Source organism: Medicago truncatula, chromosome 4 (assembly GCF_003473485.1).
Source record: "Medicago truncatula cultivar Jemalong A17 chromosome 4, MtrunA17r5.0-ANR, whole genome shotgun sequence".
Classification (NCBI taxonomy): domain Eukaryota; kingdom Viridiplantae; phylum Streptophyta; class Magnoliopsida; order Fabales; family Fabaceae; genus Medicago; species Medicago truncatula.
The window spans coordinates 16824093-16896181 of record NC_053045.1 but is presented as its reverse complement, the minus strand read 5'-3'; the positions used below and the strand labels follow the sequence as shown (position 1 = coordinate 16896181).

The following is a 72089-nucleotide window of genomic DNA, read 5'->3' as shown; positions in this document are numbered from 1 at the left end:
GAAAAGAACAGAGCAGAGAAAAGAAAGACAAAGACACAAGCAGTTATCCTGGTTCCTTCCACAACACGGAAGTAGTCCAGTCCCCCTTGCACTTCCAAGGAGATTTCACTATAATCACAAAGATTACAACTGCTTAATACTTTCTAAGTATGAGACTTCACAAAAATGCTCAAGCACACACGCAAGAGTCTTCCAATGCTCAAGCACTAAGCAAGAGACTTCTAATGCTCAAGCACGCAGGCAAGAGACTTCTAATCAAACAAAAATACAGAGAATTGAGTTTGAATTGAACACTTGATATACAATCAGTGGTGTTCACAATACAATACAGAAAAGACTCTAGACTTTGAATTTCTAAGATGTATCAAATCAGTGCAGAAATTCAGTGTGCTTTGTAGAATCAAATTGACAGAGTTTTGGCGCTTTTGAACTTATGTATATCTCTATTTAATCTTCAAGTCTTCACTCTTTTATATAGAGGCGTGAAAGAGACGTTGAGATAATCAGCACGTCTAAAGAGTCGTTTGAAATCCTTTGATTATCCACCAGTGATCCTTTGCCTGATTTGGGTGTAGTCCTTTGAAGAATAAGCTTCAAATTCATTCCCATCTTGAGTGTACAAATTCTGCAGGCATGGCTGTTGTTTTGTCTTGTAGCGTAGACAGAAAACAGAGTAGTGGAGGTAGTGGTTGTACACTTGTACTTTGTCAACTCTATTAACGAGAGACAAGTGCTCAGTGCTATCCATATATCCGTTGATACCTCCCTTTCAATTCTTCGTTCTTCTTGGATAAGACTGAATTGAGAATCAGCTACTTTGAATCTTCAGTTTGATTAAAGGATCAAACGTAGCTTCTGGTGAAGATATTGCTTCTGATGAAAACTTTTGCTTCTGAAGACCTTCTGCTTCTGATGACGTCATTACTTCAGAAGCACTTCAGCTTCAGGAGCAGTTTTCTTCAGATGCTCAGAATTTCTTTTACATTCCATTGTTCTTCCAAGACCTATTGAAATAACTTGAGTAGCCTTTGGTCCTGTACACTTGAACAATTATTAGTAATAACCAATTGACAATTTTTAATACCTTGTTATCATCAAAACTTAATAAGGTTCATTGTGAAACACATTTTGTTCCAACATGACCTTGTCTTCCCACTGGCTTTTAACAGCATCCACCTGATATAAACCAGTGTTTTCACATCTGCATACTCTTGCAATGATGTCTGCAGTAATAGTGATCTCCATTCCCATCACAGCAGACCTTATCTCCGTTCCTTCAAACGATTTCAAACCCATTTCTGTTCTTGATTTCCCTTTCAGCTTAGGGTTCTTCTTTACCATCTCAGATTCTTCTTCTTCAGCAGCTTTTCTGTCGAACACTTCCGCTCTAACCCAAAAGTCTTTCACCAGATTCATGTAAGAAGGACCATTCAGCATACTAACGTATTGCATCATATGCTGAGCGGCAAAATAATCAGCAATGTCCATCCCATTCCTTTTTAACGAACCAAAATCGATGGAAGATTCCACTTGAACGTCCAATCTATCCAAGGGTATAGTCATAGTTCTTTCCTTTAGAACATATGATTGATTGGTGTTGATTCTGATAGACAGAACTGAGCTAGAAGATACCATTAGATTGATTAAAGATGAAAAGGGTTTCTAGGATTTGAGAGTTTCTTAGCAGAGAAGATTTGAGATGAAATGAAAGTGTGAGTTGTGAAGTGAGTAGTGTGTGTTTGTTTAAGTGTATTTATCAAAACGTTTGCAATTCAAAAGAGACAAACAAACATAGCATTAATGACAAATTGGGGGCGTGTGTTAGTACATTTAAAAGCATATAAAACATCATTGCCCTTTTTGTTATACTCCAATACAGATAGACCACGTCAGAAACTTTTCAGAAAACTAACATTTGGATAATGGGACAGTTGTTACAAAAAGTAACTGCCAACGATCCCACTAGCCTTGCTATTCAGAAACAAAGAATACCGCTTCTGAAGTTTTAGTGCTGACGTCATCTTCAGAAGCACATTTTCCTTAGAACCTCAGTTAAGAGCTTCTGATGGACCAGATGCTTCTGAATTGACTTCAGAACCAAACTTCTTATTCAGAGACAAGCAAAAAATTTTAATCAGACACAAAGTGCATGCTCAAATTTTTCTTTATAAAATCAAATCTTTCAACAGATAAAGGCTTTGTCAATATATCAGCCCACTGATGCTCAGTATCAATGAATTGTATATCTAAAATTCCTTTTTGAACATAGTCTCTGATAAAGTGGTGTTTGATTTCAATATGTTTGGCTTTAGAATGTAGAATTGGATTCTTTGACAAACAAATAGCAGCAGTATTATCACAAAAAATGGGAATACTGTTAGCATTAATCTGATAATCTTCCAACTGATGTTTCATCCAAAGTAGTTGTGTACAACAACTTGCAACTGAAATGTATTCTGCTTCTGTTGTAGACATAGCAATAGTTGCTTGTCTTTTGCTTGCCCAGGATATCAGATTCTCTCCCAGGAATTGACAATTTCCACTGGTTGATTTTCTTTCAATCCTGTCACCAGCATAATCAGCATCACAGAATCCAACCAACTTATAATCTAGGTATTTCCTATACAGGAGTCCAAGATTAGTTGTTCCTTTCAGATACCTGAAGATTCTCTTAACTGCATTTAAATGAGATTCTCTAGGATCTGATTGAAATCTTGCACACAAGCATACACTGAATAAAATATCAGGTCTAGATGCAGTGAGGTATAACAGAGAACCAATCATACCTCTGTATAGCTTCTGGTCTACTACAGTTCCAGTATCTTCTTTGCTTAAGGTGCAGGTTGGATGCATTGGAGTGTTCATCACTTTATAATCTTCTAGCTTGAACTTCTTCAGAAGCTCCTTTGTATATTTTGTTTGATGAACATATACTCCTTCTTTACTTTGGTTGATTTGAATTCCAAGAAAGAATTTCAATTCTCCCATCATGCTCATTTCAAATTCATCCTGCATTAACTTAGAAAATTCCTTGCAAAGAGATGCATTAGTAGAACCAAATATTATATCATCAACATATATTTGCACAATTAAAATGTCTTTCTTAAGAGTCCTTCTGAATGTCTTTCTTAAGAGTCCTTCTGAAGAGTGTTGTGTCAACTTGTCCTCTTTCAAAATCATTTTTAATTAAGAAATTACTTAGTCTATCATACCAAGCTCTGGGAGCTTGTTTCAAGCCATATAGTGATTTCTTAAGTTTATAAACTTGGTCAAGATGCTTAAGATCCTCAAACTCAGGAGGTTGTTTGACATACACTTCTTCTTCAATGACACCATTAAGAAAAGCACTTTTGACATCCATTTGATATAATATTATGCCATGATTAATTGCATAGGATAGAAGTAACCTGATTGCTTCCAATCTTGCAACTGGAGCAAATGTTTCAGTGTCATCAATGCCTTCTTGTTGACTGTATCCTTGTGCAACAAGTCTAGCTTTGTTTTTGGTTACCTCTCCTTGTTCATTCAGCTTGTTTCTGAATACCTATTTTGTTCCAATAATGTTCTTCTGAAAAGGTTTGGGTACCAGATCCCACACATCATTCCTTTGAAACTGATTTAGCTCTTCTTGCATAGCTAATATCCATCCATCATCTAAGAGAGCTTCTTCAACAGTTTTAGGCTCAATTATTGAATGCAATCCTATCAAAGATTCTTCTTGTCTGAAGTGTGATCTTGTTCTTCTAGGACTATCTTTGCTTCCAATGATTAGCTCCTCAGGATGTGAAGATTTGTGCTTGATTTTAGGTTGATTAACCTGCTGAGTGTTATCTTGAATGTCCTCAGAAGCATTTTCATTATGTACTACTCGACTAGGTTCTGCTTCTGAAATAGACTCAGCTTCTGGAATAGGTTCAGCTTCTGGACTTGATTCAGCTTCTGAATTCTTTTCAGAATCAGAAGGTTGATCAGATTCTGATGCATCTTCAGAATCAGTTGTATCTGCATTACTTTCACTTTGCTATGGAGTTTTACTTCCAGGCTCTCTATCATCAAATTTAACATGCATAGATTCTTCAACACAATGTGTTTCTGAATTATACACTCTGTACGCCTTTGACCTTTCAGAGTAACCTAAAAAGATTCCTCTTTGAGCCTTGGCATCAAATTTCTTCAGATAGTCTTTAGTGTTTAGAATGTAACAAGTACATCCAAACTGATGAAAGTAAGAGATATTGGGTCTTCTTCCTTTAAAGAGTTCATATGCAGTTTTCTCCAACATAGGTCTGATATAGATCCTATTTTGAATATAACATGATGTATTAACTGCTTCTGCCCAGAAATGTTTAGCTAAATTGTTGTCATGGATCATGGTTCTGACCATTTCTTGTAAGGTTCTGTTCTTTCTCTCTACAACCCCATTTTGTTGTGGAGTTCTAGGAGAAGAAAATTCATGGAGAATCCCATGTTTTTCACAAAAAGATTCAAATGGCTCATTTTCAAATTCTCCACCATGATCACTTCTGACTTTCAAAATTTTCAATTCTTTTTCAGATTGTATTTGAGTGCAGAAGCTGCTAAACACTTCACATGCATAATCTTTACTTTTAATGAATTTTACCCAAGTCCATCTGCTGTAATCATCAACAATGACTAATCCATATTTACTTCCATATAAAGATGCAGTTTTAACTGGTCCAAAAAGATCAATATGGAGTAATTCTAAGGGTCTGGAGGTTGATACAATGTCTTTGGATTTGAAAGTACTTTTCACAATTTTCCCTTTCTGACATGCACCACAAAGTGCATCTGAATGATAATCAATGTTAGGCAATCCTTTGACAAGTTGTAACTTGCTAATTTTAGAAATTAATCTCCAATTAGCATGTCCCAACCTTCTATGTCATACCCACTTTTTATCATTCATTGACAGAAGGCAAACTACCTTCTGATCAGCCAGATCAGAGAAATTAATTTTATAGACATTCTCAACTCTCTTTCCCTTGAATGTAATGGATTTGTCATCTTTGTTGACAAGTGTGCAGTTGGTCTTACTGAACATTACATCATACCCATTGTCACAAAATTGACTAATGCTCAATAGGTTATGCTTCAGACCATCTACAAACCACACATTATTAATTGAAATGGAGGAATTACCAATAGTACATGTACCAATGATTTTTCCAGTTTGGTTGCCACCAAACTTCACTTCTGCTCCATCTTTCATGGTAAGGGTAAGGAACAAATCTTTCTCTCCAGTCATATGCCTTGAACATCCGCTGTCTAGGTACCACGACTTTTGCTTCTCTCTTGCCCTTAGGCACACCTGCAGTTTTGATCAATTCAGATTTAGGTACCCATATCTTCATGGGTCCTTTTGGGTTAGTTCTGGAGGTTTTACTTTTCCTCCCTTGTACCTTGGGGTGAGTGCTAAGTAGCTTCTGATCATTCAATACTTTAGGTTTAACACCTTTGGGTATTGTTTTCTCAGAAGCAGTAACTGCTTTGTTCTTCTGATCCTTTGGCTTTGGGATTTTAGATTCTGGTTTAATCAGACTCTGAGGAACAGGTTCTGATCTTTTCAGAATTTTAATCTTTTGAGTCTTAGGATTAGATTTTGTCATAACCTTAGACTTGAGGTTTTCTGGCTTTGATGTGATCTTAGCCTTAGAACCAGAAGCTTCAGGTTCTGACTGAACAGCAGTTACAGCATCAGTTCCTTCAGGCATAAAGGTGGATTTCAATCAATCCTTGATACAATCACAGTAGCTCTTGAGACTGTACTCTTTGGATTTCTCCTCATAATATCCAATCCCTTTGCCATTGTTTTTGTATGTGCTGTAGATCATAGAAGCAACTTTGCTTCTGTCTATGCCAGCCATAATAAAATCATCCAAGGCAATCTCATGTTTATTGCCTGAACCTTTATCACATTTTTCTTGTAGCTTCTGACAAAGAATCTTGAGTCTATCTTCATATGTTGTTGATATGAAGTTAAACCCTTTGAGTTCTTCTTCAGAAGCTTTCAGTTCCAATAAAGTTGTTTCTTGTTGTTTCATTAAATCAACATATTTTTCTTTTAAATCTGACTACTCATTGGTTCTGGGAATTTTGGAATATACCTCATTTTCATCTTCTGAATCTGATTCAGCTTCTGATACTACTTCTGATGATACTGTTGCCACTAACCCCATGGCTGCTTTTGCATCATCATCTGCTTCTTCTTTATCATAACCAGATTCATTGTCCAAATCTTCCCAGGTTGCCATCAAGCTCTTTTTGATTTGCTTTCTGAATTTACTGGAGCTGAAGCTTGATTTCTTGGGTCTGCTTTTAGACTTCTCCTTCTGAAGATCAGGGCAATCAGCAATGAAATGACCAGGCTTCTTACAGTTGAAGCACCCCTTCTGATCTTCTTTCTTGGAGTTCTTGTAGCCACCCCTCTTGCTCAAAAATTTCTTCTGCTTCCTTGCCAGATACTCAAGCTTGTTGGACAGCATAGCCATCTTCACAGAATGATCTTCATCAGAATCTCCATCAGGTGATTCTTCTTCAGATTCACTGGCCTTGTAAGCTTTATAAGATTTTGAAACCTTTCCTTTAGATGGTAGAGCAATGGATTTACTCTTCTTAGAGGACTCATGCTCATTTAAACTCATTTCATGCACCTTGAGGGAACTGACAAGATCTTCAACACTTAAAGTGTTTAGATCCTTAGCTTCCTCAATAGCAGTTACTTTGGGTCTCCATCTAGAAGGCAAGTTTCTCAGAATCTAACTAACATGATCAGAAGTAACATAGCTCTTCTTCAGTATTTGCAGTCCAGATACTAAAGTTTGAAATCTTGAGTACATCTCCTCTATACTCTCATCATCCTTCATTTTGAACAGCTCATACTGATGAACTAGCATTAGGGCCTTTGCTTCTCTGACATTCTTGCTTCCTTCGTAATTTGCACAGAGTGATGCAAACATTACCTTAGCAGTGGATTTATCACTCATCTTCATGTATTCAGTACGAGGAATAGAAGCAACAATAATCCCTCTGATCTTGTGATGCTTTTTGTAAGTCTTCTTCTGAGCAGGAGTGTGTATTTTTCTGTCTATAGCAGCTCCTTCTTCATCCAAATCCAGATCATCAACTCCATCTTCAAGAATATCCCATAGTTCTTCATCAAATCCCATGATATAGCTGTACATATTGGTTTTCCACCATGAAAACTCTTCTAGATCTCCATTGAACTTTGGAGCTTTTCCAGAATCTGATTTCCTTTCAGCAGTATCATAGTCATGTTTGACACTAGTGTATTTTAAGGATGCAGTTGATTCCTCTCCTCCAGACATGTTTTTCTTTTGGATGTTGATCTGTCACACGGTTAAGTGCTTATGATAACAGAGCAAGCTCTGATACCAATTGAAGGTGAGAAAAACACAAGAAGGGGGGTTGAATTGTGTTTTCTTTTTCTCTATAAAAATTCTTCTTCTGATAAAACTTCAGAAGCAGTTTGTGAATGCTTCTGATGAAATGATCAGAATCAGATATGCAGCGGAAAAGATCAAAGCAGAGAAAAGAAAAGCAAGACACAAGCATTTATCCTGGTTCCTTCCACAAAACGGAAGTAGTCCAGTCCCTCTTGCACTTCCAAGGAGATTTCACTATAATCACAAAGATTACAAATGCTCAATACTCTCTAAGTATGAGACTTCTCAAAAATACTTAAGCACACACGCAAGAGTCTTCCAATGCTCAAGCACTAAGCAAGAGTCTTCTAATGCTCAAGCACACAGGCTAGAGTCTTCTGATCAAACAAAAATACAAAGAAATAAGTTTGACTTGAACACTTGATATACAATCAGTGGTGTTCACAATACAATACAATAAAGACTATAAACTTTTGAATTTCTAAGATGTATCAAATCAGTGCAGAAATTCAGTGTGCTTTGTAGAATCAAATTGACAGAGTTTTGGCGCTTTTTAACTTGTGTATCTCTATCTACAATCTTCAAGTCTTCACTCCTTTATATAGAGGCGTGAAAGAGACGTTGAGATGATTAGCACGTCTAAAGAGTCGTTGAGTTCCTTTGATCATTCACCAGTAATCCTTTGCCTGATTTAGGTGTAGTCCTTTGAAGAATTAGCTTTAAATTCATTCCCATCTTGAAGGCACAAATTCTGCAGGCATAGCTGTTGTCTTGTCTTGTAGCGTGGACAAAACAGAGTAGTGGAGGTAGTGGTTGTACACTTGTACTTTGTCAACTCTGTTAACGAAGGACAAATACTCAGTGCTATCCAAATGATCGTTGATACCTCCCTTTCAATTATTCGTTCTTCTTAGACGAGGTTGAAATGAGAAACAGCTACTTTGGATCTTCAGTTTGAATTTACAAATCAATTGTAGCTTCTGGTGATGATTTCGCTTCTGATGAAAACCTTGCTTCTGATGACCTTCTGCTTCTGATGAGTTTCTGCTTCTGATGACGTCATCACTTCAGAGGCACTTCATCTGCAGAAGCACTTTAGCTTCAGACGCAGTTTTCTTCAGATGCTTCGAATTCCTTTGCTCTACATTGTTCTTCCAAGACCTATTGAAATTACTTGACTAGCCTTTGGTCCTGTACACTTGAACAGTCATTAGCAATAACCAATTGACAATTTTTAATACCTTGTTATCATCAAAACTTATTAAGGTTCATTATGAAAAACATTTTGTTCCAACAAAACGCACTCTTGACCCCCTAACTTTATAAAAGTTGCGATTTTGGCCCCCTATTAAAAAAATAACAATCTAGCCCCCTAACTTTACCCCCTTTTACAAGTGGCCAATTTTGACCGGTCAACACCTACGTGGCACCTTGCTTAAGTGAGAAGGATGTCAATATCACTATTTTTATAAAATTAGGGGACCAAAAATACGTTTAAGCCAAATAAAAACAAACAATATAAATAAATTCAACTTTGTTGAATTATTATTGGTTCCGGTGTGTCGTGTACATAATTAGAGCTTCATAGATTTTGAACAACCAACTGAAACGTCACAATTCGCAATCACCGCCAATAGCCTGGAAAAAAAATGAGAAATCCAAAACTAACATTAAATAACAAAACCTAACCTTTTCATTGCAAAGAATGTCATTGCTTTAATCTAGACATTTTAGTTTGTGTTGAAGGTAGGAATTTTATCTCTATGAAGTAGCTTTAGTTTGTGTTTTCCTGATACTTCGTCTGATTTTTCACTCTCGGACTCAATTTTTGATTTTTGGTTTTCTTCGGGTTGTTTGGTTGTATGAAAAAGCTTCAAATTTAGCTTTGTTTATGCAATGGTTTGTTTCATGTTGATGCATTGGAAATGAGGGTATGAAATGTTATGGGAAGGTGATGAGGTTGGGAAAGAAGAAAATATGAGGTTGTAGAGATGTGTTTGTCTTACGGATTGATTAATTGTTTAAAGAGGGGGTGTATTTTTCATATGGTGTTGGCTACGGTAGGCAACCTTAATAGGTCTCCTACCGTAGGAGACTACAATTTTTACTTTTTTTTTTAATTTCAAAATCGATGCCATCCATTAGATTTAGAAAGAAGGTTTTGAATGACATAGATTTGTTTGCAGCATGGCCCACCCATTAGGATGGTATATTTAAAACATTAATCTTGAACTTTAAAAAAGCAACTGAATTTGTAATGAATTTTTTTGTCATGAAGGATTAAGAAGCTTATAAATCCTACAATGTTACCACCACCATCCTCGTGTGTTCCCTGCAAGCTGCATACATTCCCAACAAGCATATATTTTTGGTCTTCCCAGTAGGATATCCTCGTGTGTTCCCTGCAAGATGCATACAATTTCAACATGATATTTTTGTTTTAGAATCTGCACTTTTGATATGGATAAGATGAATAATTCATACAAACAAGATATCATGTAGCAAGGAACATGTGTTGTTTAAAAGAGGGTTTTTAATCTCAATCATTTAATTCTTATCCAAGGGTCAATAAGCACCCATATTATTCTAAAATAAAAAATTCATATTAGTTGTTAAAAAAAAAAAAAAAAAGAGGTCTCCTACGGTAGGAGACCTAAGAAGGTCTCCGACCCTAAACGACACCTTCTCATATGGAGTTGACTTAGCAAAAGAGACTGTTCATTATTTACAATTAAAATATGTTCTTTTTGTTTTTTATTTTTTATTTTAGCAGGTTGAAAACTGACAGGTGACATTAATGCACCAATTTGTGTATGGTGCACAAATTGATACTTTGTGCATGCTAAATGCCACCCCATTACTCATGTGTCTTTTCTTGTCCCTTCCATTCTCTTTAGTTTTCATTTTCATACTTCCCTTCTGTCAAAAAATTTATTTTCATACTCCCCTCTTTCATTTTCTACAATGGAATTCCCTCTTTCATTTTTTTTCATATAGTATGTGAATGTTTTGGAGATAGGATAATTTTGTTGAAAGAACAACTTGTTGAAAAAATTTTGTTTAACATTACCTTTTTAGAGTTTTGATGATAACAAGGTATTAAAAATTGTCAATTGAATATGCTAATATTTGTTCAAGTGTACATGACTATAGACAAAAATTTGGAATCATTATTAGGACCTGGAAGAACAAAAGAGAGCAAAGAAATCAACAAAAAGAAAACTTGAAGCATCTGAAGCGAAGTGCTCCTGAAGACAAAAGTGCTCCTGAAGTGATAAAGTCATCAGAAGCAGGTTCATAAGAAGCATCAGAAGCTGAAGATCTCCAGAAGTTGTAATTCATCAGGAGATGCAAGACTTAAAGCTTCAAAGGATGTTCAATAGATTCAATCTCGTCTAAGCATTGCAGAAGACTGGAAGAGTGAAGCAACGACTATTTTGAAAGGATTTGAAAGCATTGGATGCTTGTTCTTTGAAGAGCGTTTGAATGTTAATTTATCTCCCATTTCTTTTTATTTCTATTCATTGTCTTTGATGGGTACGTAATATGTTACTCTTATCGATGTGTGTGATAAAACTTTCATTATTTTTATATTCTTTATTTTGCATTAATTTTTTTTAATAAAAAGTTTAGGTGAGTTGAACATATTTCTTGATCTACTAATCTACTTATGATATTATAAAAGTAAGTCCTTAGGATTTTACCATTTTGCCCCTTGGAGGAGCATTTTAGTAATTTCCTATTGATGGGGTGTGGTTAATGCCACCTCATCATTTTAGGGTACATTTCTTATTTTGCCCTTCACCATTTTTTTTAATTATTTTATAATTTTTATATTTTTTATTTTTTTAACTATTTTTCAATTTTTTCACCCAAATTCAGTTGCTTCTAAATTGCCGTTGTGGGAGAGTAAGGTATCGCTTGATCCGGTTTTTTTTTTCCAACTTCTCTACATTTTTAAGGAGAAGTTAGGTCAAACACACTATCAATTATTTTAATTTCAATATTGTTTAATCATCGCAACCTCACAAATATTTTTATTCACACTGTCTTTTAATGATACCAAATACTATTATTTCCTTTCTTCAACCTCGCAAATATTTACACACACACATTAACGTTTAGAGTAATATTTTATGTCTGTCTGTTTGTGTTTTTGTTACGCTGATGCATATAATTTTTTTTAGTGTTGCTTGGTTGAGTGCTACCTCACCGATTTTTTTTAACTATTTTTCAATTTTTATATTTTTAAATACTTTTAACTATTTTCCAATTTTTTCTCCCAAATTCAGTTGCTTCTACATTGCCATTGTGGGAGATTAAGATACCGTTTGACTCGGGTTTTTTTTTTACTTCTCTACATTTTTAAAAAGAAGTTAGATCAAACACAATATCAATTAAGTACTTACTAGAAAGGGAACATTTTTTAATGCATATAATTGAATGGAATGAGCTTTGGCCAAAAGTTGTTGAATGCTAAAAAACTACTTCTCGACAATATATTTCACAAGCACCTCTTTTCAACTCACGCTGGGAACCTTTTCTTTTATTTTTTAATATTTTATTCAATATATTTTCTTTTCATTTAACTTTATTTTATTTTATTTTTTTGAACAGTTCCATTTAATTTTATTATCTTTTTTTCAAAAGATTTTTATTATTTTTTTATCACTTATATATTTAATTTCAATATTGTTTAATCATCACAACCTCACAAATATTTTTATTCACACTGTCATTTAATGATACCAAATATTTTTATTTCCTTTCTTCAACCTCGCGAATATATACACACACACATTAACGTTTAAAGTAATATTTTATGTCCGTCTGTCTGTTTTTTGTTACGCTAATGCATATAATTTTTTTTAGTATTGCTTGGTTGAGTGTTACCTCACCGATTTTTATTAACTATTTTCCAATTTTCATATTTTTAAAAACTTCTGACTATTTTCCAATTTTTTTATTTTTAACTATTTTCTAATTTTTTCTCACAAATTCAGTTGCTTCTACACTGCCGTTGTGGGAGATTAAGATACCGTTTGACCCGTTTTTTTTTTCCAATTTCTCTACATTTTTAAGGAGAAGTTAGGCCAAGTACAATATCAATTAAGTACTTACTAAAAAAAGTACTTTTTTTAATGCATAAAATTGAATGGAATGAGCTTTGGCCAAAAGTTGTTGAATGCTACTTCAAAAAACTATTTCTCGACAATTTATTTCACAATCATCTCTCTTCGATTCACGTTGGGAACCTTTTCTTTTATTTTCAAATATTATATTTCAAAATGTTTTTTTCTTCCATTTAATTTTTTTTTAGCCGTTCCATTTAATTTTTTAAAGGAGGTTCCATTTAATTTTATTACCTTTTTTCCAAAGAAATTTTATTATCTTTTTATCACTTATATATTTAATTTAAATATCGTTTAATTATAACAACCTCATAAATATTTTTATTTACGCTATCATTTAATGATACAAAATATTTTTATTTTCTTTCTTCAACCTCTCAAATATACATACACACATATTAGTGTTTAGAGTAATACTTTATGTGTGTCTGTTTTTTTGTTACGCTAATGCGTATAATTTTTATAAAATTTTGATTTTAATTAAAAGTAAAATTGTAGATGTCTTTTCTTCAAAAAATGTATAGATGCCTAAAAACATTATGCTTATGTTATATATATATATATAGACACACACATAAAAGGTATAGATGCCTAAAAAAACTATACTTATCTTTTATATATATATTGCACCTTTATATTGTAACAAATTATGCATATCTTTTTCTTATTCAAAAAAACTAAATATTGCTAAATAGAAAAGGTATTATTTTCTATTTTGTGAACATCAGATGATAGAATTTTGTATAAGTTTGATAATGACTCGAAAAATGTCTTTCCTTATGTAGTGGGAATATAGTTGATGTAACACTATGGGAAAAATACTCCGTAGCTTTATCATTTACCATCTATTTACCTTGAGTTCCTTACTTCCATTTTGTAGTCAATGACAACCCAAATATATGTAACAATTGGTCAGGTTCGAGGTTGCTCATCAACCTACATCATCTGGTTGTTGAGAAGTTTAAGACTTAGTAAGTTTGCATTATGATTTCACAATACAATGTTAGAGTAACTTATTATTTCACAATCCGATTTGATTGTTTTTTGACCATGTTTCTTGAATTGTTGTCGTGACTTTAACACTTCTCAAGCTCAGAGTCAAACTTCAGTTAGAACGTAAGTCAGAGTTCGACTTCTTCTCAACGTACTTCGTACAACGATTTTTCCAAACTGTCACATGTTAGGCCAATTGCTGAATTTATAAACTTAGTCAATGTCTGCTTTTTTTATGCACAAACATGCTTTGAGTTTTTTTACGCACAAATTAAAAATACATATTGCATTATTCTTTATTTCATGTGCATAATTTGTGTTAGGAAACATATTGCATCACTATTTGGAAAACAACTAAATTCAATCATAACCAGTTTGGATTGTATTATGAGAGTTGCACCAAATGTACGAAGACATCAATGTCAAATGATGCTAGCTATATATGCACATGCGGAAGTGATGCTTAATTTCCATTTGTTTCAACAATGTTAATTGGTCAACGGGGTGCATATAATGCACATGCATGCATTTATCTAGACTTTATATGAAGATAATAGGATGATAAATTAGAAGTCATGTTACATTTTCTTTAGCTTAAAATCAGTTATGCTACCTTTATTTTATAAATTATATGTAACTATATTCGCATACATCTTATCCATGTAAATATGCATTAGACTAATATTGCAGTTATTTTCCTGTTTGGCATTTCCCAAACGAGGTGTCAAGAACAATTCTGAAAGGAAAGCGTAAAACAATCACTCTCATTGATGACCAGACACAGAGACAGTATAATTGTCATCTCATTATCGCCGATAGAGCAAGCTATGAAAATTACTTGGGTGGGCAGTGGTTCAATTTCTGCAGATAACGAGTGATGGGAGAAGGTGGTAAGCTCATCTTTGATCTCAAAAAGTCACAGAAGAACTTGCAAGTTCGAGTTGTTCCAAAGTAGATATTTGTTGTTGAACTATTTTAACTTTTACTATTTTGATGTATCGCTTTGGACTGTAGTCGTAAACTATCTTGACTTTGGGATGTCATTTGTTCTTTTCATTTTGTCTGATGTAAGTATTGGCAAAAATTCCTTTTTGGTTAGTCTATGAAACTTGCAATCTCTTTTATAAACCTAACTATTATGTAACGTTAATCTGTACATTGTTGGTTTCTTCATTGGTTCCAATTAGTATCATGTTAATTGTAATGTAGTTTTCCTAATCTCTTGAGAAAAATAAAACATGCTATTTTCCTACAGTAAATCTTTACAATGCTTTGGTAAATGTTTTAGAAATATACATATATATAACTTCTAATTAACACTGCAATTTGTTTTGTACCTAGCACTTCTCAAATGAGATATCAATGACATTTCTAAAAGGAACACGGAAAACAATCACACTCATCGACAAACAAGCTCAAAAAAGGTATAAGTGTCGCTTGATAACGGCAAAGAGAGCAAGTTACAAAAAATACTTAGGCGGCCAATGGTTCAAATTTTGCCGATAACATGTGTTAGAGGTAGGTGATAAGTTAATTTTTTATCTAGAGAAGCCACCTAAAAATATGCACGTTCAAGTCGTTTCCAAATAAAGATTTGGTGTTCATGATCCGCACTTTCAACATATCACCTTAACTTTAATCCTAGACTAGATTATCTTCACTCAGTGATGTTACTTCTTTGCTTGATTTCATTTGATGTAAATATGGGTATTACAACAAAACTCTTTTTTAGAATTTTGGATAATATGTAAATTCACACATCATTGATTCCTTTATTGGTTCCAATAGTTTTCATCCTAAATATTATGTCAATTCATAATCTCATAAACTGATTATATGCTCTCTTAATCAGCCCATACATATTTTATGATGAATCACAATGTTCCATCGTTTTAACATCTCTTCTCATAAACTGATTATATGCTCTCTTAATCAGCCCATAAACTGATTATATTTTATCGAATACGTTATTGAACCCGTGCGAAGCACGGGTTTGTAACTAGTAAACTTATAAAATTGATTGTGCATGCACCTAAAAATTGTTCAAACAATCTCTAATTACTTATAAGATGAATATCACACATGTCCTTTAATATTTTTGCAAATGTAACCCACACTATAAATATAAATAAAAAGGATTCAATCAAAATTCAATTACTTACAATGTGATCAATGTACATGTCCCTTAATATTCTTGCAAATTTAAACTATGCTTACAAAAATAAATAGTATTTAATATTTTGCTTAATTTTTCAATTTTATACTACAACGTTTTATAACCACTACTTAACAGACATATATTTTCATCTCTTTCCTCCACTTGACACTTTCATTCACATTGATCTAAGATCATATCTTATATATTCAAGTTGTGCAGCAATGTCAATAAGATAAGTGCTGCATTTTCTACATTTTTTACCACCATATTTATTTGATCTTTGTAGTAAACTTATGTAACTTAAATTTCTTCGTGTTAGGAAGTAAAACAATGATTTCTCTAAGAACTCCAACTCAATACTTATGAGGGCAATGAAGGAAATCAAAGTAGAATATGTTAAGATTTGTTCCAAAATAACCCTACGGTCATGTATCTAATTTTCTACACCTCCTCTTGCATTGCTCAATTTCTTCTTTTATATAAGATAGGATGTTATCTTAATTCTTTTAAATATTTTTTTGTAGTATTTTTTTAAATGACTTTAAGAATTCCAACTCAATACATATGAAGGCAACGTAGGAAATAAAAATGAAGTCAAAGTAGAATACATTTAGATTTGTACCAAAATAATATAACGGTCATGCAATGTGTAACGCCTACACTAAACGTATCTAGAAAGTTTAATATGTGCATTATCTTTAGTAATAGATACATTAAAATTTGCAACATCAAGACTTCAAACGGATATTATAAACAACAAATCATGTTCGTACATCTAGTAATACGACACTATCTATCCAAAACATAGTAATACACTCTTGCATCCATAAGAATATCATGCAGCGGGTACGAACGAGCACTTGCTGAATATCCATTCGGCCACATGTCTGCTACACCTTGCTAAACCAATATGCTGATCTGAAACAAAATAGGACTGAGATGAGACCTAATGTCTTAGTGAGTTCAACCTAATCCTAGGCTATAGGTAACCTCAGGGGAAACCTAGGATTACCATGTGTCTACAACACAACCATTCGGTTGATTATACGTGTGTGGAGCATGCTTACCTAGACAATCGTGCATACTAGGACCGTCGTAAGGTTCTAAGTATCATAGCCTTATCATATATTCTACATGTCATGGAGTTAAGGGAACCTAAGACGCTACGTCAAGATACGATACCCGCATCAAAACCTAATCATAAGTCATTCATGACTTGATCCTGAACTAGACGATCGGGGAGATGCTAAGATCGTCGACAGCAGATTATCATAGTCTTGCCTTGATACATAAGCTTATACATACTTCGTAGTCTAACATAAAAATATCATATCTTATTCATAGCCATTCATTATGTTGGAAAGTTAGCGTGTAACATACAATTATCTGAGTTTATTTTATGGAGTGCATCGGGTGGAGTAACCCCGAGTACAATCTCATACATGACCGATGAATTCCTAGCTAAGGTACATCAATCTCCTCTGAATTACGTGCAGGCCTACCTTGCGGAGCGTGTAACACCCTCTTTGAATTATTTGTTTTATTTGATTATATTATTGAGTTTAGAGTCTTTTTGAATAATTTATTTGATTTATGATGATGTGTGTTATTTTTGTATTATAGGTTGGTGTTTTAGTAGTATATTATATTATATTATCTAGTGTAGAAATATATTTGTTATAGAAATACTTCTACATCAAATAACAAATATATTTCTATAACAAATATATTTCTACACTAGATAATATAATATAATATACTACTAAAACACCAACCTATAACACAAAAATAACAGACATCATCATAAATCAAATAAATTATTCAAAAAGACTCTAAACTCAATAAAATAATCAAATAAAACAAATAATTCAAAGAGGGCGTTAAAGAGCGTGTCCCGTTCCCCTTACATGAACCTCTTATATCCCCCTAGTGTGGATAGCAAGAGACACGAAACTTACGTGTTACTTATAGTATTGTTCATACATGAAGAGCTTATACTTAACTTACTTGAATGATCACCACGAGTCCATAATCTACTCGTTTTACGGTGAATCATTACTTGATTTTACTTATACATACATGACTTATACCTAATGAACTTAGTTTACATACTAGGTTATTGTTCTCGACTATCTAGGTCGAGGCTCTACATGTTCCCCAATGCCTAGAGATCATATGCTACCCAAGCGTATAACTTGTCATCTCATTCTCGTGTGTCATGCTTCACCAAATTTAACTTAATACTTATGTAACGCCCTCTTTATTTATTTAATAATTTTAAAGAGTTTAGAGTCTATTAAGATAATTTATATGATTTATATGATTTTTATGTGATATTTTATTTGAGAAGTCTTATTTTATTATTTAATAGAATAAGATTTGAAAATAAAATAAATATTGAGATGAGGGGTTGTTTGGAGAATTTAGAGAGTTTTGTGGGAAAAAGAGGAAATAAGATAAAATAGATGGTAAGAGATAAATAGGAGAAAACCTAAGTCAGAATAGTTTTTACGTACAACCAGTTTTGGGAGAAAAGGGAGAACAAGAGGAGAGAAGACCAAAGAGAAGCTGCTGATCGATTTTGATTAAGGTAAGGGTGAGACTAACACTCAATTTTTTTAAGTCTATGATTCTGATTAGATTTAACAAGTTGTAGGATTAGTTTCAAGAATTGGAAAACTAGGGTTAAGAGTCATAATTGATGGATAGATGATGTAGAATTGCTAAATTGATGTAGAAAGTGTTTACAGACCTTAGATAATCCATAGGGTGATGCTTAGAATCAGTTTAAAGCTTTGAACCATGTGATTTGGTGAATTTTCGTGAAAAACTGCATTCTGCCCGAGCCTGAATTCATCGCTCGCCTCGCACAGATTCAGTCAGCCTCGTTTAGGGTTTTGCGATCCTTGTCGCACGAGATGTTATGAGTTGATCCTTGGGGTAGGAATGAAGGTTGATTATGATATTACTGATGTTCTGTGAATCTGTTGTAATGTGATTTAATGTTGATAGTAATGTAATATATTTGTATATGCATTATGTGAATTATATGAGATGTTTTAAGTTGATGTTGATTATTCTTGGATATTGTTATATCTAGATTTTTATTGTGCTGCCTATGTTGTTGTCGTCTATTAATTAAACTGCATGAGTCGGTCTAAGATGAAAGATGTTGTTCCAAATTATTGGAGTTATATAAGAGGTCGATGTTTCTAAGATGTAAGTTGTTGAGTCCATGCATACTCATTCATGTTGGGGGCTTGATGCCCTAGAGCTTTTGCTCAACACGTTGGGGGCTTGATGTCCTGGAGCCTTTGCTCAATTAAGTTGAGGGCTTGATGCCCTGAAAGTATATTAATACTCAAATAAGTTGAGGGCTTGATGCCCTGCATTGGTACCACATGCATGATTAATAGGTGTAGGTTGCATAGTCAAGTTGAAGTCGAGTTGTTAAATTGTTATATTTTAATGAAGAATGATTATTTTATGATATGTTAGTGATGTTTATGTTGTTAAATATAATTGATGAATTATATGCTTAATATTGTTATTTGTGAAATCTCACCCCTTCTGCTTGGAAATGTTGCTCTTCGTATGAGTAACTTGCAGGTGATCGAGAATAACTTTTTGTAGTTGCTGTCGTGAGTGGTCTCCTCCTCACGTGTGTCTTTAGGTGCTCTGATACGTAACGGGATAGGACTTTGTTGCATGCTTTTCTATTCCTTACGTATTGCTTATGATTTTACATGACTATGATTTAGATTGGATTTTTATGAGATGTTATGATGAGGCCTTCGTGCCAAAGACTATTTTAGTTGTTGAAATAAAATCCGCTGCGAAGTATGAATTATTATGTTATTGAATTTTGAAGGATAATTAGTTAATTATTTTCGTTCATGATTTTTAAGAAGTGTGACATTCCGTTTGTGATGATTACTCTGATTATTTAAATGAAATTTTTATGTTGGGAAAAGGGGTGTTAGAACTTGCTTCCTAATTCTTTATAAAATGGCTTGAAACATAGACAAGGAATCATTGGATTGGAGGGATTTATATTTATAGGAAATCATTGAAAAACAGAACTGAAAACAGTCGCTGCTTTCCCGAAAAGAGCCAGTTGCACATTTATGTGTTGTCATTCCCGCCCTCGCGAGATCAATCTCGCCATGGTGAGCTCCCAAAATCATGCTTTCCGTTGACAGTTTCCCGCCATGGCGAGATTTGGCGTGTCCGGCGAGCCATGACAGTATAGAACGCGAAAAACAACATTTTTGTCTAAAAACCTCCAAATTCAATGTCCCAATGCATATTTCAAGCCTAAGAATCATAGTAGTATTGGAAAATACATAAGATTGGAAGTATTTTTTAATTTAGTTAGCATAACATACAAAGGGGTAAATCATAACCTAGAACTTCAAGCTTATCATACATGAGAATCACATAACCCAAAGGTAGGTAAGCTAATCTAAGAAATCACCTTAACAATCATCAAGTTAACATTACTTCAAGCCTTGATTCCATGCATGCAATCCAAACCCTAGCTTGCTTGATCCCTTGTCCAACATTGCTTCTAAAAGTTCCACTTGAAAGTTCATCAATCCTCAAAACATACCATTGATCCAATTTCACCTTGCACCTCCAAACCCTAACCAATAAATCTCTTGTGAATAAAGGAATAGGTATCCAAGCTTGATCCAAGCTTCTAGTTGTCTCTTGATCATGGAGGAAGTCATGTTTCATGCTTAATCACTAATATGTAGAAGTTTGGAAGGATTGGTGGATTAGAGAAGGAGAGGGGAGACACCTTAGTGAGAAGAGGGAGTACAATCTGAATTCTTAACCTTAGAGAGAGAAATCACTAAGAAGAATGAAGTGTTTGTGACTTAAAACACTTATATACTCTTTGTGTAATTCGATACAGACACTAAACCTACTTGCCCGACATTGTGTAATGATATCCTTTACCATATTTATCGTTCATGAACTTATATCTTTCGACACGTCTGACGGATGAAATTCCATTACTGACGAGTGGGATGTTACACTCTACCCCCCTCAAAGAAATTTCATCCTCGAAATTTATATATTACTTAACAACCACTATGACTAATACCTGCCATCCTTGGTTCTAGCTACATGATGTCTGATCATACACGAACAAAGGGTCTGAAGCATACTTCTCTCTCCAAAAACATGTAACACTCAGGATTTGCCTTTCTACTAGGGTCCTAACGAAATCTAGGTTTGCCCTGCAATGCTTACTTGCGTCTGAAGTATCTTGTTGTTCATGTACATACTCAATACATCCTTGCCACTGCCATACATGTCTAACTGATAGTTCGTTGAATCGATATTTCGGGGTGTCTTGATAGATACTCACGAATTGAACAAAACCTTCTTAACCAAGAATAGTCTTCGCAATTCCCATTTTAAGCGTAACTTGAAATAACACACTATCTTCCTTATTGAACTTTAAAGCCTCTGCCTCTTACTTGCACAGCTTAACTAACGACTCTACGAAATCCTTACCTTAAATTCCATTACAAATATGAATTCACGGGTAACTTATACAAACTTGGCATGGAGAAAACAAATCATCACGCTAATACTCTTGACAACTTTAGCAAGTCTCGTAATTCATAATTCTTACAATTTCCGACTTAGACCATTTTTACTTGATTACTTTCAACAAGGTTCTGAACATCCTGTACGATACTCCAACGAACATTGTTGTTGCCCTTGTTAACCTTAACTGCTTCGAAGGGGTTCAATTCCAAATGATCTACATTAAAACAAGTAACTTTCAACAACCATCTTGCAGGGTTTAAGATACTTCTCATAAACTTCTTATACACGTTCATACTCTCAAGTGCCATGCCTTGTTAAATAATAACGATACTTGCCCAATGTTTTTTGTAACACCCTAGTCATGATTTATTTAATTGTGATTTATTTAGAGTCTTTTATATGATTTTAAATAATTATTGTTGATTATGTGGTGTGTTATATTTTATTATATGATTTATTTTGATATTAATTAGAATAAGTGAGAATTATTATTATTTTGGAGTTTTGGGGATTTAATTAGAATTAATAGAATTAAGAGGGAGTTAAATGAAATAAAGGGGGAGTTAAGTGTTGGGAGTTAGGAAAAGAGAAGGCAGAAACTGTTTTACGTACAACATAGCTTTTGGGAGAAAAACTAAGAACAAGGGAGAAGAGCCAAGAGAACCAGAATTTGTAGAGATTGTTTATCTGATTTAAGGTAAGGGTGAGGTTTGCTTTCAATAGTGTAGATTGTAATTCTGATTTTCGTTTAACAGGTTTATGGTAGAAATTGGGGATTTTGAGTTTAGATTTGATTCTTTGGTTTTTGGGTGAATTGAGTGTAGGAATCATTGTTTTAGTGTTAAAAATAGGTTCTGGTTGCATCCAGCATTTTATTACACATCTGTAAACCGATTTGGGGTGTGAAATTGAGAAAATTAGGAAAAACCTGCATTCTGCCCGTACAGACATTCATCGCTCGCCCCGGCGAGTAACTTGTCTCGCCTCGCGAGTGAGCAATCTTCATAGCTCGCCTCGGGAGCAGAACCACTCGCCATGGCGAGTAAGTGAGTGAGAGATCATGATTTTCAGATTTTTGTTATAAGGTATAAGATGGTTAGTTTTGAGTGCCTAGACGTTTTTAGAGAGGACTGGGACAATTTTTAGATTAAAAAGATGAATAGGGAGCTTAAAAATGAAGTTTTAGTGAGAAAAATGTCAAAACTCCCAAGAGCACCTTTTTCCCGTTCGCCTCGTACTCGCCACGGCGAGTAACCCATTTCCTGAGTTCGCCATAGCGAGCAGATGAGCTCGCGAGGCGAGTTGCCAAGTACCTGAAACTGTTTGTTCTTTAATTGAATAGAAATGAATGAACTCGATGTGGAAGCTTGATTATAATTAATTGTATTATTTTCTGGAGCTGTTGGACCAATTATGATGATTTGCTGATGACTGTGATGTATGTTTATATCTAATTAAATCATACGTGTTGTTGAATTGTTGGGTTGTAAGTCATATTATATATATTCATTGTTGAGTTGTATGTAGATATACACAAGTTGAGTCCATTGCATAAACATAAAGCGGTGAGAGCTCATGCCCTGGAACGCCTTGTCGTTCAAAGCGGGAGGGCTCCTGTCCTGGAACACCTTGTTGTTCAAATTGGTGAGGGCTTATGCCCTGTGAATGCTTTAACCATTCAAATTCGGTGAGGGCTTCTGCCCTGTAAATTGGTACCACATGCATAGTCGCATTTGTTGAGGAGTCTTAGTGGTGTTGTCATGTTGTTGCATGAGTCGTTGTTGATGATTGAGTAGTACTTTCATGCTATTGATTGAAGTTGAAAATGTTGATAATGATGTGATCATGAAATATATATATTTATTGAAGTATTGATGATATTTAGGGTGTTAGATTCAATTGATGAATTATATATCTATTATTATTGTTTGTGAATCTCACCCCTTCTGCTTGGAAATGTTGCCCTTCCTATGGGTAACTTGCAGGTGATCCAGAGTAGTAGATGGTGGCTCAAGTGTCTAGGGCTCTGATACGTAACGGGATGGGACTTAGTTGTTATAGTTTTCATTTCTTATGTATCATATTTTGGAACATGTTGTGGAGCCCTTATTTGTTGTTTGAATTATTTTGATGAGGCTTTTATGCCAGAATTATTTATTGGAGAATTAAACATTGATGTTGACGTTATTTAATGAAAAATATTCCGCTGCAAGGTTTTGGTGAAACTAATAAAGTTGGTGTTTATTAAATAGTATTATATTCTATTTAAGAAATTTTGAAAAGTAGTGAGTTTGGTGTTAAACTCTGATTTATTATTTATTATTTAATTGTTTGGGATAACGGGGTGTTACATTTTTTGTTTCAAGAAACTTTAGATATTAGCATATGGGTCCTTGGAAGGAATAGGTGCATAATTTAAAAAAAAAAAAAAAAAAAAAAAAAAAAAAAAAAAACATTGTGAAACTGAGTCCATAACAGCACTGCAGAACCACAGAACGAGTCAACACATTTTAGGAAGTTGTGCAACTCGCCCCAAACTCGCTCATGGCGAGTTGGCTCTGGAGTATACACGCTTTAAGCGAGTTTACTCGCTTACGGCGTATTTCTTCAGTTTGAGAAATATAAAAATCGTGTTTTATCATAAACTTCAATTACAAGTTCTCTAATGCATATCTTAACTCTAGGAGTCATAAAAATCATGGTTCAACAATATTATGGCAAGTATCATTATCACTTAACAAGCATAACATAAGAGGGTATGAATCACAATGTCAAAAGCTTAAAAAACATATCTTCTTTCATGCTTAACTCTTACTTCAAGATGGGTCCTTCCATGTTTCTCCCTAATTATATGTATATCTTAAACATACATTATTGCATAACATAAATCATGAAGGATCCTTGTCCCACATGACGACATCTCTTTTCCTTGTTTCAAAAGTACTGAACTTGAATCTTCAGAACTTCATATTCGGATAAGGCTCGAGTATTGTCATCTTCTCCTGACTAGTACCTCTTTATTCGGATACCAGTTATTACACTTGATGACTCGATCATTACCCTGAGTTGTGAGGAAGAACCTTATGGAACTTATGCGTATTTCTCTTATTTCATACATAACCCTTTCTTAGCCGACTGACAGTTCTTGCGCGTACTTTGACATCACCAACTAAGCAACCTGATTACTACACTGAAGGTGACTCCAATCTCTCTTGACTTACTTAGGTAAAGGCACATCCATCCCACTCTTATCACGCCTTTTATCGACTATCCGAGTTTCACTACTTTGAACCTGATGCTTCAAGACTTCTTACTCAATTCTTAATGCTTCACATTGGAAACCATACTTGCTGGTTCTGACATTACTTGTCATACTCCGCAATAATTCTTATTCCAAAGTCTAAGGTTTCGCTGATCTCGTTAAAAACTCTATCTTTCAACATCTGATGCGCCACTCTGATTCAACAGTTGACTTTATCCGTATACATAATCCGTTGAGACGAGTGAAACTTCACACTCACGCTACCACATTGTTATTAACTCCCCGAATCATTCCTATGAATCCACATTCTGTGGTCAAATGGAACAACCATGCACTTCTCGCCACTTCCTAAAGTTAATTCACATGGTAGTCTTATCTTGTACTGGTACTGCTTTTCCTTAAACAAATATTACATACTTGACAGTTGAGTTTACCTCCTGATGAAGCGGTACTCATACTTAGAATCCTTCCTGAGAAATCTCGAGTCTTAGAACACGTCATAACTATTAGCTTGCTTCTTAGTTTCAAGACAACTTGCAAAGATTTATCAATTGTGAACACACATAACTCTTCATCACTTAACTTCATGCCTCATCTTCATATCTATGACGTTCTTCCATATACTAGAACCTCAAGACTCTTGTTCCAAACTTCCACTTTGCCCTTGACACCTTAATTCCCTACGTCACCTTGAATTAGCTTGATTTCATCAATGCTTACTCATGCCTTTTCTTTGAAAAATTTAAAATACAATGCATATCGGATTCTTGATATTTGAGGAATTCCATAGTTAAAAAAGATTGCTATAAAAGGGCTCGAACGGCACCACGGGACCCCCAGGACAAGCCAACAGCTCCTGAAGAGCTGAGGAACTCGCCATAAGCAAGTAGCCTCTGGAGAAAATTCTCTATAAGCGAGTTTTTGGCCTATGTCGGGTTTCCTCGGGCCCTGAAGTGTAGCACTCGAGTTTTTCCATCAAAGCCTCAATTTTCAAGTGTCCGAATGCGTTTCACTATTCCAGATACATAAAAACAATAATAGTTTCAAGCATGGTAAACACTAACATCTAATCAATACAATTCACGGTGCATTAAGAACTAATTTCATAATCATCATAATACTTAACATAAAATTGTCTCGTAAGGATTCAATTTCATCTACTTCCGACAGTTTTCCTTGTTTGTCTCGAACTTCCGAATCTCTAGTCCCTTACATAAGTTATCATCTCTGAGAGCCCACTGGTTCTAGCTTAGATATACCTTCCTCATTCTGAACTTCTCATCATCTTAATACCTTGAATGTACATTCTAGAGTATAGCTTCACTCTGAACCATAATCTCGTTTCAACTGTGACTACCACGAAGACCTCAGACTAATCCTTAGATATTTCCTAATCCTTCACTTTCCTGCATATTTTATACTATTCAACAATGTATTCCACAATGTCAAGGTATTCTACTTCGGTCCTGATATTTCTCCGTCCTTACCTTTACTTGCTCTGAGTCCTTACTCCCTAGTTCATCTCCATCACATACTTCGTTCCTCCTAGGTTCTATTCAGCTCTCAGACATTTGTTCTAAATGTCATGTACTAGATTGAGTTGATCAGGCTCAGCTAGTTACAACTTTTAGAACAATTCTCCCGAACCCAATGGCCCCACTACATTAGTTGAAACCTTATGATCCCTGGCGCGATCTGAATCGACCTGCTCTGATACCAAATGTAACGCCCACACTAAACGTATCTAGAAAGTTTAGCATGTGCATTATCTTTAGTAGTGGATACATTAAAAATTGCAACATAAAGACTTCGAACGAATATTGTATACAACAAATCACGTTCGTACATCTAGTAATACAACACTATCTATCCAAAACATAGTAATACACTCTTGCATACATAAGAATATCTTGCAGTGGGTACAAACGAGCACTTGCTGAATATCTATTCGGCCACATGTCTGCTACACCTTGCTAAACCAACGTGCTGATCTGAAACAAATAAGGATTGGGATGAGACATAATGTCTCAGTGAGTTCTACCTCTAATCCTATGTTATAGGTAACCTCGGGTGAAACCTAGGGTTACCACGTGTCTACAACACAACCATTCAGTTGATTATACATGTGTGGAGCATTCTTACCTAGATGATCGTGCATACTAGGACCGTCGTAAGGTTCTACGTATCATAGCCTTGTCATATACTCTACAACATATCTTCATAGTCTTTCCTTGATACATAAGCTTATATATACTTCATATTCTAACATAAACATTTCATATCGTTTTCATAGCCATTCACTATGTTAGAAAGTTAGCGTGTAACATACAATTATCTGAGTTGATTTTACGGAGTGTATCGGGTGGAGTAACCCCGAGTACAATCCCATACATGACCGATGAATTCCTAGCTAAGGTACATCGGACTCCTCTCGGTGCCGTGCAGGCCTACCTTGTGGAGCGTGTCCCGTTCCCCTGAGGTGAACCTCTTGTATCCCCCTGGCGTGGATAGAAAGAGACATGAAACTTACATGTTACTTATAGTCTTGTTCATACATGAAGAGCTTATACTTAACTTACTTGAATGATCATCACGAGTCCGTAATCTACTCTCTTAGCGATGAATCATTACTTGCTTGTAGTTATACATACATAACTTATACCTAATGAACTTAGGTTACATACTAGCTTGTTGTTCTCGACTATCTAGGTCGAGGCTCTACATGTTCCCCAATGCCTAGAGATCAATGATCATATGCTACCCAAGCGTATAACTTGTCATCTCATTCTCGTGTTTCATTCTTCACCAAATTTAACTTAATGCTTGCTTCCTAATTCTTTATAAAATGGATTGAAACATTGACAAGAAATCATTGGATTGGAGGGATTTATATTTATAAGAAGGCTTAATTGCACTTTTGGTCCCCCTATGTTTCTAGAAGTTGCGATTTTGGACCCCTAACTAATTAAAATACAAAACAGCCCCCTATGTATTGGATCTTTGGCAGTTTTGATCCCCTAACTAATTAAAATACATAACAGCCCCCTATGTTTTGGATTTTTGGTAGTTTTGGCCCCCTAAACCAATTTCAACTCGGTCAACGCTGACGTGACACTTCAAAGCCGCCACGTGTGCATTGTTTTAATTAAAAATAAATAAAAAAAAGCCACATATAAATTAAAGAATTAAATAAATGAAAAAAAAAATTAAAAAAATAAAAAAGAAAGAAAAAAAAAAGGAAGGAAATTGTATTACAAAATCTGACTCTAGCTCTTCTTCCTCTCATCTCTCTTATAACATTTTTATATAGTTTAGCAATAATTAATTTTATTTATAATCATTTACGTAAACTTCTTCAAATAAATTTTAGGAAATTGGGGATGCGAGTGAAAACAAAACTCTTGAAGCAAGGTTTGCTAGTATGCTTGCGGCTAGTCTTTCCAACTCATCAAAGAGAAAAAAAACAAAAATAAAAAATAAGGTGATGCTATCAACTTATATTAATGATAATATTTTTTTTCGACAAAATAAAAAATAAAAAATATTGTAACCATTATTTTGACTAAAAATTTTGACACTGTTTTTTATATCTAGGTTAAAGAAGAAAATTCTGAAAAAATGAAAAATGCCTTTGCTTGATCCTTCTTCTTGTGCTGATAAGAAAATTGGTGATGAGAATGCGGGTAATAATTCAATCCAACCTTCACCTATTCTACAAGAAGACTCGATCTTATATGGGCTAATAGAATGGAAAGTGCATTGTAGTGTTATCGATAAGATATGATGGGAAGACATTCGCAATGAGTACGCTTGTAATGATAATTCAATATCAACCAAAGACAATGAACAGAACAAAGATTTGCACCTCATTGATGAAATGGAGATGGATGTGATAGATGTAATAGATGGATAATGCGATAGGGGAGATAGAAACGGTATGAAGTGTTGAATTGATGTAAAAAACGTTGGTACTTTTTCATTTAGAATTTATTGAAAGCTATAGATTGGTTTTAGTACTTATCAACTTGATGAATGTGATTTCATTTAGCTTTTTAACTGTCATTCATTCATAGTTTGAGTAGCATGATACACATCTAGATTCTAAGAGGATTTATACATCCACTTAGTTTGAGGGTTTGCTAAAAGAATCAACAAAGATGCATGGACACCTAAAAAAGATTAACCCTCATTCAACATGTTATTTTCTACCTATATCTATCTATCTTTCTTCTCCTTAGATTTATAAAAATAAACCAATTTCTTTCTTTTTCATAGGTGTTTCGATGTCCATCAAACATTTTCTTAAACGGGCCGGACCACCCGTTTTGACAGCTCTACCCGAAACATTGGTTAAGCAGCTAAAAGAAGTAAGATTTTATTAAAAGCTGGTGTGATAATTAGTTGGTCAAAAATAAAAGGTTATATTTCCAACACAATTTTTTCTACTTTTGGATGGATTCCTTAACTAGTACCTCGGGTACTACAAGAAACAATGAAGTTAGCTAGGAAACATTTCCTAGGAATAGAAGCCAAATTCCTAGGTATGCAGGCTTTCCTGGATAGTTTCCGAGGAAACACTTCCTAGGTATATTTAAAGTTGTGCCTAGGAAATTTCCGAGGATTCTCCGAGGAAGTTGTTAGCTAGGAAAACACCTAGGAAACGTTCCTGCAAAAACCTGCCACCACTGTCATTGTTCAGTCGATGTGACAATTAAAAATAAAAAACAAAATTTAAAATATTTTGAAACAATTAAAAATAAAATTCGAAATTCAATTGAAAATATTTTGAAATTCAAAATATTGCGCCAAAAATTTAAAAATTTTGCCAATTTATTTTTTATTTGAACCAAAAAATTTTGAAAAATTCAGGATATTTAATTTTTGTTTCCTAGGAAATATTCCTCGGAAAACTACTAAAAAATAAAAAAAAAAACCAAAAAATATACAAATATACAAATTTTCCCCTAAAATTATGTTAATTAAATAATAATTTTAAATATTATTTTATATTTCAAATACCCAAATAAACGGAAAATATATTCATCGACGAGAGGTTGTAAGACCCAATAATGATGCGAGGAATATACACAAAGGGCCACAATAGCATATCCCTGCATCAAAATCGAACACAAAGGGCCACCAGCCAAAACAGAACCTAATAACTGCCACTGCAGCATCAACTACAGCCAAAACAAAAGAACATAGTTGCTGCAATATCAAACTGCAGCATTCACATAGTCCACAAAACTAGCCTAAAACTATCTAAAGCATCATATTTAAATAAAGTAGTCAAAATATTCTTCTCATCTGAAGCATTATATTTAATTGGTGTCATCACTTTCATCCTCCTCAATGTTGGGATTGTGTGACTCATCTGAACCATTTTCTTCAACACCAACTCGCCTTGATGTGCTTGCGATCAATTCCTCAAACTGTCGATCACCGCTTTCTTGAAATGCTCTATATTGCTCAGCGTCCCATTCCATCTTGTCCCGCAACTCTTGTTCCATTAGCTTACGAGCCTGTAACTCCTGTGTCAAATGTTCTATCTGGGCAATCACATGAGGAGGCAACGTTTCCTGGTTACTTGAAGACCCTTCTCCAAATGAAGGCTCATTGATTACAGATCCATGCTCCATGAGGGAGCATACCGACCAAGACCATACCACTTATGCTTTGTCCCGGGTCCTGATACCTTCCTCCAAAGTTCCAGCTTGATCGCATCAGGCAATTCTTCATAGGTCGAATATTCTCGTGACTCTTCCAAGAATAGTCGTACCTCCTCCCAAAAAGCTACCTATATACATAAATAATAAACGGAAATTGCTTAATAACTCTTAACTGCAAAACCAAACAGCACAAACACTCCAAACCAGAACAGCCACAATACACAACAATACTAGAATTCCAAATCAGAAAATAACGCCATATTGATGACAGATACAGAGAATGGCAAAAGAAACTTGCCATGTTTGCATATAGTAACAAACAGTGCAGAATTTAATGTATTGCATATAGTATCAAAGTATAAATTCACCTGTGTATTATAGGAGCAATCATCAACGTAGACATCCGTACCAAGTATAATATGGTTTTCTCGATGAAGCTCGTCTACATAGGGATCTCTTCCAAGATCTTTTGCCTAATTTATCACAAAAAGTTAATTAATTACATAACCTGAATAATTGAATAATTAAATATATACGTATAAAAACATGTACAAAGTTAATATATTTTTACCATATGTCTCGCGTGGGTTGCACTAGTAACAGAACCTTGTGTGTGGCGCGCTTGTCTTGAATTTGCTCTATTCCTTTTATTAGCCGTGGAGCACTTTTTATATCTGTCATTTGTAGCCCAATAGGACAGCAAGGCACGCCAATGGTCTTCGGCGATCCAATGAGGGCGATAAGAACGGTCTTCAGCAATATTCTTCCGTTCATCATATAGCATATCTGACAGACGTGAACTTGCTAAACGATGAAAAATGCGCTCAACATCAGATTCATATTGAGGATCCCACACACAGTGTCTCTGCAAAAAAATAAATCAACCATATATAAATAAAATATAATGATTAAAGATTTAGTTATTAAGAATTTCATTTTTTTTAAATCAACCCCATAGAAAATAAAAGATTTAATTATTTCTTTTTATCTTAAACTCTTTAAAAACTTTATCCCCAATTTCTTTCTTAACATCCTTATACATGGGCCACAGCTTTTTATACACTGCTTGGATTGCCTCCCTTATGTATTTTGCAGAGATTTTTGATGGCTCCAACCTGAACATTTAAATGGATAATTAATATATGACTTTAAAAAAAAAGGAATAAGTATGAAATGAAAGTAAGTGGCAAATTAATTTGTTAAAATACTTACGAGTCACCCTTAATTTCAAGTATATAACGAGTTTTGTACTTTGGTACCACTTCATAGTAGCGACGTCTCACTCGTCTTTGTTGTGCTGCTTCCCTTTCTTGTTGTTGGCTTTGATGTTCTTGCTCACAGTGTTGTTGTTGCTCTTGTTGTTGCTCTTGCTCTTGCTCTTGTTCTTGTTCTTGTTGCACCTCGGGTACTGGCATAAATCCTCCATTAATACCAAGCAATTCTAAAAAACGGACATCTGGTAAAAGATTTGATGATAATGTAGGAGGTCTTGCAGAGAAATGAGTATTATTATATCCTGGTGAGTGTGTATGTAGTGGAGGAGTAACACTAGACACAGTGCCTCTAGGGAATGAAACTCCATTTATACTAGGAGATGGAGTAGGAGGCCTTGCAGAGATGGGGGTGGTAGTATGTCTTAGTGAGTGCGTGTAGAGTGGAGGATTAACACCTGACATGGTAACTCCATGTATACTAGGAGATGGAGCAGGAGACCTTGCAGAGATTGGAGTGGTAGTATGTCTTGGTGAGTGTGTATAGAGTGGAGGATTAACACCAGACATAGTAACTCGAGTGAAAGAAACTCCAGGTATACTAGGAGAAACTCCAGGTATAGTAGGAGATGGAGTAGTATCACGATGGGCAGGTGGACATGCCGTGGAATGAGCAGTGTGTGGATATGTCGGCGAAGGAGATCTGTGTGGAGGTCGACCATCACTACTAGGCTCACGAATAACCATGCCCTGTGACCTTCTTGCCCAAATTGGCTCCACTTCCTCTGCAATTGTATACTTTGATTTTTTTTTAATAGGCTCTGATGAAGCAACCTTCTTGCCCTTATCTTCTTTCCTAGACATAGCTGTCATAATACAATGAAGGATTTTACAGTATCAATTATGGACTAAAATATTTCCAAGTCATCAATCATTTTCTCATGAATTCAAAAGCATCATTACTCTAATTTAAGAATTCCAACACATTTCAACAAACATGATTTTAACATTAATCACTCATCCAATAGGTAAAATATCAATTCAATCAACAACTACCTCCCCTGCCAAAAGAAATGAAAAACAGATACTGGCTAAAATCTATATAAATTCCTACATTAAAGAAACAAGACACTTAATTTGGTTCTCCAAAAATATACATTACTCAAATTTCTTCTCCACTTAACAGTGATATCAAAATAGTCCTTCAATGATTAGTATTATTAATAACGCTGCCAATTTCATCCTTCCAACACCAATTTGTGTTAAACACAGAAACTGTTTTGGAAGGGAAAAATGAGCATTTCTCTTATTCAATAAAAACTGAAAAAGGCCAAGTTTATAGACTTAGCACTACAACTAACTGGCTACAAAATAGGAACTAAGTAACACACTAACAGCACATCCTTAGCACATACTAAACGTGTGCAAGAGGATAGGAACAAACAAACAAAAATCAGAAACATAAATAAGATAAAACAGTGACTCATTCAACAATAGAGTGACTCATTCAACAATTTAATCCTATTTTAATGATAAATTTTATAGCAATTTATGTCATTAATCTCAAACAAACAGTGAACATAGCATAAAACTCATTTAGCAAATCAATTATTAATCTCATTTAGCATTGAACTTACCAAGTTTTTTGGGTAAAGAATAATAATTATTTTCATGAACATCTCAGTTGCTAAGTTCTACACATCTAGAAGCATATTAGTCCTATTAATCTCAAACAAACATTGGACATAGCATAAAACTCATTTAGCAAATCCCCAAATAAAACAAAGGCTTTGCTTGAGATTCATTACAATAAAACAAAGGATTGAGATAAAGGCTTTGCTTGAGATTCATTTATGGTATGTATAACCAGATTCATTACAATAAAACAAAATAAAAATAAAATCCCCAAATAATAATAAGTGAAAATGTTAACCCATTACCAAAAAAGACTTTAACCCTAAATAATAAGTACATAATATGTATCAGTAAACCAAATGATTGAGCAAGATTGAACTCACCGATTGACTCAGCAAAGGCTTTTCTTCAGAACGAGAACGAGAACGAGAGAACGAGCAAAGGCTTTGAACGAGATTACCAAAATGAGATGAACGATTAACCCTTTTGATCCTTTGAACAACAAAGGATTGAAAAACCCATATGCATGTCTTTCTAGTTTTCCTCTTCTTCTGTGTTTTTCTTCCCGAGTTTGTGTGTAAACCCCAAATGTGTGACTTCTAGTATCCTCTTATTTTAACCTTTCTTATTTTATTTGTTTTTTTATTTATTATAAACTAATTAAAATAATTGGTTTCTTCATTTCAGCGGGAGAGTTCCCGGCCAAAATTGCTCTTTGTTTTCTAATTTTTTTTTCCTTTTTTTATTATAATAAAAATGGATAACGGTCACTTTGGTCCTTGAGTGTATAGCAAGTAGTCACAATAGTCCTTCGACGTATCAAAATTTCAAAATAGTTCTTGATTGTCCACTTTATTAGTCAAAATAGTCCATAAAGCTTAAATAATCCCTTAATACTCACAATAACTATTTTGATATAAAGACTAAAATGACAATAAGTAAGTATGTATAAGGACTAATATGAAAATAACTAAGTCTATTGAAGAACTAACATGACAATATTAACGAAATATATTAATATCAAAGACTATTTTGACTAACAAAGTGAACAACCAAGGACTATTGTGACTACTCGTCACTCATTCAGGGACCAAAGTAACTATTTCCCCAATAAAAAATTATAAATAATTTTCTTAATTTCTTTTTTGTTTTTTATTACTAATTATAAATAGTTTCATTAAATGATAAAATAGTTATAATATGTATCATTAAAAAACTTAAAATGATAAAATAGTTTCATTAAACATTAAACACTTAAATGATAAAATAGTTACATTACATTAAATAGTCTTTAGGGTTATTTGCTTCTTCCAAATTGTCTTCAGAGCTGCTTGACTCTTCAGTGTCATTAAACAACATGTGAGCGTCAATTTCCTGACCATTAACTTCTCTGTCGACCAAATTTGTAACTGGGTCGACTTCAATCACCTTTGGAACATGTGCCATTTCATTGTCTTGGTAAGCTACTTCAATATTTGAAATTATGTCATCTGTTTCAATTTGACCCCTTGGTTTTGTCTTGATAGCAGCATACCATCCCTGTTTACGCCGGTGATGAGAAGGATATGGGACATAATACACTTGAGTAACTTTGCTTGCCAAGATGAACGGGTCAAATGCATTATATCTTCTGTCCATTCTTATGTCAACGGTTTTGTACTTTAGATCAATTTTTGTCCCATTCCTCGGGTCAAACCACTCACAATAAAATAACACAACTTTGTTGTCTTGTTCAACATATGCGTAAGTCAATTCAAAAATGTGTTTAATCACACCATAGAAGTCATCTTCACCTCCTTCACTGACTCCTTTAACGTAAACACCACTGTTACTTGTTTTTTTGCCTACCGTCCATGATTCGGTATGAAATTTAAATCCATTGACAAAGTAAGTGTGCCATTTTTTTACACGTCTATGCGGACCATCAGATAATCCTCTCAAGTGTAATATATGCATATTGGGCTCAGCATTTAACACTTGAGTTTTAAACCATCTTAGAAAACTAGTGTATATCTCCCCAACATTTAACACATGAAAGTAATGAAGGTATGGTCCAACTTCATGACAATTAATCAACACATGAACTTCGGCCGACTGCAACTCTACATCGTTCATCCAGTACTCTTTCCCTGACCCAGAAGGACTACCGAGAAGACGAAAGACTGATAAGGTTGACGGACTCCATTCATTTTCGGCAATAACTTCATTTCTAACACTTATTGGTGTCAACATCAAGTGATTGAAGTAATGAGAACAAAAATTCAAAGCTTCGCGAGCACAATAAGCTGCAACTATTGATCCTTCAACCCTTGAATTGTTCTTCACCGTTCGCTTTGAATAGCCCATGAACCTTTCAAAAGGATAAATCCACCTGTATTGAATAGGTCCACCGAGCCAAGCTTCGTACGCGAGATGTACCTCTAGATGCTCCATAGAATCAAAGAAACTTGGGGGAAAAACTTGCTCCAATTTACAGAGAATTATAGGAATATTATGATCCATTTTAATAAGTTCATCCTTCCTCAATGTTGAAGCACACAAGTCTCTGAAAATTTGACTAATTTCAGTCAACGGATTTATAACATGGTTAGGCAATGAAGAAAACACAATTGGAAGTAAGCGTTCCAAGAAAACATGATCATCATGACTTTTCATCCCGCGCAATCTTCCATTTTCTACGTCGGCACACCTTGACAAGTTAGAAGAATATCCATCTGGCATCCTCAATTCTTTTAACCACTGACAAACAGATTTCGCTTCAGCACTGGTTAAACTATAAACAGCCTTGGGTTTCAAATATTTTCCATTTGGAAGAAGTTTTAACTCCATATCTGGTCTCTTACAATACTCTGGCAAATCCATTCTAGCCTTCTCGTTATCTTTTGTTTTACTAGAGACATTCATCACTGTGTTAACTATATTGTCACAAAAATTCTTTTCAATGTGCATAACATCCAGATTATGTCTTAGTAAATTGTCTTTCCAGTAAGGGAGATCCCAAAAAATACTTCTTTTGGTCCAATTGTGTTCTACACCGTATCCTTCGTATCTAACTCTTTGGCCAACATCTGGAAATCTCCATAGAGCGCTGACTCTACGGAATATTTCATTTGATGTTATCTTAGGAGGTGGACCATCTTTTTCAATTGTGTCTTTCCTAAACCAATTCCTCTTCCTCCGGAATTCATGATCGTCTGGTGTGAAGCAACGATGACAGTCAAACCACGAATTCTTTCATCGATTTTTCAAGTAAAATGCCTTTGTATCTTTCATGCAATGAGGACAAGCTAATCTACCATGAGTCGACCATCCAGACAACATGCCATATGCAGGTCCACATTAAAGCTGCCCTCAATGTGAAATTCTCCTTCTTTGCAATATCGTATGTCACTTCACCAACCCACAACCTTCTCAAATCATTAACTAAGGGTTCTAAAAGCACATCAATACCGTCAGTTGGGTTCGACGGTCCTGGTACAATACAACTCAAGAACATGTAAGGTTTTGTCATGCACATCTCAGGAGGAAGATTATATGGGGTAACAATTATTGGCCAACAAGAATAAGGCCTAGCCGACGCTGTGTTATACGCAGTAAATCCATCAGAGCATAATCCAAGTCTCACATTACGTGGATCGTTTGCAAAATCAGGATGTACCTTATCAAAGTGCTGCCACGCCACTCCGTCACAAGGATGTCGCATCACCTCTGAATCAGTTTTATGGTAATAATGTCATGTCATATGACCAGCTGTGTGCATTTGATGCAAACAATCTCTTCAGTCTTGGTATTATTGGCAGGTAAAACATTGACTTGACTGCGACTCGTTTCTTCTTACGATCAACATCATCGCCACTCACTCCATACCTTGGTGAATTGCAAAATTTACACTCCTCCAACGCGCCATCATTCTTACCAAATTCATTGTCGTAAAACAACATTCTCCCGTTAACACAACAATCAATCTTTTTTTCTTCCAATCCCAACTTCATCACCAATTGCTTAGCTTCATAATAACTTAATGGTAAATTTTTTGGTACAGGAGTCGAATCCCTCATCATTTTCGTGTAGTACTCCGCACATTCTTCGGGTACATTCCAATTTGACTTTCCAGCTAAAAGCCTCACACACATGGATAACTTCGACTGAGACGACCCTTCAAACAATGGTTCATTTACTTTTTTCATCATTGAGTAAAACTTCAACGCCTTCTCATTCGGGATTATTTCCTCTTCAATGCCCTCATTGTAAGACAAATTCACCCCGAGAGTGTCACCGACCATATCTTCCATGAGGCCAAAGTTTTCACACTGTGTATGCGCTCCACTGCTTGAAGCCTGCATATTAACATCAAACTCATCCGGCTCTTGTTCACCATGATGTCTCCACACATAATAATCCTCCATAAAACCAACATCCTCTAAATGTTTTATGACATCTTTTGGGCTCTGAATCAACCTACACGTACATTTAAGACACGAAAATCTAATCCCTCCCTCACTTCTAAAAATATCTTGCGACATGGCGAAAGCAACAAATTCACGAATTCCTTCCTTAAATTGAGCTTTAAGTGTCCTTTTCCCCGGTCTTTTTCTATCGTACATCCAACTTCGATGAAGAATATACTGATCCATCTTCTGCATCATTGACATTAATTCAAATTAATTTATATTTTCTATAAGAATATATTTCTTTTTAATTAACAACCTAATTCCTTAGAAATTAGCTTTTTTACTAACCAACATTTCTATACTGTTCTAGCTACGATGACTCACCTAATATGACCACTATTTATTTTTTATAAGGATTATTTTGGAGGACCAAAAATATCTATTTTTTGTAAAAAGTTTTCAAAATAATGACTATTATTAAAAATTATAATCTTCTGCATCATTCACATTAATTCAAATTAATTTATATTTTTTATAAGAATATATTTCTTTTTAATTAACAACCAAATTCCTTAGAAATTAGCTTTTTTACTAACCAACATTTCTATATTGTTATAGCTTTGATGACTCACCTAATATGACCACTGGTTGCTTTTTATAAGGATTACTTTGGAGGACTAAAAATATCTATTTTTTGTAAAAAGTTATAAAAATGAGGATTATTATTAAAAATTATAATTTTTTGGAGAACTAAAATTATCATTAAAATTTTATAGGAACTAAACTTAAAATATTAATTATTTTTATAGGGACTAACTGTTCTAACATTAAATAAAAAATACTAGAAGAAAAAAAACACCAGCAAAAATAACTAAAATAATTACTAACCTAACATTATTTTTACTAACTAATATTTTTATCTTTGCTAAAAAAAACTAATATTTTTATCAATAACTAAGACAACAATTTAACTTCCTTAAAAAAAAAAAACAACAATTTTACTAACATCTTTTAATAGATATTAACAAACAGTTTAAATGTTAATCACAACATTTTTTTACTTATAATTTTAAATAAATAAGAAAAACTAACCTCAAATAATATAATTTGATGACAATGCAGATCGAAAAAGTAGTAGCCAGCAGCAGCAACAACTTGTAATAGGAAATGGAACTAAATATTAACTGCAAAAAATAATATAACATATATTACATTAACATTTTATTTATAAATATAAAAGGTGAAATCAATTAAGAAAATAGTTACCTTATATGAAGAAAAAACACATGCAAGAGCAATTGTTGAATAGTAGAGATGGAAAATAAAATTGTAGTGAGAAGTGTCAAAAATATGGAATGGAAAATGTAATAGAGAAGTGTTTAAAGACATATATATTCATATGAAGCCAATTAAATAACCCAACAGTGCATTTCAACGTTCACCTGCTAATATCAATTGCATCTGCTAGACTTTTTCACTCTCCAACGTGAAAATACAGCTGCCATGTTACCTTTACCGATAAAAAGCTGTTGCATTCTGTACCATGTGTTTACCTAGGAAATATTTCCTCGATAACACCTCTATTTCCTCGCTAACACACATGCCGACAGCTTTAAAGTGGTCAAACGATCAAAGAAGCTTACCTAGAAAATTTTCCTCGGTATGCAATATCGCTAGCTAGGAAACTTAATTCCTCGGTATAATTTCTAACTAACTTCAATGTTTCTTGTAGTGGGGCACCAAAATTTATATAACAAGAATGTGTGTTATAATTAGTTAAATTTTCTACTTAACTTAACCCATCCAACAACAAATATGGAAGACATTTTTAACTTATTTCTTGAATAACATTCTTAATGAGTCTTTTTCTATGAAATTTTTTCCAAAAAGATTACTCAATAGTTTTTTTATAATTGAAAACAGAACAGCTATCATATCTTTATCTTTTTAGAGTTTTTATATCACATAATCAATCAACAACAAACGACTATCATATCTCTATCCATTTCCTCAATACACGAAATAGTTTTCTATAAAATTTCTCTATCGACGTCTCTAATATAGAAACAACTTCAGGAATCACAAGAAAATCTTCTTTCTTTTTTTGTCCTTGGTTGGTATCGAGTACTCATCGTTGTAACCATTTAATGAAAACGTCTACGATCTAGACAAATAATATGTTGCAGTTCCAATACACCTAGCAAAATGTTCAATCGAGACTTTTTAAAAAATCAATCGAAGCCTTTTTATTCTTTAGTGTGCATGAACGTTAATATATGGGAATGAATCACATGACAGTCTACATTCTTGCAATATTGTATAGGTTTAAGTGCATTTTTTACACCTTAACTTTTAAAAAATTGCAATTTTGGCCTCTTTCGTCTCAAAATTGTTGAGAAAACGCCATGTGTCTCAAAAAAGATATCATAATCACAAGTTTTTCTAAAGATAAGGGGTCAAAAGAGTATATTTCCCTAAACATGGGATCACTTTTGCCATTTTTTTAAAAAGGGGCTAAAATCGCTACTTTTATAAACTTAGAGGGTGAATATTATTTTTAAGCCTATTGTATATTATTTACAATTAGTTTAACGATTAAGGGTCAAATTCAAAAACAATAAGCATTTAATATTTTCATTGCAGAAATGAGCAAAACTGCTGAAAACTTTTTACTTAATCACAATTACCTATATAGAACTATTATCCAAATTTTCTTAACTCACTTTAACTTTTTTTTGGGGTGGAGTTTCTAGAATATATAGCACCTTTTCTCCATGGGTATCACATGTCAGCCTGTATATTTTGTATGCTTTTTCTCCCATCATACTCTTTTCTTTGCCGGTATTATCTTAGAAAATTCTTTGCGAATAATAGCATCAGTAAGATCAAATATGATATCATCAACATATATCTGAACAATTATGATGTATTTCTTCAAAGTCTTTCTGAAAAGAGTAATGTCAACTTGTTCTATTTTAAAATCGTTTTTTTTTAAAGAAAGTTATTGAGTCTATCAAACCAAGCTCTAGAAGCTTGTTTAAGACCATAGAGCCATTTAAAAATGCACTCTAAAAATCTATTTGATATGAAGTGTTGCCATGATTAACAACATATGACAGATGTAACACCCATACTAAATTTATCTAGAATATTTAGCATGTGTGTTAACTTGTACTGGATACATTAAAATTACAACATAATTTCGGCCAAATGAGAATATATACATTAATACAAGTTCGTACATCTGATAAAAAATATCAACTTCCAAATACATATATCTTATAAGTATTTGAATATATAAAATATCTTCTTCTAGTACGAAACAAGCTCTTGACGATAGTCCATTCAACTGCATATTTTCCTCTTCTTGATACGAGCAACCTGCTAATCTGTAAAATGAATAAATGCTTTGGAATGAGACATGATATCTCAATGAGTTCCACCTATCCTAGGCTTTAGGCAATCTCGAGGGAAACCTACGATCGCCATCTGACTAAACTCAACCCGTTTGGGTTTATACTGAACTAGGATTTTCTATCATAGTGTACTATGATGCATAATCATATTCGTATATTGTTTTCATATTAATGTTAGAAGGTTAGCGTTGCACAAAACAATTATTATCTGGATTGATTTTACGGAATGGATCCCGAGTGGAGCAACCCCGGTCACCATCCCACTGTTATCCGATGAAAACTCCTGTCTGAGGCTAGTCATTGGAACTCCTCTGACTATGTATGGTTTACCATCTACGATAAATCCATCCAGCGGAACCTGGAGCCTACTAAAGGACACAGATTAATTATAAGGGAACTTCTACGGTACACCCGCAACCGGTACTCTCGCTTACAATTTTTATAAATTAACTATCATTTTTTATGAAAGAAAATTGGTGTTTGTTGACATATATATTTTAGAAAATATCATTTTATAAAAAAGAACATCGTTTCATTTTTTAGAAAAATCATACTAAATTTTTCTACATTTTATTGTAAAAAATAATCAAAATTATCTATTATAAGTAATATGAATTCAGAAAAATCGAATTTTATTGTGTTGACGTTTTTGGTAAATAAGATTTAGTTATTATAATTATAGGTGATGAAAAATATTTTTTTTCTACAAAAAATAACTCATTTAACTATTAATTTAAGGATTTGGTGTATCAATACACTCAAATTGTTGAGTGTACCATAGAATTTGCCTAATTTAATTATAATATTAAGTCATTCTATAACATATATCTGATATGTTATGCTATTCTGTACATATATCTAATATGTTTCTGTTCATACTATTAGCATAAATATTCTCGACTATCTATGTCGAAGTTTCTACTAATTTCCCATCTCTAGGGTTAGTTTTCTTCCCGGATATATATATATTTCAATCGTATAAAACTCTCTTGAATTACGTTACAAGCTACGCGTATGTTTATTAGTTGGTGTGCCCATAAAATATCTTTACAAAAGTATAAGGCAACCCCATAATCAATTTGAAAGTAAACGGCACGAAAATTGGACGTTTTTAGCTATTTTTTACGTTTATGGAAGGGAGTAATCGGTTACCACATGAGTATATCCACTATGTTAAAAACCAGTTTTCGGCTAAAATCAAGCCATTTTCAGCACAACAATCTCATGGGTTCGCTTATAGTTTTATATCAAAACAGAAAGTAATTCCTTTAGCTTGGCAAAACAACAATAAGCATAACACAAACTGATGTAATTCATGGGGTAACTAATTAAACATTGGCTTAAATATATATTTCATCCTTGCAATTAGAGATCGTTTAAAAATTGGTCCTTGTATTCGCTAATTCTAGCAAACTATTCTTGCAATCATTAATCATTTAAAATTTCGTCCTTTGACCAACTTAATCACTGCCACATCACTAATTTGTGACGTGGCAATCACTGCCACACATGAAATTCCAATTTTGCCCTTAAGAAGAGAACAAAATATTGAAGAAAGAATTGGAAATTTAGGGGTAAAATTGGAATTTCATGTGTGACAGTGATTGCCACGTCATCAAATTAGTGACGTGGCAGTGATTAAGTGGGGAGAGGGACGAAATTTTAAATGATTAAACAATACAAGGGTAAATTGTCAGGATTAGCGATTACAAAGACCAATTTTTAAACGACTCCTAATTGCAAGGATGAAATACATATTTAAGCCTTAAACATTATACACTCTAAAATTAATGATTTTCTCACAAATTCACACAATACCCCAAAGGTGGGAACTAAAACTATAGGAACTCAACTCATACTATAAGCATTAGTTGAGCACCTGCCACTGCTCTTCACCTCTGCCTCTATTCGATTGTCCAACGAGAAGTCCAAAGCTGCAACAACTTAATCATCAACAACTTCAATCTTGGTTCAGCATTAATCATACATCAACCCTCGTACTTCAAAACCATCTCCATACTTCAATTCTTGACCGAAATTCGTGAAAATGGTACCAAAATGTCCGTAATTTTGTTATCGAACCATAGCATCAAAAATCACTTGATTCCGAGTTACAGGGAGAGAGTTCTTACCATTTTAGTGGAGCCCTGTCCCAAAACCCGTAATCAAATTCCAGCATTCGTATGCAACTTCAAACGCACTTTCCGAGTTCATCACTAATCAAAATCACATAAAATTTATGTCCAAACTGAAGTAAATTAAACGTAGAATCCAAATATTCAATAATCACTCAAGTCTGGGCTACACAGCAACATCTATGACTCGATTTATATACATGTGCGGCCATACAAATTTCCATTCACAATTCCAACAACAAAGTTATTTAAATTGAAAGCACTATCAAAAACTCACCTGAACATGCATAACCAACACTTCAATCACCCTTGCAGCTGTCTCCAACATATAGCTTGTTAGTTTGGGCAAAAAGTAAACCCATGGTCAAACTTGTTAATAACTTCTAAACCTCTTCCAATCTTACAATACATTTCATGTTTCCGCTTGGGCTGAAGTACTTTATTAACATTCTTCACACACCAGCTCCTTGATACAGCTTAAATCCATACATGCAGAAATCTTTGTCACCTTTTGATCTATAAATTCTGTCAATAACACCCACATTGGCATCATCAATTACTAAATTTTCACATGCAGCTCACAACACTCAAAGTGCCCAAAACATGGAGAAAAGGTTCGATTCATAGGGAAGGAGAAGAGGTGAGATCAATTTACCTTTAAGGACTGTGCGACTTCAATGCCTAAGAAGCATCTGAGCGGACCTAAAGTCTATTGTCTGAAAGTTTTTGAAAAGATGGGCTTTGAGTTGCTGGATACCTTATGAGTCATCTCCAATAATGACAATGTCATCAACATAGACAACAAGAAATATGCACCGACCGTTGGAGGAATGAATGAAGAAAACAGAGTAATCTGCTTCACATCTAGTCATACCGAACTATATTAAAGCAGAGCTGAAGCGACCAAACCACGGACGTTGGGACTGTTTTAGTCCATAAAGAGAATGGTGAAGCCGACATACAGTGGCGGAACTAGGGGGTGGCAAGGGGGAGCCACAGCCACCCCATTATTTATGTGAAATTACGAAAATGCCCTTGGTTAATAATAATATTTTCCAACATAATTTCATTTGGTCAGCCAGTTTCTCTCTCATCTGAAGAGAGAACAAACGCGTTCTCTACAACTTCTTCTCTTCTCCAATGCTCCATCCATCTTCAACCTCCAATCTCCATCCATCTTCTCCAACCGCCGCGCTGTCCAACCGCAACCGCCGCTGCGACCAATCACCTCCTTCTCCAATCTCCATCCATCTTCTATGTTGTCTAAAGTCTCCACAAACCCTAATTTTTGTAAATTTCAAGGTAATATGAAATTAAATGTATTTTCCTTCAAATATGATTATTCTCTGATGATTACGTGTTCTTTAATGTTGTTAACCATCTTAATTTTGGCTTTATCTTGAATGCTCTTTAACTGTTTGTTGGTTTTGAAAAAGTATAGATTTTTGTTGATGTTATTTAAGTTAACTGTTAGTTGTGATAACTTGTTCTATATTTTTCGTTGGTTTTAATCACTTTTAGTTACCTCTGATTGTTCAATTTATGGTTTTTTCAAGTTTTGGTTCACTTTGAGTTCAATTATCAATTTTAGAGATTCTATTTTTTGCTTTTTAGCTATCAGTTTATGGTTTTTTCAAGTGTTGGTTCACTTTAAGTTCAATTATCAATTTTAGAGACTTTGAAGTACCTTATAATTGATTCTTGTTTTTAACAGGTGGAAAAGTTAAGATGAAGTTTCAAAGAATCGATTCTATTTTCAAGAGGAAGGCCGTTGATATTCAAAAAGATGAAGTTATAGTTTCTTCATCTGAACCTGAACAAGCTCATGAGAATCCAAGAATTGAAGAAAATGAGTCTCGTCCTTCAAAGATTAATAGAGTTGATCCGGATGACATTGAAAATTCTTTAGAAAGGGATCCAGGAAAACGTATTCCAATTTGCCAATATCCACCAAATCAAAAGGATGCAATACGAAGAGCCTATCTAAAATGGGGTCCTTATCAATCAAACTTAGAAATCTATCCCATGTCCGGTATCGGGAAAGAACAAAGGCGGTTTCAACACAGTTGGTTTAGCTTGTTTTCTTCGTGGCTAGAATATTCGCCGTCAGAAGATGTTGCCTATTGCTTACAATGTTATCTATTTAGCAACAAACCAAGTGGACGTCCCGGATCAGAAGTATTCATTTCTACTGGCTTTAGAAGTTGGAGGAAAGTTAGAAATGGAGAGAATTGTTCCTTTCTTAAACATATAGGGAAGGATCCTCGCTCACCACACAACAATGCAATGAAAGCTTGCCAAGACTTCTTCAATCAAGATGGGCATCTTAGGAATGTTATTGAAGTGCAAAGTTCGAGTCAAATTCTGAATAATCGACTATGTCTCAAGACTTCAATTGACACTGTTCGTTGGTTAACAATTCAAGCTTGTGCTTTTAGGGGTCACCGTGAAGGAAACAAATCGAGAAATCAAGGTAATTTTCTTGATTGTTAAAACTTTTAGCATCCTACAATGATGAAGTTGCAAAAGTTGTGTTGAAAAATGCTCCAGAAAAATGCAAATATACTTCACATCAAATCCAAAAAGAGATATTACAAATTCTTTCTAGTAGGGTGAGAAAACATATTCGTGAAGAAATTGGTGATTCTAAATTTTGCATCGTCGTTGATGAAGCTCGTGATGAGTCAAAAAAGGAACAAATGGCTCTTGTGTTAAGGTTTGTTGATAAAGCTGGTTTGATACAAGAGAGATTTTTTGATGTGGCACGTGTTAATGACATTGCTTCCTTAACTCTTAAGGAAGCAGTATGTGGTATACTTTCTCGACATAACCTTGATGTTTCTAACATTCGTGGTCAAGGGTATGACGGTGCTAGCAATATGAGAGGAGAATGGAATGGTTTACAAGCACTTTTTATTGAAGATTGTCCTTATGCTTACTATGTCCACTGTTTTGCTCATCGGTTACAACTTGCCTTAGTTACTGCATCAAGAGAAGTTGCATCAATTCATAAATTCTTTGAGAAGCTGACTTTTGTTGTCAATGTTGTTGGTTCTTCTACTAAGCGCCATGATGAGTTACAAGCTGCCCAAGAAAAGAAATCAAAAAAATTTGCCCAACGTGCGGATGCTGATAGTTCATACAATCACCTAAAGTCTTTTGATTTTATATTTATCTTGCATTTGATGAAAGAAATTATGGGGACAACAGATTTGCTTTGTCAAGCCTTGCAAAAACAATCTCAGGATGTTGTTAACACTATGCTTTTGGTTCGTTCAACAAAAGCTCTTATTCAAGATTTGAGAGAAAATGGTTGGGATAAGTTGTTTGCCAATGTGGTGTCTTTTTGTGAAAAACATGATATTGAGGTTCCTGACCTCAATGATTGTCCTTCAACAACAAGATTTGGGTGTTCTCGCCTTAAAGATAATCAGGTAATAGAACATTATTTCAGAGTTGAAATCTTTTTTACTACCATTGACAAACAATTGCAAGAGTTGAATAGCAGATTTAGTGAGCAAGCAATGGCTTTGTTGAGTCTAAGTTGTGCTTTGTCTCCGGAGGATGGATATAAAGCTTTTGACATTAACACTATATGTACTCTTGTTGAAAAATATTATCCCATGGATTTTAGTGACCAGGAAAACATTAATTTGCCATTTCATCTTCAACATTTCCTTTTTGAGGCTCGTGAATCATCAACTTTGAAAAATTTATCAACTATTCAAGAATTATGCTCATGTTTGGTTGCTGCCATTCCTGCCAATGGACAACCCAAAAAACACTTGTTGCTTGATTGGTTGTTGCGTCTTGTTATGACTCTTCCGGTTTCTACAGCCACAACTGAAAGATCTTTTCAGCAATGAAAATTATCAAATCTAAGTTGAGAAACAAGATGGAACATGGATTTTTAGCAAATAGCATGTCAGTTTACATCGAAAGGGATATTAGTGACTGTATTAGTTTTTAATCAATTATTGATGATTTCAAGTCACTCGGGAAGCGTAAAGTGCGTCTTTAGGTATGTAATGATCGACTTTATATATTATGTAGTTTAAATTTTGAATGATTGGTTTTTGGTTTATTTTGAATGATTTAACATTTTTGTCTGGCTTCGCCACTGCCGATATACGAATTTAGAATTACCAGGAACAGTAAAACCTGAAGGCTGATCCATATAAACTTCCTCCTGCAACTCAACGTGTAAAAAGGCATTTTTAATGCCCAACTGATGAAGGGGCCAATGATGAATGGCAGCCATCGCAAGAAAGATGTGAAGATAACTTATTTCGGCCATTGGGAAAAATGTGTCACCATAATCGAGACAAAATATTTGTGTGTAACCTTTAGCTACCAAACGAGCTTTGAAATGATCAATTTGACCATCTGGCCCAACTTTCACGGTATAAACCCATCGACAACCCACTATGGTTTCAACTAAATGACGATTTTTACGTTCAGCTACACCGTTTTGTTGTGGTGTGTGAGCACATGATGATTGATAAAGAATCCCCTCTGAAGTTAAAATGGTTTGAAATTGGGATGACAAATATTCACGAGCATTATCGTGCGTAAAACTTTAATGGAAGTGTCAAATTGAATTTTAACTTGAGCAAAAAATTCTTTGAATATATGGAAAACTTCTGAACGATTTTTCATTAACAGTAACCAAGTACATCGTGAAAAATCATCAATAAAATTTACAAAGTAAGAGTAACCTAAAGTTGACTTGACACGTCTAGGACCTCAAACATCTGAATGAACTAAATCAAAAGATGACACAACACTTTTATTTACTCATTGACAATAGGTTGGACGAGTATGTTTACCTGACTGACACGATAGACACTCAAATGATGAAAGCTGGGAAAATCTAGGAACTAAAAGAAGCATTTTATTAAGGCTAGAATGACCCAAATATCTTTTTTATAATCTTTATTTTTAAGGTTCCTAAAAATATCATAATGTTAAACAAACATCTTTTTTCTAAATACTTTAAAATAAAATTCACATCTTTATATTCTAAAAAATATTATTCCTAAAAATAAATTTGACAAACTTAAAATAAACATAACTTAAAATCTATAATAAACGGGTCTATAATTCGGTAATACAAAAGAAAAAAGAAAAAAACAATAATCTCCGGGGACTTATAATATTTTTCATATCAACACTTGTCAATGAGAAACTCTTTTTTTTTGGGTCAATTAGCCTAGGGGCTGTGAAGCCCAGATACGAGATACGATACGGATACGATACTGCACCGATACAGAAAATTTTCAAAAATCAAGATACGATACGGCTGGGATACGTTAATAAAAAAAATTATATAATTAAATGTACAATATAATTATAACCATTTTTTTAATATGCAAGTATATTAACAAACACAAGAAACCAGGCTCGTAGCACATTAATATAAATATAAATAATATTGACGATTAAGAGAGTGGTCATTAGTCAATTACATACGCAATATATATCAAAAAGAGCACCATCAGTGCTATACATCAATGCTACACTGTATCCAAAAGGAACTTGTTAGTGCTATACTATATCGATCCGAAAAAGAATCACTATATCCAAAAAAAGAACACATCAATACTAAGAGTTAACACTAACAAGTAACTAACGTTTATATCTCCTCTCCTTCATTCCCATCATCAAGATACAAATCAACTTCCAAATCCGGTTCATCCAAAGACAACTCTGCTAACTCAATTCCAATATCATCAAGCGGTTCATGCGCATCTCCACTAATATCCCACATTCTTGATTGTCCTTTCTTATATCCATCTTCTTTCCTTGACAATAGTCGAAGATTAATATGCACATAAACCAAATTTTCTACCCTTTTTGGATCCATTTTGTTTCTTTTTAAAGACTGGATAAAAGAGAAAGTACTCAAATTTCTCTCACAACAGGAGGAAGAACAAGGTTGCACAAGAAGCTTTAAAGCAAGTTTATGGATAGTTCGATGGTGGCCAAAGTGGACGATGACCACTTTGGAAGAAAAAGTTGAAACCCTAATTTCTTAATAAGGGAAAGATGCAATTGGTTGTGTGGTGTGGTGTGGGTCGTACTAGCACCAAAGAAAGATAAAGGAAATGTATATATATTATAGTAATATAATGTTTTTATTCTTATTTTTTACACACAAAAAAAAAAAAAAACAGAAATCAAAATAATATAAAAAACACAAGTATCCGTGTGTATCGGGATGTATCGGATAATTATTTTTTAAAAGAAAAAAATTTAATATTTGGATACTCTCCGGATACGTATCGGTGCAGGATACGCAGGGGATACGGTACGTCATCCATTTTGAAGTATCGGGGCTTCACAGCTAGAGATATTCACCTTAAAGGTAAATAAGTAGGGTGTTCAGGGTTCGAACTCCAACCCCCACTTAAATTATGCATTATTCCTTACCAAATGAACTAAGCTCAGACGTCAATGAAAAACTCTTTACAACAATAATAATCACGAATGGCATTCTTGTTTTATTTTGTTAATCATTTAGCTTTTAAAAGATGATTTCCTTATCGCCGCCCATTGTTGTGAAACATGACAGTTGTTTAATGTACAAATTCTTTAGATTTTTCACTGCTTTAAAAGGTGATTCTGCTTCCTAAAATCTAAGCATCAATTAGCATAAGAGGCCCCATGATGTGGCTACATTACTATATATGGTATGGAGTATTCCCACATAATAATTACACTACTTTAACAATAATTTTTCTCCTAATCATTATTTAATAGTTGATTTTTTCCTCCTAGAAAGCATGTCATAAAACATGATTAGGTTTTCTACCACAAATGAGAAGAATATGTTACTTGCGTTCACATTTTCACACTAGAAATACCCCAATTCATAACCGTGTGTCCAATTATTATAATTATAACATCCTTAGTAAAAAATTATTCATGATTATAACATGTGCGTTTACATTGAAGCCGTCTTATAACAACCGCTAAAATATATGTCATAATCATGTTGCTTTTCTTGTTGTGGATTATGCAATTTCCATGATGCATGTATCTCTTATAATAGTTTCCGTGTGTGATACTTCTTACACACAAACAATGATTTTGCTAACGAGTACACTAAGGACATTCTTTAAAGATTTTAGATTAAAAATTTATTCATTTAATGAGTTAAATACTTCAATTTTCAATGTATTAAATAATTCTTTATAAAAGTTTATTATTAAAGGTCTTTTAAATAGTGCATTTAAGACACTCGTTAACATTTCTCTACAAACTAATGAAACGGTCAAACTTGTTAAACAAAATAGTTGCTATTTACTACCTCCGTCTCTAATTATAAGACCCTTTTAAGAATTTTTTTGTCCATTTTTATAAGACCCCTTTGCTATTTCCAACTACATTAATTATTTCTTTACATACATGCCCCTATTAATTATACATCTTTTTCTTCAATCAACAATAAATAACATGTTGAAAACATAAACCATCTCTCTCTTAAAGGATAAAATTGTAAAAACAATACTAATTACAAACATATTTAATACAAATATCTACTATCTTAATTCCCGTTGTTTTTTGAAAAGGGCCCTATAATTAGGAACGGAGGTAGTAATAAACAAAATGTGGGGATTTTCAAGATAGTTGAGCCTATTTAAATTGGATAAAATAGGTGAAACATCCATCATTATATAAATAGATTTTTTTTTACGATATAATGAATCGTAAAAAGAAGACCTCATTTTACTTTGTGATAACTCATTTTACTTTCGCGTAAAAAGAAGACCTCATTTTACTTCTTAAGAAATGAAATCCACAAAACTAAAGTTCAAAGGGAAAACAATAGTTAGTAATAATTATAGATAGAATCCAAAGAAATCGAATAGAATATTCTCATTGTCATTTCACTAAAACCATCAATTATTGCGTTTATGGTTTTCTTCTGGAAAAACAAGCAACTTGTTTTTGGTTGGTTCTCATGGATTCTTTCCACTTGAAGTAGCATGACCCTTTTTGTGATCAAAATCCAAACGTTATAGACTTGTTGCAGTCTAGTCCTATTCGCTAAACCAACACTATGATAATAAACGACATGAGTGTTGCAAGAGGTTATTGACCATAATTGATTAATGATTTCTATAGGGAACAATGAAGATTTTCAAGGACCACAAAAATCCCATCGATGACCCAATATTATTTCTACAAGACCACGTAAGCCTTTTTGCCAATTTAATGAAGTTACAAATTGATTTGGCCATAATATGAGGAAAGGGGTGATTAAGATGCCATGCTACACTAAAAAACAACTAATTACATGAAGAAAAAAAAAACATCTCGCCTCTCCATAGAAAACAGTACTCTTGTACCAAAAAAAAAAGTACTCTCCGCCGCTTGCATCTTCTTCCTCCCCAATCCAAATCCTCCTCTTACAAGATGTAGCTATTCAGGATGGTGGTGCGACGAGGGAGGGTTGTCCTCCGCACCACCCCTTTTGTCAGATCTTCCGGCGACGGTGTTGTTGCTGTTCTCTGGCGGTCTGTTGTGTTGTTCGTTGATTTTTCAATCTGGTGTTCGTTCAGATTTTGTTGACCCCTTCCGCGAGTTATGAGGGTGATATGGTGGTGGTTAGGCTGGAGGTTTTGTGTCATGGTTCATTTGGGTGGGGGTTTTTATGTTGTGGTGGATTGTAGGTGATGATAGAGTATCTTCGGTGGTGCAGTGAAAATGGTGGTGAAAGGTGGTCGTTGGTGCGGCGGTCTGTGGTGGGCTAGTTGTGAAAGATGGTTTTTGGAGTGTTTTCATGGTGGCTGTGTGGTGGCTATGTGGATGTGCTGGTGGCTCACCAGATGGCTACGTGACAGTGGTGATGGTGGCGAGGTAAGTCTCGGTCTTGGTGGTAAGAGGATGTGATGGTGGTGGTTTTGGTACTGTAGCCGCGGCGATGATGTTTTCTTCCTTGCGGGTGCTGAGTTTGCGACTGTTAGAAAAACACAGGTTGCCTGGTGAATTCGTGTGGTGGTTGTTTCCTTCTGATCCAGATCTATGTGGAGGAGGTGATGGTGGTGTGAGGTGGTGATGTAGGCCACGTTTTTGGTGGTGTGAGGCGGTGTCGGTGGGTCTTCAACGGTTGGGTTCGATCATAACTATCTCATCCGGTTCGACTACTCTGTTATCTGGTGGGTTGTCGATGTGGATCGATGGTGTTGCTGCTGTGAAGGTGAATTTTGTTGTTGCGCTAGTTGTTGTTGTTGCAAAAGTGGATTCGTTAAGGTGACATCGATTGTTGTTGTGGCGAAGGTGGTTGTTGTTGTTTCAATCGTTATAGTTATCGGTTATTTTTCCAAGGTTGTGTTGGTTTGGTTCTTGACGTTGCAATTTGGGAGTTGTGTGCGAGCAGCGGAATGTAGGTGGTGGAAGTTGTTTTTGTGGCAGCTTGTGATGTTGGTTGAGGGGTTTTTTATGTATGTTGGGTGAAGGTTTTGGTACAACTTTTGTTTTCCTATGTTGCTACTTTTCGACTCCTTGTCTAGCACTCCTTGTGCTTGTTAGGATTCATTGTGATTTTAATAAAGGCTAAAATATGGTTTTGGTCCCTGCAAATATGTCTCGTTTTGGTTTTAGTCCCTGACCCCACTTTTGTGATGATTTGCACACTTGACACTTGATGATTGAACCCATTTATTAGAAAAATAGTCCCTGTAAAATCTTTTGATTTTTAAAAAGGTCCTTGCAAAATATTTTACTTTTGAAAATAGTCCCTGGAGGGACTAATTTCAAAAACAAAATATTTTGCAAGGACCAAAAACAAAAAAAAAAAAATTACAGAGACTAAAACCAAAATGAGGCATATTTGCAGGGACCAAAACCATATTTTAAATTTTAATAAATTTTATTTTGACTTCTTAAAAAAAATGTCATGCTACACTATACAAGTTCTACCAATACTTGAATCAGATTAGACTCGATAAAAATAGATTATAAGAAAAAGGGTAACCCGTAGCATACACCTGATATTTTTAGGGAGAGTCAATGAGTTAGAATCAATATATTTTTTAAAGTATGAGTTAGAATCAATTTAATACTTAAGTAAAACAATTTTTTCATTAGATATTATTTAGAAACCCTTAGAATACAACTGGTTTTTTATGGAGAGTTATGACTTAGAATCAACTAAACACTTATTAGAGTAAAACAATATTTTTCATTAGATGTTATACATAAAAAAACCTCGTATGGCAACATATATTAAAAATTTATAATAAATCTTACTTGCTATTAAAAATTATTGGGTCAACCCTGTATAGCCTTTAGAAAATCTAGAAATAAAAAAGTATAGACAAGATAATCAATCATACAATACTTGTGTAACCACATCTAATTATAAGTAAAAGGGTTAAAAAAAATTGATGTATTTGTTTCAAATTTTCTATAACCAATTCTTTATTGTAATTAGGAACGAGAAGGTACTTAATACTTAAAATTTGATATAATGAGTTTGTGTGTTATAATTTTATTTAAAAATAATTTTTATAATATTTAATCTTTTTTCTATAATTTAAAAAAAAATTGTTTTAAAAGAAGCTTTGAATAAGAAATCAATTTAATAACCTTCTCATAAAAAGTCATTGCAAGTATTTCATCATTTTATTACAATTTTTAAACACATAATTTTAAAATCTATAAAATAAGAAACTATTTCAAATAGTTTCTCGTAAAAAAAAAAAAATCTAAACTTCTTTAACATGAATATCTGAATTATTCTCTTTTACATGACTCAAGGCTAAAATGACAACATTTGCCTACACTTATCATGAGTGGTGGCGACACCTATTATTTTTTCTCGATATTTCTTTATAATTGTTCTTGCTGATTTGCGCCAACTCACCTTTGTTTGCTATTATTGTAACAATTTTTTTGACCTTCCTTAGCACACATTGTGCGGGGGCGGGGGGAGGTCCATTTTGTTGTGTTAATATATATTTCATTTTGACTTGTTCAAAAAATTTTTTTACTATTTTTTATTATACATAAAAATCATTTTTAAAAAGATAAATTAAAAATAACTTTTTTTAAAAAAAGAAAAAAGAAATCTATAATAAAGTAAATAATTGTGTGAACTTACCTCTCTCTCATTTGTTTCTTTCAATTTCCTTCTTTGTTTCTTAGCCTATGATAGATAGAGAGTCCCTACACGACCAATCAATGAACAAGTCTTCACGTGTCTCGTGGACCAACCCATGCCCCCACCAACTATTTTTTCCTTTTGAAGCCAATTAAGTTTGTCTCTTAAAAATTAAATTTAGTCCACAAAACACTAATTTCTATCAAATTAGTTTATATATTTTTTTTTTTTAAGAATTAAATTAGTTTATATTTGTTATGTAAATCAAAATGCAAGTCTAAACAACCGGTTATTGAAATGATCGACAATTTACAAAGCGATTAGATCTAAGTGATTAATAAACTTAAGTTAACAACAATTGTCTACAAAAGTCTGAATTAAGTATTTAATTAGAACCATCTTTAACCATTTTTTATTTACTTTTCAATGGAACTTTAAAATATTAGGATTTCGTTCCACATGACCCAAGTCTTAAGACCCACAAAAAAAAAAATATGACTAGCAATTAACAAATTAATTGATAGTATTAAGTAGGCAGCACATTTGATGAGTTGAGAGATGAGGAAAATTTTATACCTAAGAAGTCGGGCGTTTAATGTAAACTAACATAATTAATGTTTATTCAAAAAAAAGTTGTAGAATCACATATTGTCCACTAGGTTGAAGCGAATGTATATGTTACATGTTGTAGTATGACTCAAAATTTGATGGATGAAGAATAATGTTGCTAAAAATATAAAAGATTTGTTTCAAATCTTTTATAGTGAAACGGAGGGCTGCTCTCTCTCCCCCAGACTAGGTCAATTTGGACCGAACTGGGTCAACAAATTCTTGTGTTCTTCTCTTCTTTTTCTCTCTAGTTGTTTTCTACTTTTGGCTTGTGTTTATAATTGTTTCATACACTTTGTTTTGGTTGCTTGATTATCCCTTGCTCCACACATCAAGTTTGTTATTGGTGTGATTTTTCATCGAATTCGCAACAATTGGCGCCCACCGTGGGGCAAGGGTCAAAGGATAATCAAGTACCATGAGTTCGAAGTGGGATATTGAGAAGTTTACCGGAGATAACGATTTTGGGTTATGGAAGGTAAAGATGGAAGCGGTGTTAATACAACAAAAGTGTGAGAAAGCTTTGAAGGGTGAAGGTTCATTACCGGTCACCATGTCACGAGCGGAGAAGACCGAGATGGTGGACAAGGCCATGAGTGCCATTGTCTTGCTCCTCGGGGATAAAGTTTTGAGAGAAGTAGCAAAAGATACTACCGCGGCATCGATGTGGTCAAAGATCGAATATTTGTATATGACAAAGTCTTTGGCTCATCGGCAAGTCCTAAAGCAACAACTTTACTCATTCAAGATGGTAAAGTCAAAGGCTATCATGGAGCTACTTGTGGAGTTCAACAAAATCATTGGTGATTTGGAGAACATTAAGTTGCGTCTTGAGGATGCGGGTGCTCTGATGGTGTGGTGTTGTTTCGAGGATGAAGAAGGTGATGTGTCTCACCTTGGGAGTGATGCCTAGTGGAGCGGTGGTCGTCTGGAGAGACGTTAAACACTCAACATCAGCCTGGAGAGGCGGTGGTAAGAATACTCATGATTAGTCTAGAGAGGCGGAGACAACAATACTCATGATCTACCTGTTGAGGTGGAGTTTCAAGGTTGAAGACATAGTGGGATGTACACATTTGCTAGTTGAGGTAGAGTACGCTCAGCGTGAGGTGGAGTTGAACACACCGGTAATGGTACGGCTATGGAGGACGTTGGGTGCTATGCTCTATGGTGAGCAAGGGATTTCTTCACGAAGACGGAAGGCGTTCCGGAGGTTGAAGAATGTATAGCACGGCTTGCGGGATTACCCTAAAAAAAGGCCAAGGGTGATTGGATGCAAGGTGATCTTCAAGGAAGCGGGAGATGTCCTGTGTTGAAGATGTTATGGTGAATGCTTGTGGAACTACCTAAAATTCCTAGTGTAGATGGACTGCAAGGACCTTCGAGAAGGCGGAAGACATTCCGAGGTCTGAAGGGGTTAAGGTGTGCACTTGTGGAACTACCTAAAATGCCTTTAGTAGTTTAGACACAAGGATCTACAAAAGGGCGGAAGACATTCCGATGGTTGAAGAGGTTAGGGTGTAAACTTGTGAAACTACTTGGTGTAGTGGGAAGCAAGGGAAAGAGCAGCTTGGTGGTTGATGTTAAATTGACATCATCGCTAATTTAGAGTCAAGGTGGAGAATGTTGTAGTATGACTCAAAATTTGATGGATGGAGAATAATGTTGCTAAAAATATAAAAGATTTGTTTCAAATATATTTTGTGGTGAAAATATATTTATGGACAATAAATATATTTTTGTACCGTATAAAGAACGATTTGATGCAAATATATTTTGAAAGGGAATATTATATTTTTGATGCAAATATTCTTTCACTGAAGGAGAAAAAAAAACGTATCTTCAGTGTGGTATTCGTTCCAAATTTATGAGTTATACTTTTACTATAAATATAGACCTTGTATCATACTAAACTTTGAGAGATAGAGGGGGCTGAAACAAGGGTTTAGAATGGCAACAACAAAACTAGGGTTTGTATAGAGTTTGTCTTTTTGGAACAAACACTAGGGTTTGAGGATTGATTCACCTTGGGAAACACTATTAGGATTGAGTCTCTTGGTTACGGGAAGAGATTGTGACTTTGGATAGAATTAGGTGGGAGACTTTTTCTTGTAACTCATTGACATCTCTTTTGTAACGTTACTCATCATATAGTGAAACGGAGGGCTGCTCTCTCTCCCCCAGACTAGGTCAATTTGGACCAAACTGGGTCAACAAATTCTTGTGTTCTTCTCTTCTTTTTCTCTCTAGTTGTTTTCTACTTTTGGCTTGTGTTTATAATTGTTTCATACACTTTGTTTTGGTTGCTTGATTATCCCTTGCTCCACACATCAAGTTTGTTATTGGTGTGATTTTTCATCGAATTCGCAACACTACAAGCTACATCATAATTAACCAATGTTAGAATCAATTGATTTAGAATTGGTTGACAGTTGATGTAGAATCGACTGACATCTAAATCACTCGCCGGTCGCGGATAAGAATGATTAACCAATGTTAGAATCATACTACCTCCATTCCTTTTTAATTCTACAAATACTATTTTGTAAAGTTTATTCAAGACAAACAATCAGTCCACAAGTCTTTACATATCTTTATCATTTTTCTTTTATATGTTATCATTATGTCTTCTAAGATAATAGCTCACATTTTAACACTAGGCACAAGTACAAAGTCTCCTTTTCAAGTAATCACTTGATAAAAAGAGGATCATTGTCACAAGTACAAATTATCTTACATATCATCTTATTAGCAGAACGAGTAGTGATACATAGACCACCTTAGGTGACATGTGTCCATATGGACTCCACACACACACAAAAAAACTCACATTCACACACTCTTACACAATCTCACATGAGAGTGGTACATAATGTGTATGAAAAAAATGGTGTCCATGAAACATTATCCTTAGCCGAACAAACGACAAATCAAACAAACAAACGACTAATCAACCGATCACTTTTCTAATCGGCTAAATACTAAGTTTCGCACTATTAGAAAATTGAATTACTCATGTTGGGATAAAACATAAAAATTAAACCTAAATAAAAATGTAGAAAGTAAACTCAAGGTACCTCAAAATCTTCAATATTCTTTCTCTCTCTTTGCATGAGAGTCTTTCTCATCCAATCTAATAGCAGGATACGCGATGTTTACATTCCGACAGTAGTGGACTCAACACACAAGCATTTTCAAAATACGTGTAAGCTAGATGGCATAGGAATGACTAGTAGAAAAATTTGAACTATAGCTCAAGCAAGAACTTATTTCTAATTTTGGAAAAAGTGTCCTCAAATTGGTTAACGAACACAATATTTTTATTGTACACGTCTTTCCCTTATGTTACTATATGGTGAAAAAAATAAAGTAGAAAGATTTGTGAGATCTCTTTTTCTTGTTACTTTTCCTCTTCAACTTGGCTTCTGAATGATGGCTTTTATTCCATCTTGTCTTGTCTATAAAACAAGCTATAACTCCAAAAACAAAAAGTTATGTTAACGGGTGTCTCCAATGCATTGATTAAGAAAATTAAAAAAAGAAATTTTAAATTAAAATTAATATTTTTTAGATTTTTAATGAGATGATTGCACAAATTTCAATGTAATATTATTATATTTGTTTCCTTACCCAGTACTCTGAAGGCACCGGTTAATATTACCCAAAACAAAATCCTAAAACTCTAATTCCTCCTAAGTAGACGGTCTTCATACGTATTCTCATGAGTCATAACTTAGGAATAGTTGACTTAGTCACTCACAAAAAACTTCTTTAAATTCTGGCCAAAACCTTATTTTAACTCAAAGAATCAACACAACACAACCTTCTATCTAATACAAAAAGAAAATGAGTTTCTTTGGAAAACAAAACATTCTATTCCTCAAAGGATTCATGATCTTGTTTCTTAGTTGTATAGCCACAAGGTTTAACTTTTGTCTTTCCAACAACCCGTTTTCATTAAAAACACTTCCACTAGAAGGACATTTGAGTTTTGATGAAACTAGCCTTAACAAAGCATCAAAAGATTTTGGCAATAGATACCAATATCATCCAATGGCAGTGATGTACCCAAAATCAGTTTCTGATATTGCAACAACAATAAAACATATATGGCATATGGGACATAGCTCTCATCTCACTGTTGCAGCAAGAGGACATGGACATTCACTTCAAGGACAATCACAAACTCATGGAGGAATTGTGATCAAAATGGAATCACTCAAAGTACCTGAAATGCAAATCCATGTTGGGAATTCTTCTCCATATGTGGATGTCTCTGGTGGTGAATTGTGGATAAACATCTTGCATGAGACTTTGAAATATGGGTTGGCACCAAGATCATGGACAGATTATTTGCATCTAACAGTTGGTGGTACTCTGTCCAATGCTGGTGTTAGTGGACAAGCATTTAAGCATGGTCCTCAGATCAGTAATGTTCAGCAGCTTGAGATTGTTACAGGTTTGTATATAATCTTCTTTTGAATCCCTACGATTCTTTTTACAAGAAACAATTTATTTTTTAAATACATTGAATAAATTATGTATCCAATTTAGATTTTATACCATATACTTAAATTATTCAATGTATCTGAAAAGTCAATTATTTCCTGTAAATAGGATCGGAGGAAGTATTTTTTAAGTTTCTTTTACAGAAAAAATTTAGTATGGTAGTTTTTAATGTTTGAATCTTTAGAATTCTCTCTGATGTCCCTTAACTCACCAAACGCTTTGTTTGTTTTAAACTATTACTCCCTCGGTCCTAAATTAAGTGAGCTATTTGTTTATTTCACACATATTAAGAAAGAGGCTTAAATGCGCTTTTGGTCTCCTAAGTTTGCCATCGTAGCAATTTTGGACCTCTAACAAAAAAAATACAATTTTAACCCCCTAATTTTGCTATGTTTAGGGAAATATGTTTTTTTGACCCCTTATCTTTACAAAAAATTTGCAATTTTGGCCCTTTTTTGGGACACGTGGCAGCTTCCCAACATAGTTGGGAAAATTAGGGGGTCAAAATTGCATTGTTTTTGTTAGGAGGTCAAAAATGCATTTAAGAGTCATGAAAATATATTAAGTGGTATTGTCAAGTATTGGTGGATTCTTCATTATCGTAAATGCAAACTGAAATATATTAAGTTAGGAGTCATGAAAATAGAGTTAATTCGAGTTATAATTGAAATTTTTTATTAATATTATATTAAAAAGTGAAATGAGTCAATTATTTTGAGATAATTTTTTGTAAAAAAAGATCACTTATTATATTATAGGAGGGTGAGTGAGTATTGTCTTTTGTAAAATGAGGATTCATTGGACCTTGTTGACCTAAAAAATTTGTATCTAGTAAGTGCTTGTAAATTATTCACTCATGTTAGTTTTCAAGATTTGAATTCTCAACCTTCTTTTTGTCACTTCTTTATTGTTCTTTAGCTCACAAGCTGAGTTTATTGCCAGAGTCAACTATTTTGTTTTTTGTGAACCAATAATTTATTTGACCTTGTTGACTTAGAAAACGTGTACCTAATTATTGGTTGTAAATGAGTTTTCTTTTTCAAATGAAGAAAGTGCTTCTTTTCTTTTGACTAAATAAAAGGTGGTCAATGAATGAATGCAGGAACAGGGGAGGTTGTAAACTGTTCTGAGAAGCAAAATGAAGAGCTCTTCCAGAGTGTTCTTGGAGGACTTGGTCAGTTTGGCATTATAACTCGTGCAAGAATTCTTCTTGAACCAGCACCTTCCATGGTACTAATCACTGATTAGCATTTAATTTTTATTAAAGTTTGTAAGAAGCACCAAGTGATAATGGGGCAACCTGTGCACTAAAACTTCTGCATACGTAGGATCTGGGAAGGGATCCCACTATTTGATGTATTGTATGCAATTTTATTCTGTTTTTTACACAAAAGACTGTTTACAGAACTTGAACCTGAAAAATGACAACAACTTTACGAGTTACGCCAATGTTACCCCTCTAAGCACCAAATGATATCTAATAAGAATTGTATTGTTTGCAACAGGTGAAATGGATTAGAGTACTATACTCAGATTTCACAGAATTCACTAGAGACCAAGAGAGATTAATATCTGAAGAAAATGCATTTGATTACATTGAAGGATTTGTTATAATAAACAGAACTGGTCTGTTAAATAACTGGAGATCATCCTTCAACCCACAAGATCCAGTCCAAGCTAGTCATTTCAAGTCAGATGGAAAAACTCTCTTCTGCCTAGAATTAGCCAAATACTTCAACTTTCAACAAATTAATATAGTAAATCAGGTTGGTCACCAAGAACTCATTCTAAAATGCAATGTCTCTATCAACTGATCATAACACCTGTGTTTCTGTTAAGAGTCCCACATCGGTTAGGAGTTGATCTGACAATTTGTTTATAACTGTGGGCAATCATCACCTCACAAGCCGGTTTTGTGGGGTTGTGTTAGGCCCAACCACGATTTCTAATATGGTATCAGAGCCTCTTCACAATTCTTTGGGCCACCTGTTATCAGGTTTTCGTTATCGGGCCACCCGTCATTTATGTTCACGCTTCAGATGTGCAATCCTGAGCGTGAGGGGGTGTGTTAAGAGTCCCACATCGGTTAGAAGTGGGGGCAATCATCACCTCACAAGCCTGCAAGGGTCAGGATTCAAACCCTGAACACCTCACTTCTCCATATTTAAAATGTGTGGACTCCGGCTACTAAACTACTTAAAAAAAAAAAAGTGTTCATGCGGAATTCAATCAAATCTACTTTGCATCTAAATTATATTAAATTAAATAAGATTATTAAAGTATATAATATTTATTGAATTATGAAAATCTTTCTTTATTAATCCGAAGACTCTGCACATATCTAATGGAGACTAATTTTTCTGACTCTGTTTCTGTTTATTTATGCAGGATGTTGAGAGACATTTGTCACGTTTAAACTATATCCGATCAACCCTTTTTCAAACAGAAGTCACATATGTAGAATTCTTAGACAGAGTGCATGTATCTGAGGTCAAATTGCGTTCAAAAGGGTTGTGGGATGTTCCACATCCATGGCTCAATCTTTTTATACCAAAAAGCAAAATACACAGTTTTGCACAATTTGTCTTTGGGAATATCCTTACACAAACAAGCAATGGCCCTGTCCTTATCTATCCAGTGAAAAAATCAAAGTATATATACTAATCTTTTACCACTCAATACTTAGAATTTAATGCCAATACTAGATTGATACTCATACACTATGAAGCACGTACACATGCGTGTTCTGGTGTCGGACAAGTTTCGTACATATATATTAGCAAAACATTGTGATATGACATGAGTGAAATTTTTAAATTTAAACCAAAGATTTTTGTCCTCTCATTTTTAAAACCAAAACCATTAGCATTTTTCACCCTAATCAATGTTGGGTTTTTTTTTTTATTTTTTTACTAAAGTGGCAACATCAGTGATGATGATGTCACATCAACAAAAAAAAACCTCGAAATTGAATAGGGTGAAAAATCTTAAAAGATATGAAATAGAGATAAAAAAGCTCGGTTTTAAAAATGAGCGGATTAAAACTTTAATTTATGCAAAATAAAAGGATAAAATTGCATTTAGGTTTTTTTTTTTTTATATTTTAGCTAGTAAGTAGTTATTAAACTTCAATATAATGTATATATGATTTTTGCAGGTGGGACAATAGAACTTCAGTTGTTATTCCAGATGAAGATATTTTCTACTTAGTTGCATTTCTTACCTCTGCAGTTCCTTCTTCAAATGGAACTGATGGCTTAGAACACATACTAAGTCAGAACAAAAGAATTTTAGAGTATTGTCAAAGAGAAAATCTTGGAGTAAAGCAATATTTGCCCCACCACAATACACAAGAGGAATGGAGGGACCATTTTGGTACTAAGTGGGAGATTTTTAGTCAAAGAAAATTTGTGTATGACCCATTTGCAATACTTGCTCCTGGCCAAAGAATATTTCAAAAAACAATAACCACCTCATGACTTTAGACAGCCTCACTCTTAAAATGAGAATATCTCTTATGGCACATGTGACACATAAAAATGTTACATGCTTAGACATGTTTGAATATAGGACCATACAAATTGATAGTGTACAGAAAAAAATGGAGAAAAAGAGATTTATAAAAATATTAATGGTTAGATATGTATGTCTTTCAAGTAAATTAGGAATGTTAGACTTTCTACAATTAATATTAAATGAATATTCGTTAAATCTAAGTTGTGGTTTATTCTTGTTGAATAAACATTTATTTGTTGACTCTGTTTTCGGCCGATGTATTTTCAGTATATCTCTTTATCTTTGCATTTATTTGATGTTGTTTTGTACCGTTCATTCTAAGTTGAAAGTGTTTTGAACATCTTCCAACTTGATGGGGATTATTGAAAATATATGTTAGTCATATTAGTTAGTTAGTCACCTAGTTACTAGTTAGTTAGTGCTATAAATAGGCTTAAGGTGCCACATTGTAACTAACTTTCTCTTTTGTAATAATATTCATTTTTATCAACACAATACTTTCATTCGGGGTGGACATCGACCAGGTTCGGGCTCAAAATTCTCTTCCAGCCCAACCCGCGGGTGGAATACACTGGTCCATTCCAGCTCATTTTCTCAAACGAATTGACGGGTTTTGGGTTAACATGGATGGGTTGAAACGGGTAAGCATCTCAAACCACTAACCAATCATTTTAACGAAACGAAATTCAAAAACATAACAAAACTAGAAAAATAAGATCTTAGATTCATTCTCCAAAAAAATATCTTAGATCCAGTATACGAAATTAAAAAATTGCCAGCATCAACCTCATATATCATGTGTATTATAAACCAAAACATAAAAAAGTTGAGGTTTGAGAAGAAAAAGAAGAAGGACAGAAAAAGTTGGGCGGGCCGCGCGTATTTGTCCACCCCTAACTTTCATAGTTCTTCTCTCATTCATTCCATGGATATCATGTCTCATAGCAACCAAATAATTCTCCACGTGCATGTTCTCAAGCTATTCAAGTATCAGACCAGGTTCTTCCCATTTTTTAATTATTAAAGGAAAATCATGGACCAAGGAAATGCAATTGTATGCTTCAAAACCAAACTAATTGTGAGTTAAACGTTAATAAGAAACCGGGGATAGTAAAATGAATAAATATTCTTTTTTTCTTGTGCGCATTTTTTTTTGGTTTTATTCCACTTGTTTAATGAACTCTTGATCTCATCGAATACCGACATATATGTGATTAGTCCCGCTATGACACTGTGATGCAGTCGATATCACTGAAAATACTAATGGTTGTAACTAATTTCAAAGTTCATTTATATGCTTAAATTCAATTTCAAATATTTAAGTCCGGTATGTATGTCCTTCCTTTATATTATTTTAAAAAGGAATAATTGTTCCAATCACTTATAAAGGAAAAGATCTATTAAAAGTTTAACAGACAAAAGGAGAAACATGTTACTACTGTCTAGGATATTCCATCACATAGTGTTTTCAAGGGAGAATGAACGATAATTAGGTGCTTCTTGAATACACATATCATCCATTGAAAGTTGCTTTTGGATTCTGGTTTCAGAACCACTCACCAGAAAACCATACAAAATGGACAAAGCATAATAACCTTTACACGTAGAGAAAACACAATGCATTGGCTAGAAGATTTTTGCTGGCTCAAAAGTTTAGACCATTCACCAAAAGAACTAAATATAGTATATATATGTCCAAAATAGAAGGTTGCTCGCAATATCTGAAGTCCATCAACGTGCGTAACTGTACCACAAGGGTACAAACGTCCAACCTGCAGTGTGGATATATATCTAAAATAGAAGGTTGCAAAAACATAATGAACAGTTCAGAGATTAAACACCAAAGACATCATCAGATCATATATTCATATCATTCATATGCATGTGGTACCGGTCATCATGAAGGTCGTCACTTCAAAATACTACTGTATCATAAACATCGCCTCTGGATACAAAATAGTATTATAAACATCACCTCTAAATATCGGCTCTTGAATACAAAGTATTCTAAACATCGCCTCTCAACACTAAGTAGAGAAAATTAATAGCATCATAAAACATATAACAAATGAAGAATTTTTTACCAAATAAATGAAGTTTGATGAATATGTTGTGTTTTATGTGAAGGAAATTTTCTAAGTCTTGTGTAAACTGTTATATAGGGAGGAAAAAAAACCCAAGGCTTATGCAACGGAAATGCCCATCACATTACTGGTCAAATCCTAACACAACTCGGTGCAGAATAGCATCATAAAGTTATGAAAAAAGCCACGGAATCTGGAAATATCCGAGGGGTTTGAAGGTGAGAAAAACACAAGAAGGGGGGAGTTGAATTGTGTTTTCTTTTTCTCTTAAAAAAAAATCTTCTTCTGATATCACTTCAGAAGCTGTTTGAGAGTGCTTCTGATGTAATAATACTTCAGATGCAATTAAATTGCTTCTGATGTATTGTTCAGAATCGGATACGCAGCGGAGTAAAAAACAGAGTAGAGAAAAGAAAGAGAGACACAAGCAATTATACTGGTTCCTTCCACAAACCGGAAGTAGTCCAGTCCCCCTTGCACTTCCAAGGAGATTTCCACTAAGAAATAATCACACAGATTACAACTGCTCAATACTACACCTAGTATGAGACTTCACAAATGCTCAAGCACGCAGGCAAGAGACTTCCTTTGCTCAAGCACTAAAGCAAGAGACTTCTAATCAAACAGAATTACACAGAAAATTGTTTGAGTTTGAACACTTGATATACTATCAGTGGTGTTCACAAAACAATGCAATTGAAAGACTCTAGTCTTAAGAATTTCTAAGATTTATCAAATGAACACAGAAATTCAAAGTGCTTTGCATGAAACAAATTTGGCAGAGTTTGGGCGCTTTTTAACTTGTCGTATTGTCTCTACTGATCTTCAAGTCTTCACTCCTTTATATAGAGGTGTGAGAGAGACGTTGAGATCTTTAAGCACGTCAAAGAGTCGTTGAGAAACCTTGATCAAATACCAATGATCTTTTGCCTGATTTGGATGTTGTCCTATGAAGGATCAAGTTCAAATCCATTCCTTTCTTGAAGGAACATTTCTGCAGGCAGAGCTGTTATCTTGTCTTGTAGCGTAGACACAAGCAGAGTCGTGGAGGTAGTGGTTGTACAATTGTACTTTGTCAACTCTTCAATGAAGGACAAGCACCCAGTGCTTTTCTAATGAACGTTGGCACCTTCCTTTTAGTCTTTCGCTCCCTTAAACGAGGTTAAATCCAATAGACAGCTCTTAGAGTCTTCAGGTTGAATCTTCTGATCAACTTGCAGTTTCTGATGTTATACAGCTTCTGAGCAAATGGCTTCTGACGGATTTGCTTTTGATGACGTCATCATATGCATTTTGGCTTCAGACGCACTTTAGACTTCAGATGTTGATTTCTTCAGATGCTTCTAGGTTTCTCTTCACGTTGATTCCTTTGCTCTCTTTTGTTTTTCTAAGACCTATTAAATTGATCAACTTTGTCTATGGTCCTGTACACTTGAACAAATATTAGCAGTAACCAATTGACAATTTTTTAATACCTTGTTATCATCAAAACTTATTAAGGTTTATTGTAAAACACATTTTGTTCCAACAATCTCCCCCTTTTTGATGATGACTAACAATAGTATTTAAAATGTTCAATTGTTGTTGATCTAATTAACAAGTTGACTTCCAGGTATGAGGTTTGTAAGCTCCCCCTGAGTCCTATAGACTTTTAAGGTGAGGTTTGTAAGCTCCCCCTAAGTTCTATACAAGTTAATTAAATTTTTCAATAAAATGCGCATAAGGTAATAACTCAGAAGCATTTCTCATTAAAAGACTAAGAGTTTAGAAACCGGTTCTATTAATTTAACTTGATTAAATTAATGGGGCTCAGAGCCTAAAAAAAATACTATAATTTACTCCCCCTTTTGTCATCAACAAAAAGAATAGAAGAAAGACAAAACAAAAGAGAGTTAAAAAAAAATGAGAAAAACTTGTTAAAAAAACTCAGAGATAGTATAAGTATCAGAGCAAAAATAAGAAACATAAGAATAATATTACTTTTATAGAAAGAGTGAATAATAATCAGAACATCAATGTGATCAATCAAAGAATGACAACAGTTTAGAATGCGCATAGATGAAACTTTAAACAAACAAGGTCAGAAGCAAAGACTTTGAGAAGAAATATATTGAGAATTCAGAAGAGATACATAGTCAGAAGCAATTAAAATATCAGAGCAAAAACAATGAAAGTAAACTAAACAAGCTTAAAAAAAGGTGTGCAACTAAGGTTTGGCTTGCTTAGACACTACTTCCATTAAATACTTGATCTGCTCAGATTGTTTCTTCAATTCTTCTTCTTGCTTGGAGACTATATCTTCTAATACTTCAGTCTTCTGTTTCATCTCTTGAAGCTCATTCTCCGTAGCTTGTGCTTCAGCTTGAGTAGCCAGAAGCTTCTGCTTCAAATGATGAAAGACTTTGTTTTCTCTTGTAACATACTCATTTTCTGAAAAGAAAGGAGCATTATCCAAGCAGAGAAGAGGTCCTTTTGCTTTCTCAGACCGGTGAATTGCTGCCAGATGCCTCTTAAGAACTATAGCTTGAGTTCTTAGGCATTTTTTGCTTATCTTGTCTAGCAGCTTAGCAACATTCTTCTTCAGGTTCATCCACTGATCCTCATAGTGAATGGAAAGTATAGGAACTTTTCTAAGAAGAATAAGTTCTTTTACTTCATCCCTGATTCTTAACAGCTCATTATCAATATATTCAGATTCCATAATGTTTGGTAAAGGTTGTTGGATGGTTATGATTTGTGAAGAAGATGGCTGGACAGAAGCAATTGGTGGTTCAGTGTTAGTTTCTGGTTGGGTTTGGTCAGAAGCAACTTGTTCAGGAACAACAAGTTCAGGAACAGTTTGCTCATTTAGGGTTGTGATTTCAGGTTGAGTTTCAGGGTTGGTTGAGGGTTGGTTCTGAAGTTTAATGTAAACTTCAGGTTCTTTTTCTATGACTTGGCTTGGTTCTGATTGTTGATTTTCTGAAACAGTCTTCTCAGGAACTGTCTCAGAGGCTTTTTGTGGGGTCAAACTCATCTCACCACCTAAGTGTTTTTCTAATGAGAAAAGGGTTGATGGAGAGGATGGTTCTGGTATGACAGAGGAAGGTTTTGGATCTGATGAAGATCCAGATGGTTCATCAGCAGGAATCATGTTAAGAGGTAGGATGACAGGTGGTTGAAAGAAGTGGTCATCAGGCAACTTCTTGCAGATTTCTATTCTCCTTTGAGAAAGTCTGATTTGTTCTTTCTCAAGGTTCAAGGGTTCATACGGTTCTGATGAATTGGATTGAGGTTTTTTGTAGCGCTGACTCAGAGTTATGTTATCTGAGTTAGTGGATGATGATGATGAGGGTGTTAGCCAATATTTGTGAAAAGAGTATCATTTAATGCAGTCAAAGGGTTGACCTAGGAAGATGGACTTAGCTTTATAAAAATCTATCAGAGATGTGTCCTCAGCAAGAATCGAAGACGCTAATTTCAGTTCGATGGATAAGGGAAGTTATCGAAGCGCCATCAACTTTGTGGATAAGGTCAAAAAGATAGCAACGGCTATATTCGATATTCAAATCGAATGGCTATGACTAGGTAGTTATAGGTAAATAGTAGTTTTTCTTAGGAAAAACGGGTCACAATTCAATCATACTAAAAATTTACACTTAATACTGTCCGTATGGAAGCGACAAACGAGTCACAAGTTGCAAAGTATGAATATGTGCACCAATTTTCATTAAGTCTTTACAAATTCAATACATTTCTTTAAACATCTTTGCAATTTACTTAACCATTTCGAAATATTTTCCTTTACTGTTATTCTTACTGAATTTCGATTGGATTCAAATTGTGTTGGATTCGGTCATTTGCATTTTGTTCTATTATTTTCTTTTATCGAAATACTTTACGAACAAGTATTGCGTTTAAATCATACAATAAAAAGCACAATATGCTCTTAAGATTTACTGGTTGATCTTGCAAGTAAACATTTTTGAAATCAGCGATTGTTTACCAAATTTTAGTGTAAACAAATTGGCACGCCCGGTGGGACCTTTTGTGCTTTTTTACCTTGAACTTTTAAATCTTAAAAAAAAAACTTTTGGTCTATGTTGTGCATGCGTTTAAGGAAAAACAAATTACTTCCTGAAATGACGCGTCCTGCTCCAGTTCTTGGCACAACGGCATCGAACGCCGCTTCCGCTTCAGGAACAGCGACCAATCAAACAATACCGACGGGGTCTACGCAACCTAGCCAGACTAGTAACATGGCTCAAGTAATAGAGCCTGTATACACCCTAGCGGATGAAAATGTGACTTCACAAACGTCACAGGCCAGTACGTCGAATACCATGGCCAATACTACTTCACGAGGCAGCCCGACGGTTACAGCGGCTGCTCAAACTACACAGGATGCAGGAAATATGTTTTCTCAAAGGTTTCTCAATCTGGGAAATGGTGGAAGAGGATCCTATGGGATACCAACTTCTTCGACGCAAAATTCACAGACAAGTACTTTGGTATTTCCTGAGAATTCAAACATGACCATACCACCATTGTTTAACCAAGGGGAAAATATCTCTTTTGGGAGATCCCAACAAGCGTTTATTCCATTTAGTTCGCCTCAACAATCGTTGACCAACGCTTCGATAAATGCGTTAAGGCAAACTATGGCAGATACTAACCACGACATGGTTAATATGGTTACTCAACAAGTCACGACGGTTATCAATCCTTTGATTGAAGAAACCAATAGCAATTATCAAGCCCTATCACAACAAATGGGGCGAATAACAGATTTTCTGGGCGCACCCCAAGTGCGCGTCACGCCGGCAGTACGAAATACGAATGCTAGGCAAAGAGAGGCACCTGTCGAAGAACAGATAAACCAAGTGCCTGAAAACCAAGCGCAAGAAGTGCAGCCTGAAATACCAGAAGAGCCTGTCAGGATTCCTATGATGGTAAATAGGAACCAGAATGCGGACCAAGCGGTCATGCAGGCCCGTCGAAACAATTACGAGGGCCAGAATAATATAGCCAACATAGTCGAAGCATTGTTGGCTCAAAATGGTTTCAATACTGGATTACACCGTCCAAATTTTGTTTCGGCTTTATCCGAATTCGTATTAGAAACGGAAATGCCTAGAAACCACAATGTCCCCAAATTCACCAAGTTCGCGGGGGAAACGAATGAGTCCACTGTCGAGCATATTGCTCGATACATTATGGAGGCTGGAGATCTGGCAAATAATGAGAATTCAAAATTGAAATATTTCCCAAGTTCTCTAACAAAGAACGCATTCACATGGTTCACAACTTTGCCTCCGCACTCCATAGTTAGTTGGAATCAATTAGAGAAGGCATTCCACGAACAGTTTTACATTGGCCAATCTAAAATTAGTCTGAAAGAATTGGCTAGTGTTAGAGGAAAAACCCATGAATCAATAGATGACTATTTGAACAGATTTCGACTTCTTAAAGCCAGATGCTTCACCGCTGTGCCAGAACACGAGTTGGTCGAAATGGCCGCGGGTGGCTTAGATTATTCTATTCGAAAGAAATTAGATACACAATATCTTAGGGATATGGCGCAATTAGCAGATAGGGTTCGCCAAGTCGAGAGACTTAAAGCTGAAAAGGTCAGAACAAATAGGTTCCCTAAGAAAGAAAAAGTCGCTTATGTCGATACTGGAGATAGTGAGCCAGAATTCGATTGGGGATCCGATTCTGTTGAAGATAACGAAATAAATCTTGCAGAATTGAAGGATGGGCCACCTTATACTTGTAACTTATTAAGGCCATCAAATGGAAAAAACGTAGAAGAATCCAAAAATGATAAATATCCCCCGAAAATTTATACTTTCGATGTATCCAAATGTGAAGAAATATTTGATCTTCTAGTTGCTGATGGCATAATTTTAGTGCCAGAAAACATGAAACTTCCTCCTCTAGAACAGAGGAAGAAGAGAGGTTTTTGTAAATTTCATGGTTTTTTGGGACATAACTTATCCCGTTGCACTCGTTTCAGGGATTCTGTGCAGAAGGCTCTCGATGAAGGAAGACTGAAATTTGGAGAAAAGGCTAAAACAACTACCAAGCTTGACATCGAATCTTCAAAGAAAGCTGATTCCATGTATGCTGAAGTGATTGGCATAAACATGGTGGATGTTGCAGAACCAAGCAATGGCAAACTATCACTAGGAAAAGCTTTGCTTAGCGACATTGAGATGGTTATTGAAGACCATGTTCCAGATAACAGTATGGTCATTGAGGACCAATTCAATGAAAATATGAAAGGGGCATATCCTAAAAATGAAGAGGATTTGGTTGATTTTCTTAACCGCTGCAAAATTTCCAACACCAATGCAATGCTTTGTCCCAGATGCAGTGCAGTCTTCGATAAGGAAGTTGCAAAAACAATCGAGAGTTCTCAGCCACAGACAAAGTGGAGAGGCAAGTGGAAAGATAATCGCCCTAAATTTGCTTTCGACAAAAGGGGTGTCCCGCGCAAAGACCATTCTACTGGAAATTCTCAAAGGAAAAACTGGAGGGGAACTTTCAACCCGTCTACGAGATCCCCCACTGATACCTGGGTCTTTTCAGGTGGCAAGAAATCTGGATATTCTGCTCCTCCAACCAAATGGGTGAAGAGAAAGATCCCTGCTCCTCGACATGATGCGCCAGAAGTGCCTAGCAGGTATTCTTACAATAATAACTACAAAGGTAAGCAACCTATGACACGAACTCAATGGCGTAGATATCAACGCCAGAAAAAAGCAACGGCGTTACAAGACATCACCAATGTTGACAAAGGGAAAGGAAAACAGAGAGCTGTATTCGAAATGGTTAAAAAACCAGCAACAGAGAGAATCTCACCCCCATTGTCAATTCTAAAGAAAGATCATCCCAAAGAGGATGAAGAAATGACTTCAAATTTCACTGGATCTGACCCCAGTCTCGATATAGTATGCAATGTGGTCTCGATCCTACCTGTGGAATACGACGTTCAGTCAGAAGTTAATGAAGTTGAAAGTGACTTCGTCGACGAAATGGCAACACACAAGCCACTATGTTATTATGTCATGAATAATGGTTGTGTAGAAGAACAACATGTTGTCTTTGAAAAACCAGACGCTTCGATGAAGCTGCATCTTAAGCCTTTATTCATTCAAGCTAAGATCAATGGCGTTGGAGTAAATAAGGTGTTAGTCGATGGTGGAGCCACGGTCAACCTGCTCCCTCAATCATTCCTGGGAAAGATCGGACTCTATGATTCTGATTTGAAACCTCACAATGT

At 34.6% G+C, this 72089-nt stretch overlaps 5 protein-coding genes across 7 annotated transcripts; 2 read left to right on the top strand and 3 right to left on the bottom strand.

Annotated features, from left to right (window-relative positions):
* Positions 1-29621: 29621 nt before the first annotated feature.
* LOC112418475 (uncharacterized) lies at positions 29622-31113 on the bottom strand. Its single transcript, XM_024774845.2, has 3 exons — positions 30778-31113; positions 30575-30679; positions 29622-30334 (listed from the first exon to the last, which is right to left on the bottom strand). Exons 1-3 carry the CDS (start codon positions 30988-30990, stop codon positions 30158-30160), a joined length of 495 nt encoding a protein of 164 aa, XP_024630613.2. The 5' UTR covers positions 30991-31113; the 3' UTR covers positions 29622-30157.
* Positions 31114-31166: 53 nt separating this feature from the next.
* LOC112421019 (mediator of RNA polymerase II transcription subunit 13) lies at positions 31167-33645 on the bottom strand. 2 transcript variants are annotated; one of them, XM_039832608.1, is made up of 3 exons: positions 33436-33645; positions 31419-32283; positions 31167-31321 (listed from the first exon to the last, which is right to left on the bottom strand). In XM_039832608.1, exons 2-3 carry the CDS (start codon positions 32279-32281, stop codon positions 31177-31179), a joined length of 1008 nt encoding a protein of 335 aa, XP_039688542.1. In that variant the 5' UTR covers positions 32282-32283; positions 33436-33645; the 3' UTR covers positions 31167-31176. The 2 variants fall into 2 exon arrangements, with proteins under 2 accessions (XP_039688542.1, XP_024636709.1); XM_024780941.2 differs by lacking the exon at positions 33436-33645 and having other exon boundaries at positions 31419-32592.
* A 3126-nt stretch (positions 33646-36771) lies between these two features.
* LOC112420801 (uncharacterized) lies at positions 36772-38629 on the bottom strand. The gene is made up of 2 exons (XM_039832664.1): positions 38536-38629; positions 36772-37689 (listed from the first exon to the last, which is right to left on the bottom strand). Exon 2 carries the CDS (start codon positions 37684-37686, stop codon positions 36772-36774), a length of 915 nt encoding a protein of 304 aa, XP_039688598.1. The 5' UTR covers positions 37687-37689; positions 38536-38629.
* A 5538-nt stretch (positions 38630-44167) lies between these two features.
* On the top strand, positions 44168-46943 carry LOC112420800 (zinc finger MYM-type protein 1-like). The gene is made up of 2 exons (XM_039833725.1): positions 44168-44296; positions 44709-46943. The coding sequence occupies exon 2, from the start codon at positions 45694-45696 to the stop codon at positions 46858-46860; it is 1167 nt and encodes a 388-aa protein (XP_039689659.1). The 5' UTR covers positions 44168-44296; positions 44709-45693; the 3' UTR covers positions 46861-46943.
* Positions 46944-58498: 11555 nt separating this feature from the next.
* Positions 58499-62978, top strand: LOC11439864 (cytokinin dehydrogenase 6). 2 transcript variants are annotated; one of them, XM_003605817.3, is made up of 5 exons: positions 58500-59172; positions 60325-60452; positions 60728-60988; positions 61611-61873; positions 62380-62978. In XM_003605817.3, exons 1-5 carry the CDS (start codon positions 58560-58562, stop codon positions 62699-62701), a joined length of 1587 nt encoding a protein of 528 aa, XP_003605865.1. In that variant the 5' UTR covers positions 58500-58559; the 3' UTR covers positions 62702-62978. The 2 variants fall into 2 exon arrangements, with proteins under 2 accessions (XP_039689848.1, XP_003605865.1); XM_039833914.1 differs by lacking the exon at positions 60728-60988 and having other exon boundaries at positions 58499-59172.
* The last annotated feature ends 9111 nt before the right edge of the window (positions 62979-72089 follow it).

Bases quoted from the DNA above. Each gene is read 5' to 3' on its own strand.
- LOC112418475 (XM_024774845.2), bottom strand. From the start codon at position 30,990: ATGCTATATGATGAACGGAAGAATATTGCTGAAGACCGTTCTTATCGC. The intron at 30,680-30,777 runs GTAAAAATATAT...GTGATAAATTAG, and splicing joins CAACCCACGCGAGACATATG to GCAAAAGATCTTGGAAGAGA. The intron at 30,335-30,574 runs GTGAATTTATAC...TTATGTATATAG, and splicing joins ATTGCTCCTATAATACACAG to GTAGCTTTTTGGGAGGAGGT.
- LOC112420801 (XM_039832664.1), bottom strand. From the start codon at position 37,686: ATGGATCAGTATATTCTTCATCGAAGTTGGATGTACGATAGAAAAAGA.
- LOC11439864 (XM_003605817.3), top strand. From the start codon at position 58,560: ATGAGTTTCTTTGGAAAACAAAACATTCTATTCCTCAAAGGATTCATG. The intron at 60,453-60,727 runs GTACTAATCACT...TGTTTGCAACAG, and splicing joins TTGAACCAGCACCTTCCATG to GTGAAATGGATTAGAGTACT. The intron at 61,874-62,379 runs GTATATATACTA...TGATTTTTGCAG, and splicing joins TATCCAGTGAAAAAATCAAA to GTGGGACAATAGAACTTCAG.
- LOC112420800 (XM_039833725.1), top strand. From the start codon at position 45,694: ATGGCTCTTGTGTTAAGGTTTGTTGATAAAGCTGGTTTGATACAAGAG.
- LOC112421019 (XM_024780941.2), bottom strand. From the start codon at position 32,290: ATGACAGCTATGTCTAGGAAAGAAGATAAGGGCAAGAAGGTTGCTTCA. The intron at 31,322-31,418 runs GTAAGTATTTTA...TTAAATGTTCAG, and splicing joins CTTGAAATTAAGGGTGACTC to GTTGGAGCCATCAAAAATCT.